The sequence below is a fragment of the Palaemon carinicauda genome, chromosome 38 (assembly GCF_036898095.1).
Source record: "Palaemon carinicauda isolate YSFRI2023 chromosome 38, ASM3689809v2, whole genome shotgun sequence".
Lineage (NCBI taxonomy): Eukaryota > Metazoa > Arthropoda > Malacostraca > Decapoda > Palaemonidae > Palaemon > Palaemon carinicauda.
Genome location: NC_090762.1, coordinates 47,021,602 through 47,093,690, shown reverse-complemented (window position 1 = coordinate 47,093,690; position 72,089 = coordinate 47,021,602). Strand labels below are relative to the sequence as shown.

Here is a 72,089-nt window from a genome sequence, read left to right as displayed (position 1 = left end):
CGGGGTTTGGACAGTTTCATCACCACACTGGCCAGTGCGACTTGGTAATGATGGGAGACTTTTGTCTGATTGCTCACAGCAAACCAACCTAATACGGGTGTCCCTAATTAGTACAGCTTTGATGATCATGGCGACACACAAACCCTTTCACCACGTTAAGGTATCCCCAAGGTATTCATAAATATAAGAACTTTTTTAGGAAGTATGCTAGTAAGCGATAACATTTTTAGTAGAGAGAGCAATAAATTAGTTGCTGAAAAATTCAACAAAATATGCTACCACTGCAATAAAAATATTGCAGCATCTAGCAACTTTAGTCCGCATCAAGAATGAAATTTCCTAAGGGCGAAAATCATCATTGTGTAGCAGCAATACAGAACCATACAGTAAAAACAAAAGATGATGAAGCATCTGGCGGCTCCGTTGGAAAAGCTGATTACCAAAAGTCTAATAAAACTTCTAAAATAATAATTAAAAAAAAAACATTAAACAAATTTAATTATAATTTCAATAACTCTTATAACCATTATTATTAGAATTATCAGTTTTGTATTGAGTAAAATGTTGAAAGATAAAACATTTGTAAATATAAAGTATTGTATCACTTAAAAACGAAATAGCTAATAGGATTTTGTTAAATGGTACTTCTCAAATTATGTCAAAAACAAGTAGCAATAATAGGTATTATTATTATTATTATTATTATTATTATTATTATTATTATTATTATTATTATTATTATTATTATTATTACGGCTACAACCCTAGATGAAAAAGCAGAATGCTATAAGCCTAGGGGCTCCAACAGGGAAAATAGCCCAGTGAGAAAAGGAAACAAGGAAAAATAAAATATCTTACGAACAGTAACAACATTGAAATAAATATTTCTTAAATAAACTATACAAACTTTAACTAAACCGAGTGTACCCTAAAGCAAGAGCTCTTTAATCCAAGATAGTGGAAGCCCATGATACAGAGGTTATGGCACTACCCAAGACTAAAGAACAATGGTTTGATTTTGGAGTGTCCTTCTCCTAGAAGAGCTGCTGACCATAGCTAAAGAGTCTCTTCTACCCTTACCAAGCCTAGCTATCTTTTACCACTGGTCATAAATCTCGAAATATCACGCTTATAAAATTATGTTTTTTACACAGGTAACTCGTAAAAGCTCTTAATTTTCAATATATATATATATATATATATATATATATATATATATATATATATATATATATATATATATATATATATATATATATATATATATATATATATACCTTTCCAAGCGGGGATGCCTTAACGTGATGAAGAGTTTGCATGTCGGCAAAACCAGCAAAACTGTACATGTCATGGAGACCCATACTAGGTTGGTTTGCTGAGAGCAATCAGACTAAAGTCTCCCACTATCACCATTCTACAGTGGTTAGCGTGGTGACGAAATGGCCAAACCCAAGATATGAATAAGGACATGTTTGAGGCTTCTGTCCTACAGAGGCCTAGAAACAGCAGCATTTGGTATTGTTGTTGTTGTTGTTGTTATAATATTAATCTATATTTTCTTATAAAACATATTTTAATAATTACTACAACTACAATGGGCATATGCCAATGACACCTGACAGTATTACAGGAATCTAGATGAATACACATGACCAAAATAAACTGCAGGTTAAATGCTTTAAAGAAAGAAGAGAAATTGATTCTTCATTATTTTTTTCATTTAATTGAAACGGAAGGACTCAACCTGTATCTAATGACACCATTACCCTTCCCGAGATGCGAATCTTAAAGTGATTCCCTTACTATATGTCGAAAGCATGTATAAAGGAGCTGACCCAGCGAGTGGGGGTCTTTCAACCATGGTAAACGCTAGTGATTCAAGGAAATAACTTGGTTGCAAATTGAAAAAATACGCAAAAAAAAAAATAATCTTTTTCTTATTCATTTCCTTTCCTCCCTTCTCTATTTTCCTTGTTGGAGTACTTAGGCTTATGTCATCCTGTTTGACTAGTGGTGGTGGTGGTGGTGGTGATGATGATGATGATGATGATGATGATGATGATGATGATGATGCTATTAGTAATTCGACCCCGCTCAAGCCTAGAATAGATTTCATTAGTGCTCACTACCTACCAGTCCCTACGAGCTAGTGATGGAAAGGGTGTGGGATCCTATATGGTAGGTTTACCTGTAAAGTTATAAGCAGTCATTGCGTGGCTTTCCCTTGCGGGAAGAGCAAGCTTAGGCACTTGATCATATGCTTTTATGGTCGGTCTCTATAACATAATTATCTACCTTGCCTTTGCCACTCATGACGGCTTTTAACCGTTTGGTAGACAAACAACGAGGAAAATTCAGGATAAATTACACAAGCACTAAAACCGCTAAAATTAAGAATTTCAAATCAAAATCATTTTGAAAATTACGGAGAAACAAACAAAACTATTATTTTCATATAATCATCATCATCATCATCATCTACTACGTCTATTGACGCAAAGGCCCTTGGTTAGATTTCGTAAGTCGTCTCTATATTGAGCTTTCTTCCACATTCATCATTTCCTACTTAACGCTTCATAGTCCTCAGCCAAGTAGGCCTAGGTCTTCCAACTCTTCTAGTGCCTGGTAGAGGCCCGCTAAACGTTTGGTGAACTGTCTGTCTGTCTGTATAGATTGCCTTACCTTGTCTTGGGGAGTGCGAAGAGCATGCACAAACCACCTCCATCTATCCCTCACCATACTCTCATCCACATACGGCACTTTAGTAATCTCTCTTCTAGTTTCATTTCTGATCCTGTCCTACCATTAATAAAAAAATAAACTTTCTCTATACTAAAATTTAGTAAATGAAAAAAGTTGAAAAATATTCTACCAAACAGGTGTAATTAAGTGTCAGTGGAGAAGCAATATAGGACTCGAGAACAAATCAGCAAATTCAATAATGTTGATAACAAGGGCGAACAATGAAGACTTCCATTTCAAAAATAGCTGAAAAGAGATAAACCTTATAAACAAGATCATCTAAAAGCCAAATGAAACTTCGATAGAAAAGCAACTCGAAAACCTGAGAAGAAAAAAAAAAAAGGTTTGTACAGGGAAGCTATCCAAAAAGATCTATCACCTCTCTTTTTAAAAAAATGTGAGATCTATTACCTCTCCTTTAAAAATGAGAGATCTAATACCTATACTTTTAACAAATTACACATCTATTACCTATCCTTTTTAAAAATTAGACATCTATTACCTCTCCTTGTAAAAATGAGAGATCTATCAAATCTCCTTTTTAAAAAAATGAGATCTATTACTTCTACTTTTAAAAAAGAGAAATTTATTACGTCTCCTTTTAAAAATGAGAGATCTATTACCTCCTCTTAAAAAATTAGAGATCTACTACCACTCCTTTAAAAAAAATGAGAGATCTATTACCTCCCTTTTTCAAAAAAAGGAGAGATCTATTACCTCTCCTTTTACAAAATGAAAGATCTACTACCTCTCCTTTTTAAAAATGCGATCCGATCAATTCCCTCTCCTTTTAAAAAAAGGAGAGATCTATTACATCTTTTAAAAGTGAGAGATCTATTACTTCTCCTTTGGAAAAATGAGAGATCTATTACCTATCCTTTTGAAAAATGAGAGCTCTATTACCTATTCTTTTGAAAAATGAGTGATCTATTACCTCTATTTTTAAAAAATAAGAGATCTATTACCTCTCCTTTTAAACAATGGGAAAATGTGAGGAAATAGACCGAACAGGAAGAGGAACTCTATAAATCCATTGAGCCTCAATCATTCGTAGAAGGTCAACGGCGATGTAAACAAACCACCCACGAACACCCTACGAGAAAGTTCTCCAATCTCCAGAAACTTCTCCTTCCAAAAATATTCTTTGAAACTCCAGAGTTCAGATCCTTAACATCCTTTCAGAGCCTCTTCATAGGAGATAAAATCCGAGTAAGCATGGGATAAGGGCATGTGAAAAGTTATGCAAACCTTAGTAAAATCATTCAAATACACATAAGGGACCGAAAATACACTTCCACATACGTTTCCTACAGAGGGGTTGCATCAAGTAAAACATGATTGCAGTTAATGGAACATTTATTAATATATATATATATATATATATATATATATATATATATATATATATATATATATATATATATATATATTCAAATAAGCCATATATTTTTGATACATTAATGTCTGGACTCTCTTAACGACCTCGGGATCACAGCTCCAGGCGAAATCACACAAAGACAAAAGCTTGTGACCAGCCGGGAGTCAAACCCTGGTCCGGCAAACTTGTAGAGACAGTAACTACCACATGGTAGTCACATCCTTTCGAGAAAGTGTTGAACCAATAAACCCAGAGAGAGAGAGAGAGAGAGAGAGAGAGAGAGAGAGAGAGAGAGAGAGAGAGAGAGAGAGAGAGAATTCTCTTTATTCAATAATTCATACTTATAGAGTGAATTCTTTATCGTATGTACAACAGCCCTTTCTACTTGCAAGTAATTATAGTGACGTGGCTTTTTATCACTTCCTTTTCTTTATACAAAAGGAATTAGATAAACTTTAAATGAATCAATCAACTGCACAAGATCTTAGAAATGGTTAAGTACTTCTTTCAACAACTGACCTTGGGTTCATCCATGAAATTCCACACCCAACAACTTAACCCTACAATTCCTCTAATGTGAACAGGGAGGTCATCAACTCTTGGGCATCCTTACAAGCCACCCACAACCCTTCTCTCTCTCTCTCTCTCTCTCTCTCTCTCTCTCTCTCTCTCTCTCTCTCTCTCTCTCTCTCTCTCTCTCCAAACAACATTCCTCCCCTCGTACTTACCACCTTGTTTCGGCCCCTTTAAATCCAACAGCCTCCATCTACTACTACGCAGCTCATGCACAGCTGCACAAAACCAAAACAGTAAAATCTCAGGGGAAACAGAGATAAATCAACTGATTTCTGCGGAAAATATATACGTATATGATGCGGGATATTAAAAGTGGGAAAATCTACAATAAGCAATCAATGTAAAAATTATTATGGAGGAAATAAGTCTCAAAATGGCGTTGTAAGAAAAACACGAGGTGTAAGATGACCCACAAATTGAAAAGAAAATTGGAGCACTCAGTAGAGAGATGCCTTCGCCACGCCAAGCAGTCTTAATTTGCTTTAAACTCCACTGCGTACTTGTACGTAGATGTATTTTCTTCAAAATCTAATGCATTTGTGTTTGTGCCATACCCCATATAAGCCTAAAAATTAAATGAATGAGATCTCTAGTTTGTGCGTTATGTTCTTCACAAAATATCAACTAACAAAATATTTGCAATTTACTCAACACTGTGATTAATTTCAAAGTACTGTTGTGTACTTGTACTTTGATCAACTTTATCCAAAATATTACATATTAAACCTTGTGTCATACCCAACATGAATACCAAGTTTGGTCAAATTCGGTACCGTAGTTTTTGTGGAAAGTTGTTCACATAGAAAGAAACTAACAAACTGACAAACAGAGGAAACATAAAGAGATGAATACATATCACTTGCAAATTCTTAGCTTTTGACGAAAGTAAAAAGGGAAGATAAGGAATAAGAAATGACATAACAGCAAATTAAACATGGCAGGAAAAAGTAAAAATAATAAATGAAACTAAATATAAACAACGCTATGCTGTATGGATCTAGAGAGGAAAAGAAAACCTAAATAACAAAAGGGGAAAAACGAAATAAAAATAAACAATAAAAGATAAAACAAATACGCAAATAACTGTAAAAAAAAGTAATAATAAACACATGTAAATAAAAAAAACTGCAATGCAACACATTACCTAATAGTGACACATTTAAGCCATTTTGTTATGACGTTTCTCCTCCTCCTCACAAAAAATCTCTTCTTTTCAGACGCATTTTCATCAATAAATTGCTTCAGCCATCAAAAGTCAAACTCTGTCACGCATCCGCAATCAAATAACCGCAAACTCTCAGTCAAATTCATTTCGCCCTTTGTTTTGCCCGCTTCTTTTTTGGCGCAATTTCCCAGAATATGACGTCATGTGGGACACGCAACCAGTGACGTCTGTTTGTACACACAGACACACACACACACATATATATATATATAATATATATATATATATATATATATATATATATATATATATATATATATATATATATAAATAGACAATTTATACATATGTATATATATACATATATAAATATAAATATATATATATATATATATATATATATATATATATATATATATATTCATATATTATATATATATATATATATATATATATATATATATATATATATATATACATATAGAAAATGTATACATATATACATTCATAAGTAGCCTATATATAAATGTATATACATATGTATATATAATACACACACACACACACACACACACATATATATATATACATATATGGCAGTAACAACTAAACAGGAAATCATTCTTTTCGGTCTTAAGTCCCATGAATCAGCATTATTCAATTCACGTTACCCAGCACACGCGCAAACAATGACTTTCAAGTGTTAAATAAGCAAAAATCACATTAAACAATGTAAATAAACTATATAAAATATACTAAACATATATAATCAATCACAAACCATTTCAGCTTGCTAAATTAAAAGTAATTTTCGAAACAATCATTATTACGAGCTTAACCGAACATTTGATTTCCAAGAATGATATATTGTTAATTTATTCTCATCATTTATTTATTTCCTTATTTCCTTTCCTCAATGGGCTATTTTTCCCTATTGGAGCCCTTGGGCTTAATAGCATCTTGCTTTTCCAACTAGGGTTGTAGCTTGGCTAGTAATAATAATAATAATTTAATAAAGAGATTTGACTATAGCAAAATCAATACGTATGTAATATGCGAAATGTAAAATGATGACCTTGAAGAGTGTAACGCCAGTTACAAAAATTAAATGACCCAAATTGAATCCACGTTCATATCTCTCTCTCTCTCTCTCTCTCTCTCTCTCTCTCCCTTTCATGTAATCTAGATCAAAGGAACAGTCAATGTAATTAGAATTAACGGCAATTTACACCCAGTTAAAATGTCTTAAGACCTTTCAATATTCCATAATGTAGTAAACTAATATAATCTACTTCATTTCGAACTCGGCATCACAATTATTATAACAATTATGACCGTGATATATGATAATTCATCAAACGTCTTGTTCTAAAAGAACTATCTAATTTATGATCTCAAATCTTCTAATTAATGAGCTTTATTTGAACAATGATTAAAAAAACAATACACGACTAAGTATATATATATATATATATATATATATATATATATATATATATATATATATATATATATATATATATATATATATATATATATATTATAAACACAAACTTCAACTGAAACTAATTTATTTAGGGTTCAAGACCAACTGAAGTATACTGCAAATTACACACAATATGATCTTTTTAATTATCATGACAGATACTATGACAATCTTCTCCCTTGAATACAACTGTACAGTTGGACACAGGAATTCCTAGTACACCTCGCTCAGAAGAAATACATCCAGCTACACCCATACTCCGCTACGAGTTCCTGTGTTAAGACTAACCCACCAACTATGCCATCACTACCTACACTATCTATTTGGTTACTCGCCGCGGAGTAAGGGTGGGCCAGGGACTCCTGTGTCGAACTGTACTTAAATTCGATCGTAGCTCTGCAATTTAACCATTCATATGTTTCATAGTTTTCTGTAAAAGAGTGGAGTGACATACCAATAACTGAACCCCTTTCAAGCACTTGTCCAGTAGGTCAAGCATTTACCTTCAACGAATTCAAATAGAAGCCTTCCATCACCCTCCAATAAGAACTCATACTTTGTACTAAACCGGTTTATCGACTCACTAATTTGACTAATTAGTCATAGACCTGTTCAGTAACAACTATTAATTGCTTTCTTTTGACTTCCCTGATGCCTCGTTCCGCTTGTCAGTCATCAATATCCTGGAAAGATTCCTTGAAAAGCTAGGCGTCGCCGTGACGTCATTCCTCGACTTTTGAGTGTAGAAGTTTTGTTTATAATAGAATTAATTCCAATGAACTCCTCCATGCTGTGACAGCTGTTCCCCTCAAACAAACTACAGTAAGACGGGGAAAACATTGTCACTCTTTAAGAATTGATAGCTCAATCGAGTTCAACAAAAGTGCAAACAGAAGGATCTATTTATGCTAAACAACTTTCAACGTCAAACAACCGACCTAAAAGGGAGGGGAGCCGATCTCTTTTTCTCTAATGGACCTATTAAACATCGGACAAGATAATTATAAAATGACCAATTAACGTCGACCATCATTAATCTAATCCTTGAGTAGTAATATAAGGGCGTGTACGTAAGACATCAAAAGATAAGGTAATAGCATGCAGTCAATAACCCATTATTATCAGTAACCGACAAAGAGTTAAGGCAAACAAAAGTTGCTTGGATACGAGAATAGTTGGATATAAATGCCTTTGTTGAAACCATTCTTTGAAATCACATTGCTCAGATTCACTATCATTAAACACCTGAATTAGTTATCGCCTTCAGTTAGAATGAAAGATATTCCTACCGTTGCAGGGTAATGTACAACGTAATTATATACTACAAACAGACAAATATAGACATAATCATCAGTTGTTATTCCTAAGACATTCTTATACCAAACTGCAACACCATAAAATGCCATAGATAAGATTGATATTACTTCACATGCAATTACATTGAAGTACGAAACACGACCGAAACAACAAAAATGGATTCATGAACAGACAAAATACAATAAATAATGCATAACATAACACTTCAAAATAAGAATCTGACTCCCAATGTATAAAGTAACGATACAAATAGCACTTGACATCACATACCTTGAGATGTATAGTTCTGGTCAGCATCTCGGGCACGGTCTGAAAGAAAACTAGGCGTTTTATTTTTTTGTTAAAACTGAAGACAAAAAAAAAAAAATGTATGATGAAAAAAGTATTTATTATCTAATTGCTTGAATAAAGTATTAATAATTTCAATAATTATTATACTGCTAATTTCATTAATTCTAGTAATAATAGTTTTAACAATTTACATATTTTTTTCAATAAAATTCAGTAGAATTGTAAACCTTTTTATAAATCTATACAAGGTATAAGAATGGATTCTAAAAACTATGTAAGAATATGTAAAAAAAAACTAAACTAAGTTAAAGGTTAAAAGCTTGTCACTTTTAAATACTAATCTAGCCCCAATCAAAACAGGATTTTCTATTAATTAATATTACTTTATTAGTTTAAGCATCAGGGGAAGAACCCTATTTAAATTGACAATTCAAAATAAACATTATATATATATATATATATATATATATATATATATATATATATATATATATATATATATATATATATATATATATATATATATATCAATAATTGGGTTTAATTTCCTTTGACAATTTATCATAAACTGTAGAAAAATAAATAAAACAATAACAAAGGTTTGACCAGATATGAAAAAACAATTACAAAAAACACATTCGACCAAAGACTATTTCCTCGAATTGTTAAAAATCATGAAAAATATTAAAACTTTAAAAAAAACAAACTGGCCAGTTTCATTTATTATTGAGCACCTTCCCGTAAAATTTTCTATTTGTTTTACACTGATCAATTTCCCGAAAACAAAATAACACACAGGGTCAAAAAAGTACAGCTGGAAACAGGAATTTCTGGTATATCACGTTCTACGGAAGTGCGCCTATCAACACCCTTAACGCCAGCCACCTCTACAATCTCTTCCTATTCTATCTGTCTGGTTACTCGCCGTGGAGTAAGGGTGTGAAAGGGTGGCAGGAACTCATGTGTCCAGAAGCACATTAAATTCCTAGTTCACTTTCAGGTATTGTAATAATACTTTATTACGAAATATAAACATGTTTATTAGTGCCTTAATATGAGACTGCAAGGCATCCTGGGTCATTTCATAGATAACGAACCTAACGGGAACATGGTGTATTAACAATCCTTTGAAGTACAACATATTACATCTATGAGTTGTACTGCCAGTTATATGCACGGTTCCAGCGGTATATTAATATCTCCATTCTAGATTATTAAGAACGTGAATTACTCCCTGAACCCGCTTTGTAATACAATGCACTGAACGAGAAAGAGCGAGGAGCCATACTCAAGGAAATTGCTATTTGATTAAAATTTCATATAAAATAATCAATATCTTGATTCACTTCTAATGTGCATTTTTATCACATGTCACTTATCAACCAACAGACTTATTTCTGGCATGAATCCCATCTCCCCATATGCCCTCAATATTACATCTCCCCTCTTTTTACCCGCAGCCTCCCCTCACGAGATGCTTCCTTCTCAGGGGAAAACTTAATGGGTGATGAGCATTTCACTATCAACAGAAGTAGCCATAAGTAATTTCATTACACATATCTGGCTTGAGTATGAAATCATGGTATCTAAGGTCTTACAACTAAATGCAACACACACACACACATATTATATATATATATATATATATATATATATATATATATATATATATATATATATATATATATATATATTCTCACGCACTAGTGATGCGACCCATCCCTTTCCCAAGCCCTTTCCCGTGTACCCGATCGACAGGGAGAGCTGGGCGTGACAAGAAATATATATATATATATATATATATATATATATATATATATATATATATATATATATATATATATATATATATATATATATATATATATATATATATATATATATATATATATATATATATATATATATATATATATATATATTCAAAATAACTACGATTTTCTCCTATCATGTGAACATTCACAGCTTCTCAAAATATAATAAAACTTGTGGATTTACATTAATCAAATGAAAATTTTCAAGAATCATCAACAAAAAAGGTGCACGTACTTCATTCATTTAGTATATTAGCGTTCGTCGATAAAACAAGGATAATCTCCAAGTTAAATATTACAATTCCTACTCAATATAAAATACTAAATACAAAAATCTAATATACACATACCTTGGTGGGAATATCTTATGGGATGAAAGGGTTTACGTATCGCCATGATCAGCAAAGCTGTACTAGTCAGGACCACCCATACTATATTGGTTTGCTGTGGACGATAAGACAAAAATCTCCCACCATCGTCAATCCACACTGGCCAGCTTGGTGATGAAAACTGATAAAACCCTAATCATGAATACAGTTATGCCTGGGGTCTTCGTACTGTAGTAGAAATGAAACGGCTGCATTTGTTGTTGTTGTTATTGTTGTTGTTGTTGAATATTGAGCATTTAAAGTAGATTGAATAAGAAACTCAAACAAAACTCCCAAGACTAACATACGTAGTAGATTATACTATAACCTTGCCACCAAGAAACTCAACATCTACAATAAAAATCATATTCATTACTTTTGGCCACTTGAAAAGATGTTACTACAACGCTTTATTTTGACAGTATCTTGAAATTCACAAAGCAAATCGATTCCCACTTCACCATTCAGCCAACCTCAAACAGAATTCCTGGTAAGGCATGTCATGAAACCATATTGAAGTTCTTTATAAACCTCATAACTTATAACCTCTCATCTTACAAAAAGGCTGTTATATGTGTTATCTGCCTAGAGCCAGTTGCGTGCCTTGGTCATGCACCTTAATATCGATGTTCACTACTGCTGCTACTTTAACACATCATATCAATGATTCAATTAATGTATCACAAGTGACCTTTCAAATTCGTTCTTCAGAAAAAGTTTTTAGTTTTACCTATATCGTTTACCCTCTCAATCAGGACTAGATCCAACATTTTTTTTCGAAATTTCCTAATGAACGTAACAAAATGAACAAACAATTATATAAGAAAATACCAGTGCTATTTCTCTTGCTTGGGGATACACTCAGGCTCACTATTCTACATGTTTCCTTATTTCCTTTCCTTACTGGTTTATTCGCCCTGTTGGAGTCCGTAGGCTTATAGCATCCTGCTTTTCCAACTAGGCTTATAGCTTAGCAATCAATAATAATAATAATAATAATAATAATAATAATAATAATAATAATAATAATAATAATAATAATAATAATAATAAAGTTATTTAAACATTTCGTTCTGATCTTGGCAATAGAAAATCCGCAGAAATAAGGTCCTCTGTATCGACAGAAAATATCTTTTTCAAATCCTTACGTTTGCTCCCCATCTTTCACACTACTCTCCAACTATTATGGAACAGCTTCATCCTAATCCTCAACAGAACGCTCCTTTTCCAATTGACTTCACGAGGACAACTGTTTTATCCACCCTTTTAGACAAAACATTAATACAGCAAGACCTCAGATTTGTTACATAGTATATCTTAATCACTAAACCTTGGCTACCATAAAACTGCAGCAGAAATGTCGAGGTACGAGGTGGTGTGATTAATAGGAAGAAAAAGATAAATCACTCTTTTCAGAGATGCCTTGCCTTGATCATGTAGAGAGAATGGAGGAAAAAAAACCCGTTGAGAAGCACAGGAAAAATAGAGCTTTAATAGCAAGACCTACAGAAAAAGGGTAGGTTTTGTTTAATACCCAATAAGAGATTGTTAATATTGAGTTGCATTCAACACAGTGATGACAAGACACTGGTATATAAATATGAAATAACCAAAGATGTGAATGCTACCCCTAATTATATATATATATATATATATATATATATATATATATATATATATATATATGTGTGTGTGTGTGTGTATGTATGTACGTGTATATATATATATATATATATATATATATATATATATATATATATATATATATATATATATATGTACGTGTATATATATGTATGTATGTATGTGTATATATATATCAGGTGTGTATAATATATTTGTACGTATGTATAATATTCATAAATGTATGTGTATATAAATATGTATGTATATGTATATATACTGTATATATATACATATATACATACACACATATTTATATATATATAATACATATATGTATAATATATATACAGTATATTCAATTAAATTATCTATTCAGATCAATTCTTAAATATACGCACATACAATTGAACCTTAAAACCAATTGATATCAACAATATCTACAAGTCAACCAAACGTTTAATCGTATACCAAAACAATCCAATAACGTCAAACATAACGCCTCTCCTCTCCTGTAGCCGGAAGAATAAATTCATATTAAAGAGATAAAACAATTAAGGTAAAAGAAATCACCTTAAAATTGCTAAAAGGACGAACTATTTTTTAAAGATACTAAGCCTTCTAAATTTACAGTGACACAGATGTGACTCCCCTCCTCGGCACCTACGGCTAAATGGAAAAAAAGGAGATAATCAGTTCTCTCTCTCTCTCTCTCTCTCTCTCTCTCTCTCTCTCTCTCTCTCTCTCTCTCTCTCTCTCTCTCTTTCAAGCGTGGGAGAGGATTTCCGTACCGCCAGTATGTGTAAAGGATTAAAGGATGGGATAGAGTGGACGCTTGAGACAAGTTCCACTTATTTCAACTGTTTAGCAATATATGAGGATTTTATTTCTGGATCAGCAATATCAATAGCATGAAGTAATACTGGAATGTAACTTTTCAATTTAAAACGCTTCAAGATGAATTGTATAGGCATTTTTTAAACTTCTACCTCTCGACTACCTTAACTCACAGATTTTCTAGGAATTTGCTGGTAAGTTTCCAGTGCACACATAAACGCACACAGTCTCTCTCTCTCTCTCTCTCTCTCTCTCTCTCTCTCTCTCTCTCTCTCTCTCTCTCTCTCTCTCTCTCTCTCTCTCATAACATTTCTTGTGAGCATTCTCAACAGCTCCACAGGCTTCAAACTTATCTCTGAATCGAGTGATGGTATGTAATGTTATTGGGTCTCTGAAACAACCTCCTAAACTGCCTTTGCACTTCAACTGTAAGCAATACAAGGCAACTCATTGGAAAATCCCTACAACTAGAAAAGAACTATATGACAGACCTCCGCCACGGCAGCTTATTCCTCAAGGTTAGAGTTAATTCTCTTTTACCTTGGACTTTCAAAATATAAACACTTCAACGTCTCAACATAAAAATCAATTCATGAAAGTTTCACTACTCTACGAGTAAAACTGTGGCCAGGTAGTTGTTCCTAAACAAACAAACAGACTGACTGGGGCTAAAACATAACATCCTCTCAACTTCATTGAAAGGAGGTAAAAACAAAGAAAAAACAGGAAAATTAAAGTTTCAATTATTAGGATAATAAAGACATATAAACGATGGTAAACAGAAATGTTCAAGAGAAAAAGATCCCACTAGAATCATCAATTATTTTAATCGAATAAAACTAGAAAAGAGAGTAAAAAGTTTGCATAACTAACGAATATAAATGCGTATAAAAACTAGCAGGGCACTCATAACAGAGACCTCTTTATAAAGGGAAAATAATTTGCGAAACAAACTAACGAATATAAAACAAAACAAATAATACAGGGCGCAATGAAAAAGAGGAATAAAAACCAACCATTAAAAATCAGGTACAATATTTCCTTAATCTAGAATGGGATTATACGAATCTCTCTCTCTCTCTCTCTCTCTCTCTCTCTCTCTCTCTCTCTCTCTCTCTCTCTCTCTCTCTCTCTCTCTCTCATACAAACACACAAAGTTTTGTTGAATCCAAAATATAGGGTAATCACAACTTTAGGTATAATTACTTACACTAGTCTGACATCCTACCCTATATTGCCCTAACTACAAAGTATGGAATACAAAAAGTACCAAGACCTCCTTACAATGATCATATAAAATGCACAAGACCAGACGATGTTTTATATTCATTAATGTAATCCTAAATCACCGTTTGACAAGGCAAGAAATGTATAACTCTAAAACATTACAGGAACAAATTAACTTTACCCTTAAAAGAAGTTGTACTAGAGTAATAAAAACGAGACACGGACCTAAAAAAAATACTTCTTATCCTAAAATATATGCTATTGTTTAGGCAAGCATCTCAAAATAAAATAGTTTATGATACTTCGACCGTTTTCTTCCTTAACGCGGATGCCGTTTTCTTTCAGATATACATACCACATTAATTCATGGATGACTCACATAAATATACCATTTCCAACGCGTGTGAAAAAAAATTACTAAAACTCTTATTGGGGTACGCATTGTGCTACACTAGTAGAATCGTGGTAACTTGGTTAAAACTTCTAGACTAAATGACTGAAATAAAATACAACGAACACGAAACTAAATACATAACCTCAACGAACTATCACTACCATAATCTATCATACCCACTAAATACGACTACCATAGGGGCTTGACAATAGCAACATGGAATATAAAAATATTCAAAACAAAGAACTGTCCAAATTAATATTTTTCACCATGATACGAAGTAAATATCAAATAACAAACAAATAACACTTGTTTACAATACTGTGAAAAAAATATGTAAGACAACCTTTCTTCCATAATCATAACATTGCGATACATCAAAAGTCACCCTTGTAAACTATTTCAGTGTTGCATCATGTTAAAGAGGGACTCACCTAAAACTCTTTCAGAATTTGTATCATATTACGTAGTTACCGGAATAAGACTCCAACCTAACCATTGTGGATTTCAAGTTATACGTGGACAAGCACCCCCAAAAATCTAGGTGTTTCGAGTCCAAATGTTCTTTACTCTAAGGAAAATTAGACTTCATTCTAAAGTTGGGCAAGAATTGTCACAATATTATCGAAATAATTCATGTAATTAACAGTTATTGAAAAAAAATTATGCACTATTTACTTATAAAATGTATTCAATAAAACTGAACATTACCAAAAATTTGTTAAATTTTCCCCTACCTTTGACTCCATTAATTCATTTAACAACTTTCAAAAGAGAGAATTTTTAAATTACCTTCCTACCGTTACAAATACTTGAAAAAATGCGCATATTCAAAATCACAAAGGGTTCGAATCCCGCTCAAAATCATTAGTTCCTTTGGTCACTGCAACCTCACCATCCTTGTGACCTAAGGATGGGGGATTTGGGGGAACCTATAGGTCTACCTGCTAGGTCATCAGTAGCCATAGCCTGGCTTTTTTTTATCCTAGCTTGGGTGGAGAGGGGGCTTGGGCGCTGATCATATGTAATATGGTCACATATGGTCAGTTTCTAGGCCACTGTCCTGCTTGATAAGACAAAGTCACGGTCCCTTGCCTCTGACATTCATGATCGGCCTTTAAACCTTTAAACAAATACAACAACAAAGGCAGACTTTTATAGTTCACTGCACGACAAAGAGCTGATATGTCTTTGTTTGGGTCTGGGATTCGGCCATTTTCTTAACCATGCCAGCCAAAGCGGTTGGGAGACTTTAGTCTGATGGCTTACAACAAACTAACTTAGTATGGCTGGCCTTGACTAGTAAGGCTTAGCTGATCAGGGCGATACACAAACAATTTCCCCACATTAAGGTATTCCTACTCAGAATATGAATAAATAAGAAACTAAACACAGCATAAGTCACTTTCCACAGGATACCTTTTACTTAGTTTCCTTCCAGACGTGTCCTCAGCCATCAAAGGAAAAGAAGGTATAGGATTTGGGTTCTATGCCCAGATATCAAAGGTAACAACAAGGGGTGATAGAACCACTATAGCTAAGGCGAGGCTTTCATGAGACCTTTATGAGAGGAAATGTGTCCTGGGGCCAAACAAACCTCAAACGATAGTCTCTGTTTTCTCTTTTGACACAAAGATGGAGTTTCTCACATTTTCTTTGACCCAAAGTAAGGGCTCTTGTTACGGGATATGCCTTTGTTACGTTGTGGACAATTGTAACACTCTTTCGTTGTTACAATTAACGCATCATTAAATTTTTTCTCACAAAAAGTGAAATCATAGTTACATGCATGCCATTATTCCTACATTTTAAACTATGCGTACAACTTGTCATAAACCTCAGGATTACTTTAAGACGAATGCCGCAGTAGGCTACTAGAAACGACCATGCTGGACTGGGGTTAAGTCCCGCTCAATGTCGCTAGTTTCTTTGTAGTGTCTGCATCCTTGCCATCCTTGTAAGCTACGGAAGGCGGGGGAGAGGGTTTACGGAGGCTATAGGTCTACCTGCCAAGTCATCAGCAGCCATTGCCCGGCCCTCCCTGGCCCTAGCTTGAGTGGCCATGGGGCTTGGACGCTGATCATACATACATACATACATACATACATATATATATATATATATATATATATATATATATATATATATATATATATATATATATATACATACATACATACATACATACACACACATACATATATATATATATATATATATATATATATATATATATATATATATATATATATATATATATATATATATATATATATATATATATATATGGTCAGTAGTAGGGCTTTACCTTACTAGCTCTGGCATAGTCGCTGACGCATGCCTCTGCCATTCATGAACGACCTTAGAGCTTTATAACATGCAACTCGAAACTTTTTTTTTTTTTTTTGCCAAGTCCGACACCTATGAACATAGATGAATAAAAATCCAATAAATACATAAAAATCAATAAGCAAATAAATGAAAGTTAAATTTCAAAATCAACTACAATGAATACTACCGAAAAAAAAAATAGCAAGGTAAGAATTACAATCTTCAAAATCGTTTAAATCATGCGATCAAAGTGAAACTCAGGTATCGGAAGACCGTAAGGACCGGTGAATGACCTTTGCAGACTTTGTTTACCATTGTTTAAAAACGTCGTCAAGCACAAGGTCAACCAATCTTGGGGTCAACCTCATTGCCTTTGCCAATTCACCCCAGGCATCGTTTATTTGTTTATATAAATGTGAGCAACATTACACAAAAACCACAGTACTGATTTTGAGGAAATTTGGTAGTCATGTTGGGTATGACCCAAGAATGAATTTGTAACATTTTGGGTATAATAATACAAAGTACAAGTACGCACCGGTACTTTGAAAATAATCAGTACATTGAAAATAATCGCAATGTAAAGCAGATGGCAAATATATTGTAAGTTTATTTTTTGTTTGTGAACAATATTAAGCAAACAATCCGGAACCAATTTCAAAGAAACTTGGTGGACATCCTGGGTATGATCCAAGGGTAAATCTGTTTGATTTTGAGGAAAATACATCGAATTACAAGTACACAGAGGAGCTGATAGCAAAATAAGACTGTTTGGCGTGGCAAAGGCTTGCTCTCAACCGAGTGCCCCTCTAGTTCATTCTGACTGAAGGTTCACTTTGACCAGTTTCCGAACGGTACGTCCTTAGCAAGGTTACTTTGTGTTTAAACTCTCTTTTATATTGCCGTTATTTTAACAGCAAGTACTCTCGGATTTTTTCTTTTTTTTTTTTAAATTTTTTCTAAGTTCATGATGAAAAATCTTCGCTCCTCTAAAATCAATTTAATTTCAAGAATATCTTATGGTTTATAAGTTATAAATTAGTTTATAAGTTTTTATAATTAGATGTATTTTCCTAATTCCTCTTAAGAAAAGTAAACCTGCCTTGAATTTTGGTATCGAATCGAAATGTCTAAAACGGAATGTCTCAACAAAAGTCTACTTTAAAATCCATATAACGTAATTGGACGAAGTGTGATATACGTGGACATTTAGAAATAAAAATAAAATTAATCAGCAGAATAATACAACGTTCATACAATTATGAGTGTCCTTAATCTTAAAGTAAACTATAGTAAATTTCTTTATGCGATGCAGATTTGCACCGACTCGCAGCGGTGCCTTTTTAGCTCGGAAAAGTTTCCTGATCGCTGATTGGTTGGACGAGATAATTCTAACCAATCAGCGATCAGGAAACCCTTCCGAGCTAAAAGGGCACCGCTGCGAGTCGGTGCATATCTGCCTCGATAAAAGAAATGGACTATAGTACAGTACTCCTTCGGGCAACGCCAATACGGTTTTGATTGGTTGATTTGGAGTTTTCTGGCATCCTGGCATAATACTGTTTTAAATGTTTTATTATGGTTTAAATGTCGCTCATGACTGGCAGAGTCAAGGGACAGTGACAAAGGTCTCCAGGATAATACCAAAGAAACTGACCATATACCCATATGGTCAGCGCCCAAGACTCTTCTCCACCCAAGCTAGGGTCAGGGAGGGCTAGGCAATAACTGCTGATGACTCAGCAAGTATACCTAAAGGCTCCCCCCAATCGCCCCCTTCCTTATCTCACAAGGATCGTGAGGCAAAAACTACAAGGAACTACCACGCTTGAGCTTCACTCGAACCCCAGTCCGACAGATCACCAGGCAGGGACGTTACCATTAGGCACCACAACCCCTAAGTTCAGCAAAATAAGATTAACATGAACTATCATATTCTTCTTCTTTGTCTGCATCTTTTCCCACATTATGTGGGGTCGATGTTTCTGGCCAGCGTTCTCCATCTACCTTTGTCCCACACTTCATCATATGTATGTCCTAGCATTAATTCTAATCTCACAATTTCTACTGGCCATATTGTTTTTGGCTAATTTTTCATGGCCGGATGCCTTACCTGCCGCCAACCCTCCCCATTTACCCGGGCTTGGGACCGGCACAAAGTTGAGGCTGTCTTTTCCCCTCAAATGTAAACAATCCAAAGCCCATCCGACAATTCCAGAAAATACAATTCTACCAATAGTGGAATGTGTGTGCCTTTGCAAACCCTCAAAAGACTGCCGCTCGTCTAGTAAAAAGCGTGAGGAACCGGTGGATACATCCTACAAAAAACTGAGACTACCATTCTAACCTATGAATTTTCATTTCGGCCAATCATAAAGTCAATGCACTTCTCAGAAACGGATGTGCATGAGCGCTATGAAGAGAAAATAGCAGTTGTAAAATGACGGATTACATAGTCGGAAGCAAAAGGCGAATCGCTTCCAATCCAACAAGGGATTCTACGAAATTTGATCTATATATATCTTGAAATATCGCCGACATGATACCGATAGCTCGTTCCTCGTGCGTGAATAGATATCAAAGATTAATAGCAAGTGACGGACCTGCGCTTTTCTCACGCGAGTTGTAAGCAATTCGTGCCGGCTGTCACTCGAAAGGAAATCAAGCGGAATCATCGTCGGCTTTCTGTCAATCAAAAGCAAAACCAACGAAGGCAATGAATATACAATAGATAACGAATGCCTTTATTCACGACACAGTTCAATGGCTGCGAGTGTGTGGTGGTGGTAGTGGTGGTGGGGGGGGGGGGGGTTATGTATTATCAAACAACCGTTTAAAAGTAAACAAATCAATGAATAAAAGGTATAATGTAAAAGACAAAGCATTGCAAGTCCCCTAATAAAACCATCCGGCTTTTCAAAATAAGGTTGTAACTATGCTAGTAACTGTAATGGTAATAATAATAATAATAATAATAATAATAATAATAATAATGATAATAATACCTAGAAAAATACTCTAAAAGGGTACAGACCTCCGCCACGGCAGCTTATATCTCGAAACCAGCTTGCCTTTCCCAGAATCAATTAATAATTTCCGGCACTTTACATAAGGTTAGAATCCCTGCGTATTTTATGATCAAAATTGTGGCTGTATGATTGATGACCGGAATTTGACCTTTTACTTGACCTTGGACTAAACCTTGAACTTCGACCTCAACAGCTCTTTAGAAAACAGCTTAAAATCCCTGCATGGTTCATTACTTTGCGACTAAAATTGTGGCAGTATGGTTGATGACAAGAATTTGACCTTTTGCATGACCTTGACCTTAGGGTCAACCTTGATCTTCGACCTTAATATGCATAAATTGGCGTAAATATTCATACAATTAAATATGAAAGAAGTTTGAACTCTGTGACAATGATGTCCAAACTTACGGCTGATTACGTGAACTGGCCATTTTGATTACCGGTGACCTTAACTTTTGGCTTTGGCCTTCCAAAATTTAACCATCAATAGGTTTTCCATTTACATAACAGTTAATCCCTGAAAGTTTCATTACTCTACGATTAAAATTGTGGCAAGGGGGCTGTTCACAAACAAACACACATATATACAAACGGGGTAAAACATAACATTCTTCCACCTTCGTTGGCGGATGTAATAATAATAATAATAATAATAATAATAATAATAATAATAATAATAAAAGTAAACACTGGAATACCTAGCACGTGCAACGGCATAATAAACCAAGTACTTAAATCCAAGTTAAACCAGGAAACACTGAAAGGAGCCACATGCATATGGACAAGAATGAAAGGAAACATGATCATAAAATAGGCACTATTACGCGTCTCGGCCACCTGGTAAGACGAAGAAAAACAGAACCACCAATTTACATTTATTTTCCTCTTTTTTTTAGTATCGCTGGTCAACAGATTATAGATATTTACTTTAATATCCGTATAAAGTAATTGGGCGAAGAGTGATATACGTGGACATTGAGAAATAAAAATAAAAGAAACAGGAAAATAATACAACGTTCATACAATTATGAGTGTCCTTAATCTTAAAGTAAACTAGTATTCCTTCGGGCAATGCCATTATGAAGAAATTATAAGGCTTCTAAAAATCGCACAGCAAATAATCAAGTTTCATTCCAGCTGTGACCTAGTTGTGGAATGATCTTCCTAATCAGGTAGTTGAATCGGTGAAACTTCAAAAGTTCAAACTTGCAGCTATTATTTTTATGTTGAACAGGCTGACGTAAGTCTCTTTTTAATAATTTTTATGTTGAACAGGCTGACGTGTCTCTTTTTAATAGTTTATATATGAAAGATCTATTTTAATGCAGAGTGCAGTGCAGTCGACAAAATTAAACGAGTCATCAAAGAGATATCCCGCAAGTGAATCTTTATGTGTAGTTCGCTACTACAGGAAATTAAATGCTCTTAAAGAGGACAAAACTAATGAAAACTTGAGTAAAAGTTACAGAAATTAGCATGCTTTACAATATTACTTTTTACTATGATCTCTTTGAAAACAACATCCTACCAGAACGACGCCAACATATGTTCAAAATCACAAATGATAAATGTCGTAGCAACTGTTGACACATACAAGTCAATAAAATCATCAACCATAACAATTAATTTAGACTCGTCAATCAGACGTTTTGCACCACCTGAGAAAGCGTGGGCGTTATGTGAATGCCAGCGAGTGTGTGTGGGCGTGGGTGTTGGTGGATGGATAGGAGGGGCATCCCCATCCCTTCCCTCCCGCATGCGTTGGGAGGCCCTCTTCGAGAGAATATAAAGGAGAGCAGGTGAGCTTGCAAACCCACGTGGTGGTTGGTCGACCTCCCGCTAACACGGATCAAGTCTTGTTTCCCCCGTTCGGCCGATTCTGAGTTTTCCCGTCTTGCTCTTCGGGGTTTGAAGGAAAGCAGCACCAACGGCAGTAACACCCGGTTGCTAAAAGAAAGAACCATCTGTGCAACAGAAAGATACATAAAAACAAGAACATCAGCCTTTAGCCACGTTCCAAGAGGCTCCCGCATCGGCCCTAGTTTCCAAAAACAAAACAAAAATAAATAAATAACTTTGGTTCTATTTGTACTCTATACATGTCATTTTGAAGATTTTAATGATACCAGTTGAAGTGCGAGAAGGAATCCAGCCTTGAGACATTAAAAAACAAATTAAAAACTTTTTTAAAGTAGGACCCGACAAACGAAACCCGACTGATAAGCGAACAAGAAGTGCACCGTGATAGGCTTGTCCAACAAACCACGCCAAAGATATATCTTAAATCTACTGTTATAATATAAGTGACAATATGATGAAGGTGAGTGATTAACTGTAGAAAAAAATTACTGATGAATTACATAAATAAATCTGATTACATTATGGTAAAAAATCGTTGCACTACACTCCAATAAAAGTTATTTTTTTCTTTTACTACAGTAAACGTTTTCTGATAATGTATTGCTTGCAAAAGGCAGCGGACAAAAAATGGTCTTCCAACGACTTTGGTTAATTGTGCCTGTGCCTGATGGTTAGTCGATTAAGGTGGATCGCAGCCAGGATCTTAAACGAGTGATTAATAAGTTTTGGGAACTAACACTCGTATGAAAAATCTAGATTATATATACATACGTACACACACATATATATATATATATATATATATATATATATATATATATATATATATATATATATATATATATATATATATATATATATATATATATATATATATATATATATATATATATATATATATATATACATATATACAGTATATATAAATGGCCGCACGAAACACGATAGCGCTTGGTCAAATCTTCGTTTTCACTTTTCCTCCAGACTTGCAGTCATCTTGAGACATCGCACGTTCCAGTGATTAGTCATACATACATACATACATACATACATACATATATATATATATATATATATATATATATATATATATATATATATATATATATATATATATATATATATATATATATTTTAGCAGTAATACAACTATCATTAAATACAATAATAAGAGAAATTATAATTATATGAAAAATAAACATGACACAACTCCTATCCTTGACAACAAAAATTACAGGACAATTACAGACTTAGGATTTTTTTATCTTGACCCCAAACATACCTTTGAACGAGAACAATATTCACACTTAATAGAGTAAAAATGTTCCATAATTCAAAAGAAAAAATCAGAATGGTGAAGGAGACCCAATGTTTATTTTTCAGTCTTAATTACTTTGAAAGCTACAATTGCAAAAAAAGGAAAAATTTAACCTATCAACGAAGAAAGCAGTTAGAACACTGAACTACACGTTGTTTCTATAACACATACTCGAAAGAAGATAAATTTAATCTAAACAGAGCAAAAAAATCTGCCTATCGATAAGGATGAAGTTACACAGCAATGTGATACAGTTCCGCCAGAGAGAGAGAGAGAGAGAGAGAGAGAGAGAGAGAGAGAGAGAGAGAGAGAGATTCTTGTCAGGAAACTATGCATGAAACATGCTAGGAACTTTATAATGGTTACCCAACTGTTATAAAATGGATATTTAATCAAACCTTTAAACTGACATATTTTGTAATAGTAAAACCGTCTGTTTACAGAAACATAATAAGGGTTCTGACATCACGACCATAAATATTAGATATACATCATTAATTATCACCAGTATATAATGAAGAATTAGTGTGTGGTTATACAAACACACACACACATATCAAACACACACATACACACACACACACACACACATATATATATATATATATATATATATATATATATATATATATATATATATATGTATATATATATATATATATATATATATATATACACACACACATATATATATATATATATATATATATATATATATATATATATATATATATATATATATACACACACACACACACACACATATATATATATATATATATATATATATATATATATATATATATATATATATATAAAACTACTTGGTCTCACCCCGTCCTTCGGGAAAAAGAACTAGTCATACCCTAGTGAGATGAGGTACCCTCGGGGAAAGAACTAGTCATACCCTGGTGAGATGAGGTACCCTCGAAATCACAACTATCGTGATGTAATTAGGAAAGGGGGAGTGGGTGGGAAAGGTTGAATCTGTGTGTCCGTGTGTACCATATCTATCTAAATATTTAGTCGTCATTTTGACGGGTCGCGTACACTAGTAAAAGATAAAACACGAAAGTAGATAAAAAATAAAAAATTCACGAATATATATAAATTAACATACTGAAGTCCAAGCACTAACTCAGTCGGGTATTATAAGACCCGAAGACCAGATTCTAACAAAAGAAAAATAATATCCAAACATAAGTAAGAAATAGTTAACTGATAAAAAGCAATGCATTATGTTCAAACTGTCGTTCAAATGATAAGACAGAGGGGACGAACAATATAGCACACTAGTGTAAGCGACCCGTCAAAAATGACAGCTAGATATTCAGGTAGATATGCACGCACACGCACAGGCAACCCCCTCTCACCAAGGTATGACTACGCCCTCATCTCCTTATCAGACAAGGGTCCAGGAGAACTGAGCATGACCAGATATATATATATATATATATATATATATATATATATATATATATATATATATATATATATATATATATATATATATATATTTGAGCTCAAGCCATGTCGTCCTGATGGAAGGTTCCTAATAGTAGCTTCCAAGGAATATATGAACTACAGTGATGTTTCCAGAGAATTTACCTTTAGGTCTCCAGAATTCTAACTCCTGGCGCGAGTATCCTTAAAATTTCTTTTAAGGATATCGCATAAATCAGGGGACGTATATCTTGATACGACACAGCGATCTTCACCCGGAATAGCGTTTTCGCCTCGAGGGGGAAGAGTAGCAAATTTGGAAGGGGAGCCGTTATCAATGTTACCCTATTTCCCATACTAGTATTGAGTATCAAAATGGTGGTCATTCCTAATTTTGTAACGAATTCACACGGTGTTCCTGTTGATCTAACCTTTTCGATCGATTTTGTGAGGATTATTATGCAATCTCCAGCTTCTTTCGCCTCTGGAAAGTTGAGTATCGATTCTTTAGTGTATATAATTTTAGCTCTCTGTTTCACAGTGAAATTAGAGTAATTTTTTGTACTTAGGAGCTAGGCCTGTTACCGGAGGCGCCATGGGCGCTGTCGTTCGTTAGGCATGTATTATTTAGTTAGCAGAACGACTTTCCCGGTTGAAATAGCATTAATAAATTATGAAAGCTATTTAGGCATAATTATACTTGTAAAGATATTTATGGTATGCATAATTTTCCTCTTTCTTTGTCGATCGTATACGTTTAGAGTTTCATTGATTTAGGTAACCGAGATCTCGTCTTGCCTGGGTGATGTAGTATACTTTCAGACACTTCCCCGTTTACCCTTGTGTATCGTTTTATTGATTCTAAGGGGGATATTATGTCTCCTAGAATTATATAAATCGATACTTGTCTCCTGTGGAGAGTTATGGGTAATCCCTCTTTCCCTCTAAGTGCCGCCGCAGGCGGCAACCCTTTCTGGTCTTGCCATAGAGTAGTTTACTCCGGCTTGACTAGGCTAGGGTTTTTCTGTCTCCCACCTTTGCCAGGGAGTGTCCGGCTTTGGCTTTTGACAGAATCTCAGAGTATTCAGTCTTTTGCCGTCGGCAGGGCGGCAGGGTGAGTAGTCACTCTCCTGCAGGCTTATAGCCGCCGGCATAGGAGGCTAAGCCTCCCTAAACCGCACCTGGTGTGGTGGTATGTTGCCGCCACCTTCTCCCTGCGGTTTAGAAGACTAGTCCTATGCTGGCAGACCCTGGGCTGAAGAATAGACATTCTTCTACAGCCTAGGATGGTGCTGGCACTGAAACGATTCTTTCTCCCTTGTTGAGAGGGGGCGGCAAACCTGCCGGCCCCTCCTAGCATTATTTCAGCAGACCCTTGGTTGAAGAATAGACTTTCTTCTGCCGCCTAGGACGGCGCCGATACTGAAACAGAGTTTCTCCCTTGTGTACTGGGGCGGCAACATAGCCGCCGCCTTCTACGCTTTATATAGGACACTTTTCCCTGCCCCTCTCTGTCCTTTTAGCTATGGCCGTTGTCCCGCAATCTCGCCGCTCGCCGGCGGGATGCGGGGCCGGCCGAGCTCCTACAAAGCAGCTGTTTAGTCACTCAGCTTTTCCTTATGGACAAGGATCCGGGAAGGTTGTACCGGCCATGACGGCTGCTGGTGAGAGACCCTTCTGTCACCAAGGTTCTTCAGTCCTCCCTTGGACTGTGCTGTCCACAAGTCCTGTAATCGGGATACTAACCCAACTGGCAGCAAGCTGGCCGGGCCGGCGCCGACAGGTACTTACTCATTCGGCGGCATGCCGACTGTACCAGTGCCGCCGGGTACTAACCAGCCAGCTATATGCCGGCAACGGTACTTGTGGAGTGATGGAAGCCTGAATAATGCATTCTACCCTTCCATTTGAACCTTCGTTCTGGGGGAAGGCAGTAAGTTATATACTTACATCCTAATTTAGTGAAAACATACACAGTAATAAGGCAGTCCTTCACTCCATGCTTTCTCTCTCTCTATCAGCTAGTATGCCGACCGGACTGTGCCGTCAGGGACTAGCTATGTCGGTTATATGCCGGCTGAACTACAGTATATGATTATACAGTAGTCAGTATATTTGCAGTAAAGTACATACTGCAGATAGAAAACTATTGTATATATTATACAAGTAGTTATTTTCCAATATATCTTGGATATCTTTGCCCAGTCTTTTGCTGAAACCAATCCTATATTGAAAGAATAGAATTTCTTCAATACTCTGATTAGAAATCAGTTTACATTTTACCCAACAATATTAAATAATTTAGAAGGGCCAGTGGTATTACACTTTCTATCCTTAAAGGTTAGAACCCTTGTCTCTGAGCTTCCCTGATCAGGAAACTCTATGATTTTAATATTGGAAGGGAAGGTCACAGCAATTGGCTGGGTGGGATACACAAGTATGTGTTTTTTCTAATTTCTAGTCCAGGCGGCGACATGCCGGCCGGACCGTGCTGCCAGGTGCTAGGCATGCCGGCAGCACACCGGCTGAACTACAGTATATGATTATACAGTAGCCAGCATATTTGCAATATAGTATATACTGCAAACAGAAAACTATAGTATTATTATACAGTAGTTAATTTCTAACATATCTTGTGTACCCTTGTGCAGGGTTTTACTGAGACCGAACCGATATTGAAAGAATAGAATTCCTTCAATACTCTGATTGGAAATCAGTTAATACTTACCTCACAATATTAAATAATTAGAAGGGTCAGTGGCAGTGTACACTCCTTCTATTCCTAGGTGTTAGAACCCTTCTCTTTCGAGTTGCCTTGATAAAAGAAACTCTTTATTTTTAATATTGGGGGGAGGTTACAGCAATTGGTTGGGATAGATACACAAGTACGGTATGTGTCTTTCACTATTCCTTTCTAGCTTACTATCCTAAGCTATAATAATTAAAATAGGACTGATAAAATAATTGTTTATCAGGTGAGATAAACAATTGTATATTCATTCTGTTTTCCCTTCTTTACAGGAGGAACCCCAGATGAAATGTGATGCAGTCTTCTGCAATCTTAAGAGTAAGTACTTTTACGGTCATAAAGCATGCAGGTCACATGCCCCTGCAATATTGGTACCCCCAAGTCTGCAATATCTGCCGGACTGTAGTGACTGAAGGTTTTGATGATCCCAAGTCAATGGAGTCTAGGGATGCGGCACGTAAGAAACTACACAAATGGGTAAGAAGGGTTCAGAAAAACTCTCCGGGACCATACCTACCTAACGATAGGATGCGTAGCTTACTGTTCCCGAAAGCAAGTAGTGAAATGGTGGTGCCCCAAGCACGACTCGCACCTCCCTGCGTACAGATTGTCATCGAGACGGAGGGCAGGAAGGTACCTATGGAAGAAGATGATGTCGTGTCGGAATTCCTTCCGTCTGTACCGGCCCTTGAGCCGTTAGCCTCGACGTCTTCACCTTCTACCCCTCTATTAGACAAAATGAGCCAGTCTATAGCCCATCTTACGGGTTTAATGGAAAACTTTCGCAAACAAGGCAAAACAAAGGGAGCAAAATTCAAAAGATAGCTCCGTGAAGCTCCACTCATCGCCTCCCGAGGGTCATTCAAGCGACCCAGAGACCAAGACCTCCCGACATGCTCCAAGACCAATCCCTAGAGGTATGCGGAGCTTATGCCGATTTTGGACAGCAAACTCTACATCTCCGAGAAGATGGGAGCTGTCCCCTTAGACGAAATCCAATTTTGGCCAAGCTTTAACGCTTTCCCTGATTGCTTCATTCGACTGAAGCATGAACCAATGTCAGAAAAAGAGACGAAACCAAAGGAAGTCATGGTTTTCGACCACGATAAGGCACAGGCTCTCTTGTCAAGTAGCCTGAGAAAGGAGGGTTACTCGGTGTCGAAAGTGTCCGCCTTGAGTAAGAAACACCCTAACTTTCTTGTTCCTGCTTCAATAACATTCCCCTTTACGTGGAAAGCATTTAAATTGGTTGCCAAGGCAGTGGAGGCAGGCAAACCATGCCCTGCACTTAAGAAGTGCAGGCCTCTGTCACTAGCCTTGCCCATGCAGGAGAAGGATTGGAAGGAAGTCCACTTAACCTTCTCAGTAGGGAAACTGGACGCGGACATCACTGGACGAAAGTTTAGCAAGAATCTTCCTAAACTTTCTGACTTTCTCTTGTGCAAGGAACAAGAGACAACGGAGAGACTTGCGGCCTCCTTATCCCTACAAAACTGCATAGAGATGTGTGCAGCCCAACGAAGTACCCCAGACATGCTCATGGTCCTGGACAGGATGCATATGGCCACCTTAGTAAAAGACCTATATGCCTTTATGAAAGTTAGGAGAGCCTGTAGAGACTTCGTGTTCGCTGCTGCGACAGTGAAACATGAACCCAGGAAGCTGATATCTTCCAACATCTGGGGTAAAACCTCTTTCCAAGCAAGGTAGTGGAAGAGGTAGTTGAGAAAGCCACCACGGAGAATAGGAACCTTCTCCAGGAGTGGGGCATCTCTTCAAAGAAGAAGCCTTCCCCAGATGTGGGTCCCCAACCTAAAAGGAAGACAAAGAAGTCTAGACTTTTTCCTCGGTCTGCTCGACAACATCCCACAGTTTCTATGACCGCGGTGCCCCAGGTAAGCGATCGAGGAGGTAAACCTTCTGATCAATCGAAGCAAAGAGACGCTTCTGGTAGGACAGAGGCTCCAATAGGATCGTTGGACCTTCGATCCTTGGGCCCAAGGTCTAATCAAGATTGGACTAGAATGGAAACTAGACATGTCTCCACCATCATTTCTTCAACTCTTCCAACACTCCAACCCCGTATTAGAAGAGTATACCCTGTAGCTCTGGAGCATACAGGTTATAAGGAAAACAAAGTCCATCAAATTCCAGGGAAGGCTGTTTTGTGTTCCCAAGAAGGACTCAAGAAAACTCAGAGTCATTCTGGACTTGTTGCCACTCAACAAGTTCATAAGAAACAACAAGTTCATAAGAAGCAACAAGTTCAGGATGTTAATCCTTCTACACATAAGGACCCTATTACAAAAAGGGGCATTCACAGTCTCGATATTCCTGACAGATGCCATTTCTAGTCAGTCGCCCCCTCTCGTCCTACCTAGGATTCAAGTTACGGAAGATAAAGTATGTTCTAAGAGCCATACTCTTCAGACTAAAGACAGTCCCAAGTATCTTCACGAAATTGATGGACGCAGTCATGCAATAACCATGCCTAGAAACAGTAAAGGTAACAAAGTACCTGGACGACTGGCTGGTGCGGGCAGCACCCGAAGTGGCTGGTCTGCAAGCATCCAAAGAAGTACCCCAGTTCCTGGAACATCTGGGATGCAAAACCATTGGAACCTGAGGTCATATTGTCTCTCCTTTCCCTTACGGAAGAAGGAGATCGCAGGGTCAGTCAAGAGACTACTGTAATCCGACAGGATTTCAAGACGCCCAACAGGAAAGAGTACTGAACTCTCTCCAGTTCGCAGCAGTGACAGACCCAGTGCTAAGAGCACAGCTGAAAGATGCGTCAGGAATCTGGAGAAGATACGCATCAAACGCTTGAAGAGATCCAAAATGAACGATATCGGTCTTACCTTGATCACTTCTCATCCCATGGTCAAAGGCTAAAAGCCTAATGAGGACCGTGCCCTTGCAACCATCTCGACCATCAAAGATCATCCACACAGATGCCTCGACGGAAGAATGGGGATTTCACTCCCATCAGAGGAAAGTCCAAGGGAATTGGTCATTTCTGTTAAAGGCCCTTCTCATCTACATTTTGGAAGCCACGGCAGTCCTGTTGACGTTGAGGAAACTCTCTCCACGCAGATCAGCCCTCATCAGGCTGATCTTGGACAGCGAAGTGATAGTGAAATGTCCGAACCGACAAGGCTCGAGATCGTCCTATACAATCTAGGTGATATTAGCCATCCCTTACCTAAAGAGATGGCACCTATCAGCAGTTCACTTACAAATGATCCGCAGTGTGACAGCGGATGCTCTACTCAGGCTCAAGCCGATAAGAGTCAGAATGGTCCACAGACGCAGACCCATTCTCTTCCAGATTGGAACAAGTCCCGGAACTGGAGATCGAACTCTTCGTGAAGAGCGTCATCAAGAAACTACCTCAATATGTAGCCCCATACGAGGACCCTCTAAAGGAGATAACGGACGGCATGTCCCTAGTTTGGAACAGATGTACCCAGAAATTCCTGTTCCTTCCATCCAATCTCCTGCTGAAGGTCCTCAACACGCTGAGATCCTTCTAAGGAACGTGGCTCCCAAATAGCCCAAGAGCAACTGGTTCCCTCTAGTGAGGGAACTGAGGCTGAGGCTGGCCCTTGTACTGAACCCAGCACTATCTCAAAGGGTTCAGAAGTTAATTGTCTCCGATTCATCACAGAGAACCCAAAACTTTCATTTCATGATTTTCTCGCCCTAGCGGTTAAGAAAAAATTTGGGATCTCAGATGGCAATATAGACTTCCTAGAAGAATACAAGTCTAAGTCAAAGGCAATATGAATCGTCTTGGAAAAAGTGGGTTGCTTTTGTTAAAGCAAAAGGACCGAAAGAAGTTTCAATAGACTTCTGGCTGTCCTTCTTTATCCACCTTCATAATCAAGGTCTGGCAGCTAATACGATAACTACTTGTAAGTCAGCCTTGACTAGACCTCTTCTATATGCCTTTCAAGTGGATCTGACGAACGAAATCTTTAACAAGATCCCGAAGGCCTGCGCTAGGCTTAGGTCTGCAGCTCCTCCAAAGCCCATCTCATGGTCTTTGGACAAGGTCCTACATTATGCTTCATCCATGAACAATGAAGATTGTTCTCTCAAGGATTTAACTCAGAGGGTTATTTTCCTGTTCGCTATAGCCTCAGGGGCTAGAGTTAGTGAAATAGTACCCCTATCAAGAAATGAGGGCCACATCAAGCTCACAGAAGTGGGAGAACTGAATCTCTTTCCTGATCCGGCCTTTCTCGCCAAGAACAAGCTGCCCACTAAAAGATGGGGTCCCTGGAGAATCTGCCCTCTGAAGGAAGATGTCTCTCTATGTCCAGTAGAGTGTCTAAAAGTCTATCTTCGTAGAACTTCAGACATCAGGGGAGGACAGCTCTTCAAAGGAGAAACCTCAGGATCAAACTTATCCCTAAAACAACTGAGGGCGAAGTTCACCTACTTCATTCGCAGAGCGGATCCTGACAGTACACCCGCAGGTCATGATCCGAGGAAAATTGCTTCATCACTGAACTTTTTTCAGTATATGGACTTTGAGCGTCTTCGCTCATATACTGGATGGAAATCATCCAGAGTGTTCTACAAACACTATGCTAAGCAAGTCCATGAACTGAAGCATTATGTGGAGGCGGCAGGTAGTGTATTAAAACCTGTCGTCTAGTGCTGCGATGAACAGTTAATTGATTGGGACTATCAATTAGGGTGAAAAGGTGTTGACACTTCCAGTGCGATACCTTTTAAGTCAGTGTCACCATGGTGACACTATGACTGTTCAAAATCTCAGGTATGGAATTATACAGATAACACTTGTGCCATGTGTATGTTGTACACAGTGTTGATAGTATACAACATTACAGAATTTATATTGGGAAAATTTATCAAAATTTTCAGCTTTAGTGTGACACTCATTTCTTCCCTTTCAGGGGGGAAAAATATTTTCTGTGTATGTTGCACGTATAATTCCTTTAACATGATACATTCGTTTCACTCGTTTTCCATTTAGTCATTAATTCGAAATAAATTACTATCTCGCCCTGCAATTTGTACATTATATATGACAAGAGTTCTCGCACTTATTTATTTAAGTAAACCTCATATCATTGTATGCTTACAAAAAATGTATATAGTTGACACTTATATTGTTCCGACAATATATACAAACCGTGAAACCATCTGTATATCGGGTGGATACTTATGTTTGTTCATACAATATATGCTAACCTTGAGGCCCCTTTTCTACTGTCTAGTGTGACTCTTCCCTGCAGGGGACAGGAAGCACTAACATTGTCTATGATTAGTGATAATGACGGATAACGGTAACGTCATTTGTCTCACTGGTCCGGATGACCATAGAAAAATTTGTCCCAAGGTTAAGGCACCTATGAAAATCCACAGATACAGTCCTTTTAAGTAATTCTCTGGTAAACTTCCATCAGGACGACATGGCTTGAGCCCAAAAAACGGATTTTGAGCGAAGCAAAAAATCTATTTTTGGGTGAGATAGCCATGTCGTCTTGATGGACCCGTCCTCCTTTTCTATAGAAAAGGCCTTGGCAGGATCCCTCTCGAAACTACTATATCTGTAGCACCATGCTCAATGCTACAAGGAATAACCGCCATCTTGATACTCAATAGTATTATGGATAACCTTCATAACGGCTCCCCTTCCAAATTTGCCACTCTTCCCCCTCGAGGCAAGAACGCTATTCGGGGTGAAGATCGCTATGTGTCGTATCAAAATATACGTACCCTGATTTATGCGATATCCTTAAGAGAAATTTTAAGGATATTCGCGCCAGGAGTTAGAATTCTGGAGACCTAAAGGTAAATTCTCTGGGAATATTACTGTAGTTCATATATCCCTTGGAAGCTATTAGGAACCTTCCATCAGGACGACATGGCTATCTCACCCAAAAATAGATTTTGAGTGAATATATATATATATATATATATATATATATATATATATATATATATATATATATATATATATATATATATATATATATATATATATATATGTGTGTGTGTGTGTGTGTATATACATATATATAAATATATATATATAAGTATATATATATATATATATATATATATATATATATATATATATATATATATATATAGGGGAGATAACTTTCAGAATAAGGAATGAACAGAATGGGAATACTAGAGGTCCCAATACATTCCGAAAATGAAGGTAAAAAAATACAGTTCAAGGAACAAAAATGAATAGAATGTACTGAATTCATGTCTTAAAACAATGCTCTTAAGGCATTCATTCAACAAAAGGAAAATCTTTTGTGGACCAAGAGCACTTAATCTAACGAATCTTAGTGATTATCGGAGGTCTACAGTTGAATAAACTATCACAAAGTTTAAGTATGTGTCAATTAACGTCAGTTTTCAAATCTTCGTTATACTTACACAAATAGCAAATGCAAGCCGGCTCTAGTTTACTGCAGGACAAAGACCTGAGATAGGTCCCCATTCATGTCTGGGGGTTTGGGCAGTTTTCATCATCACGCTTGCCACAGCGGAATGGTGATGGTGGGACACTTTAGTCTGATCGCAAGCAAGCCAACCTAGTATGGGTGACACTAACTAGTACAGCTCTGTTGATCATGGCGATACACAACCCCTTTCAATACGTTAAGCCGATATACCCACTCATATAGTTATATTTAACCTATCCAAAACCTCATCCAACGGAATTTTTTTTTCTTCCAACAAAAAATATACAATTTTTATTATTATAATTTCCATTCGGTACAAACATGACTATCTATATAACATGACTATCTATTTCTGCCTGTATGTCTGCTTGAACTTATGAATGAATAACATCCACATGTTTCCCCTTGACAGTTCTATTTCAACGTTGTTACTGATTTTAAAACATTTCATATCAATTATACATTACTTCTCATGCAGTTTATTTCTTTCCTCATTTCCTTTCCTCACTGGGCTATTTTTCCCTGTTGGAGCGTCTGGGTTTATAGCATCCTACTTTTCCAACTAGGGGTTTAGCTTGGCTAATAAAATGAACAATAATAATAATAATAATAATAATAATAATAATAATAATAATAATAATAATAATAACAACAACAACAACATAAACAGCGGTCATGGAACAACCTCTAAGGCTGACTACAATCTACCCTCTCATGTTGCTTTGATATATCAGTTTGTTCGAAAAAAAAAAAAAAAGTCGTTCAAAGTATAACAAAATTAGCATAGTGTTACTCATCATTCAAATCATATAAACCAATTAACAAATAAGTGCGTCTTTAAAAGGACGAGAGAGAGAGAGAGAGAGAGAGAGAGAGAGAGAGAGAGAGAGAGAGAGAGAGAGAGAGAGAGAGAGAGAGAGAGAGAGAGCATATTAGGTTGAAGTAAAAAGTAAGAATGGCCTATGAGTATGACGAATTTTCTGAAATAAAAAGAAAATTTATAAAGTAAATAAGAAATGGCAATGAATGATGGGTGAAGGGGAGAAAATAAAAAAACCAAAGAGAGAGAGAGAGAGAGAGAGAGAGAGAGAGAGAGAGAGAGAGAGAGAGAGAGAGAGAGAGAGAGAGAGAGAGAGAGAGAGAGAGAGAGCAAATTAGAAATGAATAAAATACTTCTGATCCCTGACTTTTCGAGAGTCCTTTTAAAGCTACGGTGAAAATACTAAACTTTGTTTATTACAATCTATCAACAATACTTTATACGCCTAAATATTTAGATAGATAAGCACACACATATTCAACCCTTCCCACAATATAACGCGGCAGTTGTAGTTTCCGAGTGTACCTCCAACCTGAGGGACGGGAGTGACCCAGTAAATATACGTCAGCGTGACCGGATATATATATATATATATATATATATATATATATATATATATATATATATATATATATATATATATATATATATATATATATGGACTTTAGTTCACTTAGGAGTCCCAGGCCTACATGGCTGAAGATTATGATGCGCGAAGATGGTGATGATGATGAATGGAGAAGTATTGAATTAAAAGCTCAAGATAGAGACGACTTTGCGTCAATAGGTGTACGAGGAGGAGCAGATGATGATGATGATGATGATGACAATATAGCTAGACAGGTGCTCTTTATTAGAGGAGACAGTTCAAGTCCAACTGAGTGCTACTTTATACCCAACGGATTTATTTCTTTGTAGGCCTAAATTTATCTATATAAATACGGGTGACTTTTGGTACAAGGCTATATCATACTAACAGGAAGTTTAGAAAACTAATTCAAAAACTATCTGCATGGATTCCTCAAAAATATATATATTTTTTTTTTTCATATAAAACAGAAATATTGCACTTTTTTTCACATAGATAAATATTCCGAAAGTTTTTTTCCCAGAAACAAATACCGAAAATTCAATTTTTTTTCTTCAGATAAACACAAATATTCAGTTTTTCTAGATAAACAAATATACAATGATTCCGAAAGTTATTTTTCAGGTAAAACATATATTCCAAAAAAAAATTTCAGATAAAGACAAATATTTTGAAAAAAAAAAAAATCAATCCAAAACGAACTCCAGTGATAAGCTGCTCTAGTCAAGATAATCAAAATGGATAAATATACTCTTCATGGATGAACTCAAAATCTTATCCCCGTAATTATATGATCTCACAATAAATCGTTTCGTATCAGGAGAAAATTAATATAATCTTACATAACTGAATAAATTAAAATTACAATTACCTATATTTGATACATATAAAATGTATTAAAAATCATATAATGACTATTCCATCAAAGCTCGTCAACATAGGTAATAAAAAGAATACAACATAAAGCTTATGAACCTAAATTCTAACAATAGAGAACGATATTCTAACAACAACAACAACAACAACAACAATAATAATAAGAGCAATCCAAGATTTCAGAACGCGCCAACAAATATTGCCAACATTTAACTGAAGTCTATGGACATCGCCTCCATCTTTTCATATGCTGACTGTACAGCAAATGGTGAAAAGTGCAATGTTGATCCAGAATCGTGATCTTGATCCGTATCACCTACAAAATCTCAAGCTTCTTCCGATGCTTAATATCGATCCATTATTGAAATTTGGTGAAAATTCGATATATCAATTTGTTTCAACGTAATTTTTAAAACTGTGGAAAATGCAAATTTGGATCTAGAATCCGGATCCGGCACCGAATCATCTCAAAAATTTAATGGGGTCGTCTATGGCCTAAAATTTATATGCGGTGAAATTTTCGACTAAAGCCGTAAGGTAGTTTTAACGTAATCCTGTCCACAGGCACTTCGACGTATAAATAAATGAATAAACAGGCTCGATTTTATAACCTCCTTGGTGGAGTTAATAGTAACAATAATAAGAATAATACAATACTGATAAAATCTAAAAGAAAGTAATCTTGGGTACTAAAGTGTGTCCTGCTTCGATACAAGGAGCAAAAATGTCAAATGCTTCGACTTCAGTTCAATATAATGGAATATTTCTTTTGCCTTATTTTACGGACAAGCCTTCAACTGGCACCGTCCACCATTTTTATACTATACCCAGAAGCAAATAAAAATTCGATATTATTCATGGGTATCTTAATACTGGATGATAATAATAATAATAATAATAATAATAATAATAATAATAATAATAATAATAAAAGTTCACATGAACACTTGAGTGTGGTAAACGTCTTAAGTGAGCATGATATAGAATTAGAATCAATAAATATGCCAGAAAGGTATGCTGAATCCAGAAAGGAGTTATTATTATTATTACTGGCTAAATTACAACCCTAGTTGTAAATGCAATAAGCCAAAGATCTCCAGCAGGGAAAAATATCCAAGTGAGGGAAGGAAATAAATAAACTATAAAACAAGTAATGAACAATTAAAATGAAGTATTTTAAGAAAAGTAACAAAAGTAAAACGTATCTTTCATATATAACCTATAAACACTTGTGTAAGCCTGTTCAACATATAAACATTCACTGAAAGTTTGAAGGCAAAAACAGAATGTTACAGGAAAAGATATTTCTCCAGTACTCAACCAACTGGGGCTATTATCCTAATTCATTGGGAACATCACTAATCAGCCAACTGAAGTCTTATCCTACTTCACTGGTAACTTGAAAATACGACCTCTGTCACTTGAACCAATTCTGAATGAAATGGCATCCAAAAATCCGATATCAGTGACTAATTTACATCAACGTAAGAGTCATACAACTACAGTCCTATAAATGAAAATGTATGAAATGATAAAGAAAGCTTCACTCGATATATTAAAGAACACTTCAAGATAAAACACTAATGAAACTACTATACGCGGATCATCATATCCCTGTATATCAACACAACAATTGCAGCAGTTTTTAGTCCACTACAGGCCAAAGGCCTCATACCCATCTTTATTCACACCTGGTGTTTGTCCAGTTTTCATAACCATGCCGACCAGTGCGGATTGGTGATAGTGAGAGATTCTCGTCCGATCGCTCACAGCAAACCAACCTAGTGTGGATGATCCCGAATAGTACAACTATGCTGATCATGGCGATACACAAAGCCGTAAAATTGTAAACCGTGTAAAGCTAAAGAAATAAAACACCGAAAAGAGTGAAACGAGCTTCAATATCAGGAAGAATTTCTGCAAACATTTTCATTCTTTACCCAAGATACTGGATGAATGTTGCATAATAGCGCTCTCACTGTCACCTATGAGAGTTAGAAGAAATAGACTTTTACTACCAAAGGAAGAATCAGCTGAAATTGACAACTGATGTGACCGGAATTGAAGATATGACGTACTGCGTTCTTTAAAAAGCGATGCAAAAAAGAGACAAAGCGACAATTTACTACTGTGAAATAAAATCCAATACGTTGAATTTTAATTCGAAACGGGATATAATAAAAATATCACAAAAGATCTCGCTATGTTCTAGTCTTGCAAAGAGAGAATAAAGAGAAAAGACTGGGAATCTTTCAATCAATATGGATTAATACAAATAACTTTTTATTTCGCTGCATTTATCACCCCCCTCTCTCTCTCTCTCTCTCTCTCTCTCTCTCTCTCTCTCTCTCTCTCTCTCTCTCTCTCTCTCTCTCTCTCTCTTAAAAAAATACATGTGAAACGAATAGGAAGATTTTAATTTCCAGTAAATATCCAAGGATATAAACAACGTGTGAAACCAATAAATGGAATTGATCTATCAACAAAACTATTTTCATTCCACTTCCCAAAACGCTATGGGGCTGCCCACACATCCTTCAAAAGATTGGATGCAAATTAAGAACGACGAATTGTATGTGCCTCTATATGAGAGAGAGAGAGAGAGAGAGAGAGAGAGAGAGAGAGTGAGAGAGAGAGAGAGAGAGAGAGATGTATATACATATATACAGCATATATATACATGTGTGTGCGTATGTGTAAGTACGATAAATACCTGAATTACTTTACTATCCTCTGAGTGATGCTAATAGAGCACTAAATACAACGTCCACTGAGATGGTTAAAGACATATGATGAAGGTTGTTTTTACCTATAAGCTGGTGTTACATCCAAATATAGTATGACACTTATGCATAGCATTAGATAAGTATATGTGAAGGGAATTGTTTAGCACAGCCTAAAAGCATTTTGTAAAATAATACGACTCCAATGTGATGTGTACTGTCCATAGAAAACAATGAAAACACCTAAATTAAATTTTTAATCTTTTTTTCTCTATCACAGATGACTTACAGTCTGTTTGCAGTGATATTAGCAACAGCCGCCATGGCAGCAGAACACCAAGCTAATGAGGAAGATTCTTGGCTCCCATCCTTTCCCAAGCCAAGACCAGAACGCAGCCTCCACACTAAAGACTGGGTTGCTCATGCCTGGCAGCCTGAGGCAAATCCTTTGACACCCTCCACACATCAACAATGGTCTGCAGATGATGATGTAAGGGATGTTGCTTGGGAGGCACAAGATCCCTTGGGAGAAGCTTTGAACCTTGATGAAGACCTCGCTAATCCAGAAGAAACGATGCTTGAGATAGTGCGACAGCCACCCAGTCGTCTTGGTTCTTTAGTGGATCTCTACAAAGACGTTTTTCACGGACTGAGCCCCTTCGTCGCTAATCCAGAAAACCAGATTCTCCCAGCCAAACCAGAGCGTCGTTCTGGACTGAGTTCTCTCGAAGGTAATCCAGAAAACCTGATTTTACCCGCCAAACCAGAACGACGCTCTGGACGTAGACCAGCTGCCTGTAGGTTTGGACCATTTGGATTGGTCTGCTGGAATGCTGCAAGGCGGGGTGCCGTGATGCGACAACGTTCTGCCCAGTATTCCCAGTAGCGAAGTACCCTTCAAGCTTCCCTTTGTTTCTAAACAGAGCACAACTACATACGCTTCCAAGGTTATTTAAATGATCCTATTATGTACTGCAATTTATATCAATTAATGTTTAAACACACCCTAACTGAATATTTGCCATTAACGTCAAGAATTACCCTTTTCTCAGGGTGCTTTTAAAAAAATTCTCATTTCTACAATAAACTTACTAATATCTGAGTATAACACAGAGTACAACTTCCTTGATTCTTATTTGTCACACACACAGAAAAAAATCACACTACTTCTATTCTTCCAAAACCAGTATAATTATGTACATTATTTTTAAATGGTCCAATAATAAAAAAAAAATTCTCACTACTTCTACTCTTCCAAAACCAGTATCAAAATCCTATGCTATCAATACCCAATAAAACATAAATTAATCAGTTTGTAGTCTTTACTTCATCAATAATCACCAGTCAACAAATTGCTTACACAGTTCTGAGATAGCCTTAATATCATGTTCCAGCATTGGAAATTTCATGTTTTTAAACCTGTGGAGACAAACGCACTGTGTCTTACTTGAATACCTATCAAGAGTATTCTTGTTTTTTGCCAGTTTCGACTGAACAATAAATAATTATGTCATACACTGGAAATACTTGTTTAAATGATTCCTTATAAACACAACATGATTTATCAATAAATGAATAAAAGATCTTAAATGTGCAAGTCCTCAAGAATTACCTTCAACAGCCAAATGGAAGAATATGGCATACATTAAGAATTATGATATGAAGCAGGCCAATTGCAATAAATGATCTACTTCATATAGGCCAAAGTAAATTTGAAAATCTGAACAAAATCCAATAATCAAATACCTAATACTGATCAGATATGAATCCTCTAGAAAGTTAATACAGAATTATTTTCAAAATAACACCCAGGATTCTATCTTCAACAAGCAGCTCAAAAACTGGAAACGGAAATAAAATTATAATAACCTAAAATAAAAGAAACTTAAAATTGCATGGCTTCCTTTGAAATACACTCCTAATTAGCATAATCCTTTTAAGGTGATATCAAGATTATTACAAATATTTTTTTGGGCTCAAGCCATGGCGTCCTGATGGAAGGATCCTATTTGGTAGCTTCCTTGGGTAATCACTACTAGGATTTTCCCAGAGAATTAAACCACAGGTTATCACAGAATTCTAACTTCTGGAGCGAGTATCCTAAGGGTTTCCCCTTAAGACATCGTGTATCAACAGGGGACACGCATGTATTAACGTGCCACATAGCTATCTACACCCCATATAGAGTTAACGCTTCAATATGGCGGACAGAGAGCGGCTGGGAGCTGAGCCGCAGCCAATCTAGATGTGGCGATATCGGTACTCGCGATGTAAACAGACGGACGCCATTGCTTTTGATGACGTCACGTCCGTCCTCATCCTTTTGCTAGTAGCTCGCTCGATTGGACGTATTTTTCCCTTTGTGCGACTTTATCTGCTTGCATCCTCGCCATGTCTCAACCTTCAGCTTCACCTTCTTCCGGAAAGTTGAGTACAAAGGTTAAAGTATTGTTTAAATAAGCTCTGACCGTAAAGTAAATCTTACTTTTCGAGATATTTGCATAATTGTGGCAGAGCTTTGCCATACCGGTCAGCGCCATTTTATGACGCTGCTGTTGCTTGCATGCCTTATTTAGTTAGCCGCAACAGCCTTACCGGTATATAAATTACTAATCAGCGCTATTAGTTATTTAGTCTTCATAGCTAGGAACTTTATATCGTGTTTTTGACGCATTAGTTAGGGTCTTCGCTGACCCCATACCAGTAGGCTTTGATTAGCCCCTAGGCCAGTGAGCCTATACCAGTGTTAATGCATGATATTTCAGTGATCCTAGTGTTTGTTATGAAGATTTTGACATTATTTTACAATACCATTGACAGTGATGCAAGTGTTTTTCGCCTTCAGGGACCATATAGGGGGTAGGTTATCTTGAGTGCCTTGCTAACCTAACCTTATGATAGGACCCCTATATGCTCTCTTCATTCCTAGACCTAGGGCTTCCCTCTGGTAATCTTGTACCCTATTACATGTGATAGGACAAGACTCCTCAGAGTACTGTATCGCCTCCCCACCTAAGGGAATGACCCCTCTCTTAGTGTTGCGGACCTTAAAGGTAGGATCACCTCCTTTAAGCTGAATCGGTCCTTGACCTTTTCCTTGCGATACGTCTTCTCCCTTCCTTGATTAGGGTCTAACAACCCTAATCCAGGTTAGGTTGGGAGGGCTGGTTTATGTACCTTGCTGAAATATACGCGTGCACCGTTTTTCAGTTGGTCCACCTACTATAGGTTAGGGTGAGCATCTCCCTTCCTAGGTGGCCGCTCTGGTGCATAACCCATCCTTTCTTATAAGAAGACCCTTTCCCCCCCCCAACCTATCTCTTGCTTAGCCTAACCTACCAGTAGGTTAGGCTTCATATGTCCCCTGTCCTACACTCCACCCTAGGCTGGAGTGCTGGACCCCGTGGTGCTCCCAGTGTTGTCCGCTCTGATACATAGACCCTCCATAGTGCTATTATAATTTGGTCGACATGAAGAGTCTCCACCCCTTCTTTGGGTACACCCTGTCCTCTCTTGGACTGCCTTAGCCCGGCCATTGCGGCCCCTGCTTAGGATGATAGATTCACCTCTATCATGGTGGTACCTTTTCCAGAGGTGTCTTGACTAGGCTAGTACAGCCTTGCCATCCCACCTCCATCTTTGGTGCTTGTCCCTTGCCGCCTCTACCCCGGCATTACCGCCGCTACGGGTGACTTCCTTATCCTTGCCGCCTTCCCCCGAGTGCCGGGAGATCGCCGCCGGCCGCCGGCTTACCGCCGTGGCCTCTCCATTCCCTCATAGCCTCGGCACACTGCCGACCCCTCCCGGAGTGCCGGCACTAGCAGCCGGCCCCCGGCCCCGGCTATGCTCCTTTATCCTTACCCCTGTCACCCTCCGACTGCCTCCGGCTGCCGGAACCGCCGCTCCTTGCCGGCGGCCGCCGCTACCGGCTGCCGCCACCCTGGCTTCTTTTGACCATAGAATGATCATTCTTGAATGCCAGAAACTCTGCTCGAGCGGCTTCCGGCGTGCCGGGGGTATGCCGGACCCGTCCGGAGGCGGCAAGATACCTTGCACCCCTTCTCTCAGCTATCTTTACTAGCGATAGCTCCTAAAAATCGCACCTAGACGGCTTGTTAACGCAGACAAACTGGTACGGAATCGTACATTTTGTTCAGTTTTCACTCTGTCTTCTTGCGTGTTTCATCTTTCCAGCACGCTACGTGTAATTGGCACGTCTGGTTGCCGGAACCTTACTAGGATCTCATGATCCCCAGACTTTCTTGATAAGATTTCAAGCCTAGTCTATAATATGGTTATTCTAGATGGAATTCCCATTATCAAGACACCTTCCATGGAGGCCTACGGCCACCTGGGACTGTCCGATGCTACGGCAACCAGCCGGGCGGGTTACACGAGGCATGCGTCTGTCTCCTTTCACCCACCCTTCTGTGCATCACAATTAATTTAAGTTAATATTAACTTGTTAATAATTAACTTTATATACGAGCCATATTATGACTCTACAATACTCATCGTCTCTTTCTTTTACAGGAGGAGTACGTCATGTGTGACCACGACTTCTGCGCGGTCCGTCGGCCACACTTCTATGGACACACGGCGTGTAGGACACACGCCCCTTGTGCTCACAAGAGAGGGGATCTCAAGTACTGGGGCCCCACCACCTGTTCGGTCTGCCAAGAATGCTTACAGAAAGCATTCTATGATTCTCCCTCAGCGGAGATTCGGGACACTGCTCGGGACAACCTACGCAAGTGGGTACGTGGCTTTCAGAAGAACGCCACTGGACCATACCTAGCCACAGAAGAAATGAGGTCTTTGCTGTTCCCAAAGGCCTCTCCAGACTCAGTGGTCCCAGTCGAACAGATCCCCGTAGTCCAGATTACAGTGGAACCTGATGTTGTCATGGCTCAGTCCATGAATGATTGTCACCTGGATTCAGAACATGATGAACGCATGTCAGAGATCTCGGAGGACACCTTATGGCCCAGGGTGAAGGGGAGGATGATGAAGAAGAGGACCGGGTAGTGTATACCGAGTCCGATAAGGAGGATGCCCCTCCCTCCATCCCCCCTCCTACTCCTACACCGACGGAAGTGTCTCTCCCGTCTACGTCCTCCACCACAACTCCTCTACCTACGGCACAGGATATGATTCGGCTCATTGAATCCGTGATGGAGCAGAAGCTCCAAGAAACTCACCAGATCATTCGGTCGATGGGAGGTTCCAAGGAATCTCGCAAAATCTCCATCAAGGACCTCCCCGCATGCTCGAGCGACAATCCGTGGCGATTCGCCGAGCATATGGTCATCGCTGACGACAAGATCTTCGTCAGCGATAAGATCGGTTCCATACCCCTGGAAGAAGTGGAGTTCTTCCCCCGCTTTGAGGCGTATCCGGACTGTTACGTCCGTCTACGTTCAGAACCATCCTCAAAGGAAGAGACCGAACCGAAGGAGAAAATAGTGTTCGATCTCTCGAAGGCCCAGGCTATGCTTGCCAAAGCGCTTAAGAGCAGAGGCTTTACCTGCTCTGGACTTCCGGCTCTGAGCAAGAAGTACCCCACCTACGTTGCGCCCGATGAAGTGGTGATACCCTTCACGGAAAAGGCCTTCGCTGCCTGCTTTAAGGCTGTAGAAGAAGGGAAATCCTGCCCTGCATTGGAGGAATGCAGACCTTTCTCCGCAGTCACCCCGCCCGACACCAAACACTGGAAGGATGTGCAACACACCTTCGTGGTGGGCAAACTAGATCCTGACGTTGCTGGACGTCAGTTTAATGAGGACCTCCCCAAGCTAAACGATCACCTCCTTCGTAGGGAACAGGAAACGAAGGAGAGGCTGGCAGCATCTCTCACTCTCCAGATCCAGATGGACGTAATGGCTGGCGACACCAGAGTCCCTGACCATTACATGGTCCTTGCCAAATCTCATATGGCAACCTTAGTCAAGGATCTGTACCACTTCATGCGAGCTCGTAGAGCCTGCAGAGAATTCGTGTTCTCCAGTGCCACTGTCAGACACGAACACCGGAAACTGATTTCCTCCAACATCTGGGGCAAGTACCTCTTCCCGTCTGATCTAGTGAAAAAGATCACAGACAAGGCCGCATCTGAGAACAGGAACCTTCTCAACAAATGGGGCATGTCTAGGAAGAGAAAGCCCTCTCAGGATGACGGTCCTCAGCCTAAGAGGAAGCAGTCGAGGCATAGACCCCAGCAACGTCAGCACAGACGTCAGTTTCCGGCACCAGCTACTCCCCAAGTGGCCGCTCAGCCGCCACAGACCTTTCAGTTGGTCCCACAGCCGGTTTTGTCCTCATCACCGGCCTTCAACCCCGCCTTCGAGCAGCACTCCACTACCTTTCGTCCCAAAGGTAGAAGCTCAGGCAGGGGTTCCGGCAGAGATTCCTCTCGCCGGCCCTCCAGAGGCAGAGGAGGACAGGGAGCTAGCGGCCGAGGCAGCAAGTCCTCGGGACCCCAGAAGCAATGAAGTGCTTCCGGTGTGAGGAAGACTCCGCCACTTCCAGGATCGTTGGACCTTCGACTCCTGGGCACACAGCATCATCAAGAAAGGTCTGGGCTGGAGCTGGGCGCAACCACCCCCAACCTTCCAGCAATTCTTCCAACGTTCAACCCCCCTCCTGGAAGAATATGTGCTAGACCTCTTGAACAAGAAGGTGATAAGAAGGGTGAAGTCCACAAGGTTCCAAGGGAGACTGTTTTGTGTTCCCAAGAAAGACTCAGACAGACTCAGAGTCATTCTGGACTTATCCCCCCTCAACGTATTCATATCGAACAACAAGTTCAAGATGCTGACTCTTCAACAGATCAGAACCCTCCTGCCTCGAGGGTCTTTCACGGTCTCGATAGACCTGGCGGACGCATACTGGCACATACCAATGAACCATCACGCTTCCTCCTACCTAGGATTCCGACTCCAACGGAAAAGCTATGCCTTCCGGGCCATGCCCTTCGGACTCAACGTGGCCCCTCGGATATTCACAAAGCTAGCGGACGCAGTAGTACAACAGCTCCGCATCCGAAACGTCCAGGTGATGGCCTACCTCGACGACTGGCTAGTGTGGGCGCCCTCGCCCGAGGATTGTATAGAATCCTGCAGAAAAGTTACCCAGTTTCTCGAACACCTGGGATTCCAGATAAACGCGAAAAAGTCTCGCCTATCTCCAGCTCAGAAGTTCCAATGGTTAGGCATCCACTGGAATCTTCAGTCACACCGCCTTTCCATTCCAGCAAAGAAAAGGAAGGAAATAGCAGGGTCTGTCAAGCGACTGTTAAAATCCAAACGGATCTCAAGACGCCAGCAGGAACAAGTTCTAGGCTCTCTACAGTTCGCCTCGATCACAAACCCAGTGCTTCGTGCACAGCTAAAGGATGCAGCGGGAGTCTGGAGACGTTCCGCATCCATCGCTCGAAGAGACCTCAAGAGACGGCTCCCAAGCAGACTTCGACTTCTTCTAAAGCCGTGGTCAGAAGCGAGGGCCCTAAAAAGGTCCCTTCCTCTCCAACACCCACCTCCATCTCTCAACATCCATACGGACGCTTCGTTGGAGGGTTGGGGAGGTCACTCCCACCAAAAACAGGCTCAAGGCACTTGGTCTCCCCTATTCAAGACGTTTCACATCAACATCTTGGAGGCCATGGCGGTTCTTCTGACGCTGAAGAAACTCTCCCCGCCCCCGTCGATACACATTCGCCTGACCCTGGACAGCTCTGTGGTAGTGCGTTGTCTCAATCGCCAGGGCTCAAGATCGCCCAAGATAAATCAGGTGCTCCTGACAATCTTCCGTCTGGCAGAAAGGAAGAAATGGCACCTGTCTGCAGTTCACCTACAAGGATTCCGCAATGTGACAGCGGACGCTTTATCTCGGACAAACCCGATAGAGTCGGAATGGTCTCTAGACGCAAGATCATTCTCCTTCATCTCTCACTGAGTCCCAGAACTCCAGATCGACCTCTTCGCAACGAGCGACAACCATCAACTTCCTCGATATGTAGCCCCGTACGAGGACCCCAAAGCGGAAGCGGTGGACGCCATGACCTTGGATTGGAACAGATGGGCCAAGATTTACCTGTTCCCTCCCACCAATCTTCTGCTGAAAGTCCTCTCCAAATTGAGAACCTTCAAAGGGACAGCAGCTCTAGTGGCTCCCAAGTGGCCCCACAGCAACTGGTACCCCTTGATCCTGGAGATGCAGCCAACGCTGATCCCCCTCCCGGACCCAGTTCTCTCCCAGCAAATACAGAAGTCGACTGTCTTCGCTTCATCATCGAAAATCAAGGACCTTCATCTCATGATTTTCTCACCCTAGCCGCTAAGAAAAGGTTTGGGATTTCGAAGGAGAGTCTAGACTTCCTCGAGGAATACAAGACCGAATCCACGAGAAGGCAATACGAATCGTCTTGGAGGAAATGGGTCTCCTTCGTCAAGGCAAAGAACCCCTCGAAAATCACCATAGATTTTTGCATGTCTTTCTTCATTCACCTTCATGGACAAGGCTTGGCAGCCAACACGATTTCTACTTGCAAATCGGCCTTGACTAGACCTTTGTCATACGCCTTCCAAATAGATCTGTCTAGCGACATCTTCAACAAACTACCGAAGGCCTGTGCCCGTTTACGACCGGCACCCCCTCCGAAACCAATCACTTGGTCTCTAGACAAAGTTCTCCACTTCGCCTCCAACTTGGACAATGATTCATGCCCTCTTAAGGCCCTGACTCAGAAAGTTATATTTCTCTTCGCTCTAGCTTCGGGAGCCCGAGTCAGCGAAATAGTGGCACTATCTAGAGAAGAGGGACATATCGTTTTCAACGATTCAGGAGACCTCTCCCTCTTCCCTGATCCGACGTTTCTCGCAAAGAACGAATTACCTACCAAACGATGGGGCCCGTGGAGGATATGCCCCTTGAAGGAAGATGCCTCTCTATGTCCAGTAGAGAGCCTTAAGGTCTATCTTCATAGAACTTCAAACTTTGGTGGAGGCCAACTCTTCAAAGGAGAAACATCGGGCAGCGACCTGTCACTGAAACAATAGAGAGCTAAAATCACCTACTTCATTCGCAGAGCGGATCTAGACAGTACACCCGCTGGTCATGATCCTAGGAAAGTCGCTTTGTCTCTGAATTTCTTTCAGAGTATGGATTTCGAAAGCCTCAAGGACTATACAGGCTGGAAATCCTCGTGTGTTTTCTTTAAACATTATGCGAAACAAGTGCACGAAGTGAAACATTTTGTGGTAGCCGCAGGTAGTGTTATGAAACCTGCTCTGAACTCTGCTTAGAACAGTGAGTTATTAGGGACTCTAACTCGTCGGGTGCCTATTTTGACCCTCAAGTGATACGTAGTGAAGCAGAAACCACCTTGTGCTTTCTTTAATTGTTCTTACCTCAGGTGAAATGTCATAGTAGATTACCACATGAGTGCTACATGCCACATGCATGACGTGTGTTACATAAAGACTAACGTTCCGTAGAACGAGTGCCTACTAATACTTGATTCTTCACTTTCAGACTCAAGAGCACGCCTTTATGACTATGTACATTTTTATCAATGTAAATGTTTTTTACTATTTATTGCATGACATGTATTGATTTACCTGCAATTATCTAATAAAATGTCTATTTTATTACTTGTGCGTCTCCCTTGCTCCTTTCTTACTATGAAATATACTAATTGTCATAGTTTTATTACCCTTTATTCTTGGTTAAGGAAAATGCCAGGATTTACTCCGGGCATTTATTTATATAGAGCAAGTAAGTTTCCTTAGCGAATACTTACTCAGTTATGAAGATGAGTCAACTCCATGCACGAAGTGTACAACCACCACTTCTTCAAGTTTGTTTCGACGCGAATACCAAATCGCTCTGACTTATCTTCTGGATCTCATTGTTCCTTCAGCCTATATGAATAGCCTTCCCATGACCACTTTGATCTCAGCATAGCCCGTGGGGACTTCCATGCCAGGGGGGCAGGAAGGCAACTGCCTCACGGTAGCTCTAGTATAGACCACTATGCTTTCGGCTCAATGTTTTAGCACTCACTTATAAAGGGGAAAAAGTCTACCACGATACACTAATTCTCTGGTACTCTTCCATCAGGACGCCATGGCTTGAGCCCAAAAAACGGATTTTGAGCGAAGCGAAAAATCTATTTTTGGGTGAGATAGCCATGGCGTCCTGATGGACCCGCCCTGTCTGTTATCAGGTCCCGCCCTGCGCCGCTGTATCATGGTGATGAGCGAGCTCCAGACTTACGGATGAGGACGGACGTGACGTCATCAAAAGCAATGGCGTCCGTCTGTTTACATCGCGAGTACCGATATCGCCACATCTAGATTGGCTGCGGCTCAGCTCCCAGCCGCTCTCTGTCCGCCATATTGAAGCGTTAACTCTATATGGGGTGTAGATAGCTATGTGGCACGTTAATACATGCGTGTCCCCTGTTGATACACGATGTCTTAAGGGGAAACCCTTAGGATACTCGCTCCAGAAGTTAGAATTCTGTGATAACCTGTGGTTTAATTCTCTGGGAAAATCCTAGTAGTGATTACCCAAGGAAGCTACCAAATAGGATCCTTCCATCAGGACGCCATGGCTATCTCACCCAAAAATAGATTTTTCGCTTCGCTCAAAATCCGTTTACTACACCTGTTATTCATGTAGCACAGCATATTATAAAGCATTGAATCATATCTTCCACCTAAAATGCAGATAGGTTTCTTAAATCTCTATCTATAATATTGATAATGCACTACAATACTAAACTTATCAAAAATATTCTACAGCCAGAAGTAAAATAAACAGAATAGATACATGATGACGACATCAAACAACACAATACTTATTAAGTAACTAATAAAACCGTTTATTGTGAACAAAGGCTTTCTGATGATATTTTGCAAATATACAATAATAATATTCATGTTTATATCATTACGACATACGTCAGCTCTGACTCTACGTTGCTCATCCGTAAGTATCAAATACAAAAATAAAATCAACTTTGCTCTGTTTTACTCATCCTTAAGTCGGTTTCTGTCATGCAATAACGATGAACTGCTGTACTGTACTTCATATGGAAGCTTACTAATGTTGATACTCTGGTTTCTATAAAATGATAGCAGTTGTAAGTACTTTTCTGAGTTCAATATATGTATAGGGAACTTGATATACAGTAATATGCCACCGTTTATGAGTAACTTAGAATACGAGCAAATCAGTACAAGTATGAGCATGAAAATTCAAATCAGTATACGAGCATTGGTCTGAAAACAAAAGTTCCCTTCCTTATGTGCATCTCTTTATGTACAAGTACTACCGTGACTGGCAGAAAATCAGTCATACAGTGCCTAGAAATCACTCGTGCAGAGTTCACACCATGTTCATGTGATCTTTACTCCATTTCTATGCCAATTTAAAGGAAAGGAGAAAGAAGTCATCTCTTTATAGGTTCCTTGTGTAAACTGAAAGCAAAAAAAAAAAAAAAAAAAAAAAAAAAGAGAGAGAAACGACCAAGTGTCCATAAAGAGTAAATTAAATGATTCAGTTTGTAATAGTTAACTAAAGAAATGTTCTTAGAGGGAGATTCTACTGCGATACAGCAACTCCCTTCTAGTATTCCTGTTTATATTCTATCTCACTCATCCCAACCATGAATCTACTTGGAAGAAAAATGCGAGTTAATACGCCAACATATCGTTTTTTAGGCTCGACTCATGTCGTCCTTTTGGAAGTTCTTCATTAGCAGCTCTTACTTGGGATATTTCTGAGAGTGATATACCAGAAAAAACGGATTTTGAAGAGAAGCGAAAAATCTATTTTTGGGTGAGATAGCCATGTCGTCCTGATGGAAGGTTCCTATTGGTAGCTTTCTAAGGGATATTTGACCTTTAGGTCTCCAGAATTCTAACTTCTGGCGCGAATATCCTTAAAATTTCACTTAAGGATATCGCATAATATCGGGGGATGTATATCTTGATACGACACATAGCAATCTTCACCCCATATAGCGTCTTCTTTTCGAGGGGGAGGAGTGGTGAAAATAGAAGGGGAGCCGTTATTAAGGTTACCCTTCCTCCCGTACTATTACGAGTGTCCATGATTTCGCTCATTCCTTGTTGCATTGAGCATGGTGCTACAGATATAGTAGTTTTCGGGAGGGATCTTGCCTATGCCTTTTCTATGGAAAAGGAGGGCGGGTCCATCAGGACGACATGGCTATCGCACCCAAAAATGGATTTTTCGCTTCGCTCCAAAATCCGTTTTTTGGGCTCAAGCCATGTCGTCCTGATGGAAGTTTACCAGAGAATTACAAGAAAGTACTGTATTTGTGGATTTTCATAAGTGCCTTAACCTAAGGAAAAATCTTTCTATGGTCATCCATCCGTAAAATTGAGACATATGACGTTACCGTTATACTGTACGTCATTACCACTAATCATGGACAATGTTAGGGCTTCCTGCCCCCTGCAGGGAAGAGTCATACTAGACAGTAGAAAAGGGGTCTCAAGGTTTGCATATATTGTATGAACAAACATAAGTATCAACTAGATATAAAAAGGTCTCACGGTTTGTATATGTTGTCGGAACAACTAAGTATCAACTATATCCATAGTTTGTAACCATACAATAATATGAGGTTTACTTAGTTGAATAAGTAAGAGAACTCTGGCCATATTTATTGTGCTAATTGCAGAGCGAAATAGGACGCAATTACACTCTAATAGATATTTATTTCGAATAAATGACCAAATGGAATAACGAGTGTAACATGTTACGGGAATTATACGTACAACGTATAAAAAACACATTTTTCTCCCTGAGAGGGAAGAAATTATTAGAGCCACTCTGAAATGTGAAAATTTTGATAAAATTTTCTAATATAATTTTCTGTAAATGTTGTATACTATCAACACTGAGTATTTTGTACACACGGCACAAGTGTTATCTGTATAATTCCACACCTGAGATTTTGAACAGTCTGAGTGTCACCATGGTGACACCCACTTAAAATTTATCGCATTGGAAGTGTCAACACCTTTTCACCATAATTGATAGTTCCAATCAATTCACTGTTCCTCGCAGCACTAGACGACAGGTTTTAATACACTACCTGCCGCCTCCACATAATGCTTCAGCTCGTGCACTTGCTTTGCATAGTGTTTGTAGAACAGTCTGAAAAACTTCCATCCAGTATATGAGCGAAGATGCTCAAAGTCCATATACTGAAAGAAGTTCAGTGATGAAGCAATTTTTCTTGGATTATGACCTGCGGGTGTACTGTCGGGATACTCTCTTCACCCTCAGTTGTTTTAGGGATGAGTTTGATCCTGAAGTTTCTCCTTTGAAGAGCTGTCCTCCCCGGAAGTCTGAAGTTCTTCGAAGATAGACCTTTAGACACTTTACTGGACACAAAGAGACATCTTCCTTCAGAGGGCAGATTGTCTTCTAATTGACTTAGACTTGTATTCTTCTAAGAAGTTTATACTGCCTTTTGAGATCCCGAATCTTTTCTTAACCGCTAAGGTGAGAAAATCATGAGATGAAGGTTTTGGGTTCTCTGTGATGAAGCGAAGACAGTCGACTTCTGAACCCGTTGAGATAGTGCTGAGTTCGGTAGAGGGGCCAGCCTCAGCTTCAGTTCCATCACTAGAGGGAACCAGTTGCACTTGGGCCACTTGGGGGCCACTAGAGCTGCTGTTCCCTGGAAGGATTTCAGCTTGTTGAGGACCTTCAGCAGGAGGTTGGATGGAAGGAACAGGAAAATCCAGGTCCATTCGTTCCAACCGAGGGACATGGCGTCCATTGTCTCCGCTAGAGGGTCCTTGTATGGAGCTACATATCGGGGTAGTTTCTTCTTGTTGCTTGTCGCGAAGAGGTCGATCTGCAGTTCCGGGACTTGTTCCAAGATGGAGGAGAATGAGTCTGCGTCTAGGGACCATTCTGACTCTATCGGCTTGAGCCTGGATAGAGCGTCCCCTGTCACATTGTGGAATCCTTATAAGTGAACTGCTGATAAGTGCCATCTCTCCAGACAAAGGATGGCTAATATCACATGGTTGATATGGGACAATCTTGAGCCTTGTCGGTTCAGACATCTCACTATCACTTCACTGTCCAAGATCAGCCTGATGTAGACTGATCTGCAAGGGGAGAGTTTTCCCAACATCAACAGGACTGCCATGGCCTCCAAAATATTGATATGAAAGGCCTTGAACAGAGATAACCAAGTCCCTTGGACTTTTCTTTGATGGGAGAGAACTCTCCAGCCTTCCGTAGAGGCATCCGTGTGGATGGTCACCGACGGCATTAGTGGTTGCAAGGGTACGGTCTTCGTTAGGCTCTTGGCCTTCGACCACGGCTTGAGAAGTGATCGTAGTAAGGTCAGTATCGGTCATTTTAGATCTCTTCAAGCGTTTGATGCGTATCTTCTCCAGACTCCTGATGCATCTTTCAGCCATGCTCTTAGCATTGGGTCTGTTACTGCTGTGAACTGGAGAGAGCCCAGTACTCTTTCCTGTTGGCGTCTTGAGATCCTGTCGGATTTCAGTAGTCTCATGACAGACCCTGCGATCTTCCTCCTATTCCCTGAGGGAATGGAGAGACGGTGTGACCTCAGGTTCCAATGGATTTTCCGCCATTGAAACCTTTGAGCTAGAGAGAGTCGAGACTTTTTGAAGTTGATCTTGCATCCCAGATGTTCCAGGAACTGGATCACTTCTTTGGCTGCTTGCAGACAAGCCGTTTCGGATGCTGCCCACACCAACTAGTTGTCCAGGTACGCTGCTACCTGAACGCCTTCTAGGCGTAGTTGTTGCACGACTGCGTCTGCAAGTTTCGTGAAGATCGTTGGGGCTATATTTAGTCCGAAGGGTATGGCTCTGAGAACATACTTTTATATTCTGTAACTTGAATCCTGTGTAGGAGGAGAGGGGGAGACTGACTAGAATGTGCCAATAGGCATCTGCCAGGTCTATCAACAGGGTCCTTATGCATTGAAGGATTAACATCCTGAACTTGCTGTTTTCTATGAACTTGTTGAGTAGCGACAAGTCCAGAATGACTCTGAGTTTGTCTGTGAGTCCTTCTTGGGAACACAAAACAGCCTTCCTTGGAATTTGATGGACTTTGCTTTCCTTATAACCCGTTTGCTCAAGAGTTCTAGGGTATATTCTTCCAATGAGGGGGTGGTGTGTTGGAAGAATTGAGGAAATGATGATGGAGACTTGTTCCGTTTCCATCCTAGTCCAATCTTGATTAGGCCGTGGACCCAAGGATCGAAGGTCCAACGATCCTGAAAAAGTTGGAGCCTCCCTCCTATCGGAAGCATATCCTTGCTTTGATTGTCCAGAGGGTTTACCTCCTCGACCGCATCCTCCCCTTCCTCTTGAGGGTTATCTAGAGGAGCCCCGTCTGGATTCTTTACCTTTCGGCCGAAAGGTAGTGGTTTGCCTCTCAAACCCGGGGTTGAATGCTGGTGACTGGGCAACCAGCTGTTGAGGCACCACTTGGAAGGTGGTCTGTGATTGGGCAACCACTTGGGGCACCGCAGTCATGGTGACTGGGATGTTGTTGGGGGAAATCTAGGCTTTTTCGTCTTCCTTTTAGGTTGGGGACCCGCATCCAGGGAAGATTTCCTCTTTGAGGAGATGCCCCACTTCTGGAGAAGGTTCCTATTCTCCGTGGTGGCTTTCTCAACTACCTCTTTGACTACTTCTTTCGGGAAGAGGTCTTTACCCCAGATGTTAGAAGATATCAGCTTCCTGGGTTCGTGTTTCACTGTTGCAACAGCGAACAAGAACTCTCTAAAGGCTCTCCTAGCCTTCATGCAAGCATACAGGTCCTTTACAAGGGTGGCCATATGCATTTTGGCAGGACCATAAGCATGTCTGGGGTACTTCTTTGGCTTGCACACATCTCTATGCAGTTTTGTAGGGATAAGGATGCAGCAAGTCTCTCTTTCGTCTCTTGTTCTTTGCGCAAGGGAAAGTCAGAAAGTTTAGGGAGATTCTTGCAAACTGTCGTCCAGCGATGTCTGCGTCCAGTTTCCCTACTGAGAAGGTTAGATGGACTTCCTTCCATTCCTTCTCTTCCATGGGCAAGGCTAACAACAGAGGCCTGCACTCCTCTAGTGCAGAGCATGGTTTGCCTGGCTCCACTGCCTTGGCGACAGTTTTAAATGCCTTTGACGTAAAGGGGGGGGGAAGGCTATTATAGCACCAGCAGGAAAGGTAGGGCGTTTCTTGCTCAAGGCGGACAGTTTCGGCACCGAATAGCCCGCCTTTTTTAGGGTACTAGACAAGAGAGCCTGTGCCTTATCGTGGTCGAAAACCACGACCTCCTTCGGTTCCGTCTCCTCTTTTGGCGTTGGTTAATGCTTCAGTCGAATGAAGCAATCAGGGTAAGCGTTAAAGCTTGGCCAAAACTGGATGTCGTCTAAGGGGACGGCTCCCATCTTCTCCAAGATGTAGAGTTTGCCGTTAGTAATCGGCATAAACTTCGCACACCTCCAGGGATTGGTTTTGGAGCAGGTTTGGAGGTCTTGGACTCTGGGTCGATTGTATGACCCTGGGGAGGCAGTAAGTGGAGCTTCACGGAGCTCTCTCTCGAGTCTCGCTTCCCTTGCTTCGCCTTGCTTACGAATGTTCTCCATTAAAGCCGTAAGATGGGCCAGTGCCTGACTCATGTTGTCCAATGGAGGGGTAAAAGCTGAAGATGTCGACACCATCATCATCTTCTGGAGGTAGAATAAACTCCTCCTCGGGATCATCCTTTAGTAGACCCTTTCTAGTATCCGTAGACACTCCCGACATCCTTTCTTCCTGGTGGATGTCCATGCTTTTCAATGCCTCACTGACATCCATCTCGATGGCAGTCTGGATGCAGGGAGGTCCGGGTCATGCTTGTGGCACGACAATTTCAATACCCGCTTTCGGGAACAGTAAGCTACGCATCCTATCGTTAGGTAGGTATGGTCCTTGAAAGTTCTTCTGGAACCTTTGTACCAACTTGCGCAGCTTTTCTCGTGCCGCATCCCTCGACTCCGTTGACTTGGGGTCGTCGAAACCTTCGGTCACCAAGGTCCAGCAGATATTGCAGACTTGGGGGTACCAGTACTGCAGGGTTTCGGTAATGATGGTGCAGGGGGCATGAGATCTGCACGCCTTGTGACCGTAAAAGTACCTACTCCTATGGTTGCAGAAGATCGCAGGGGGCATGAGATCTGCACGCCTTGTGACCGTAAAAGTTCCTACTCCTATGGTTGCAGAAGATCGCATCGCATTTCATCTGGGGTTCCTCCTGTAAAGAAAGGAAAATTAAATGAGCATGCGGTTGTTTATCACACATGATAAACAGATTATGCAAAATATCAATATTAATATTTCAACCATTATAGCTTAGGATAGTAAGTAGAAAGAAATTAGGAAAGACACATACTTGTGTATCCTTTCCAGCCAATTGCTATGACCTCCCCACAGTATTAAGGTTATAGAGTTTCCTTGATCAGAGCAAACTCAAAAGAGAAGAGTTCTAACCTCTAGGGATAGAAAAAGTGTATACTACCACTGACCCTTCTTAAATTATTTAATATTGTGGGGTAAGTTATTAACTGATTTCTAATCACAGTATTGAAGGAATTCTTTTCTTTCAATAAAGGATTGATCTCAGCAATAGACTGCAAGGATTCACAAGATATGTTGGAAAATACCTACTGTATAATATATATTATAGTTTTCTGTCTGCAGTATGTACTATATTGCAACTATACTGGCTACTGTATAATCATATACCGTAGTTCAGCCGGCATATTGCCGGCAGGGCTAGCACCTGATGGCACAGTCCGGCCGGCATGTCACCGGCTGGGTAGTACCTGACGGTACTAGTCCAGCCGGCATGCCGCCGACTGAGTAAGTGCCTGACGGCACCGGTCCAACCGACATGCTGCCGGCTGGGCTAGTACCTGGCGACACTAGCTGACAGAGAGAGAGAAAGCATCGAATGAAGGGCTGCCTTATTAAAATGTATGTTTACAATAAATAAGGGTGTAATATATAACCTTACTGTCTTCCTCTAGAATGAGGGTTCAAATGGAAGGGGAGAATGCATCATTCAAGCTTCCATCCAGCCACAAGGTCCTTTGACGGCATTGCCGGTTTCAGGAATGTGGATGGCAGTCCAAGAGAGGACTGAAGAACACTCAGCAGCAGGTAGAGGGGTCTCCCATCGGCAGCCATCACAGCCGGCACAACCTTTCCCGGAGCCTTGTGTCCATAAGAGAAAGACTGAGTGACTATACAGCTGCTTATGCAGGAGCTCGGCCGGCACCACAATCTACCCGGCAAGCGGTGACCTAATTAAGGTCGAGCTCAACCCATCAATACCTAATTAAGGTAAGTTGTGTAATATGGTATTTTTATTTCTAAAATAAATTTTTAAATATACTTAACTGGTAGTTACCTATATATAGCTTAATCCCGCGTTTCGTCACGCGCACGGCAGAAATTCAAATTTCGCGGCAATCACCGCCAGGTGAGCAGGTGGTCATATGTGAGCGCCCTCACTCAGTAGGTAACTGGAACCATTCCCAACATTCCTTAGAAATTCCATGCCCCTGTTTTCAGAGGGGAGGAGGAAGGGCCCTTTTATATATGTAACTACCAGGTAAGTATATTTAAAAATTTATTTTAAAATAAAAATACCATTTTCAATACTATATGTAACTTCCCTGGTAGTTACATATATATAACTGATTGACACCATTGGAGGTGGGTTAGAAAACCTCACCTCCTCGGGAATTCGTATAATTATTAATAGCTACAAATTAGTAGTACCAATAATCTGGTTCTTACCTGATAAGGAAGCTGGCTTCATAGTTATCCTGCCTCATTTGCCTGCATTCCTTAAAAGACTCGGCGATCCACCCAAGGGGGTGTAAAAGTCTCTGTGGGGCTGCCACAAGGTCCTCGACCTTAGCATGGCTAGAACACCACCCATGCTATCCTGGCATAGCCATGGACAATGATTCTGACCACCTACTCAAAAGACTAAAAACACACACCATAAAAACTAACTTGACTTGTATCCCAGACAGTGGAAGGCTGCAACAACCTTCACAGACAACCTGTGATACCAAGTTCAAGAAGAAGGCAAGGGTATGTAATAAAGAAGGTTATAGGGAAGAGGCAGTAGACCCTTCTCCAACTACGACGCCGGAGGTAACATACGGACCCAGGGAGCAACAATCTTCATATTGGGTCTGGACTTCTTTAAGGTAGCAGTCTGCAAAGATTGATTTACTTCACCAAAAAGAAGCCTCCAAGATTGACTTCATTGACTTATTGTGTCTATAACCCATAGAAGTCGCTACAGCTCTAACCTCATGTGGTTTTACCTTAAGGATTGGAAAACTTCTTTCCTCACAGTTCTGGTGAGCTTCCCTTATCAAATCCTTAATAAAAAATGCCAGGGCATTCTTTGATAAAGATAAAGAGGGCTTTTTAAACTGAGCACCTGAGGTTGTCTGCTTGTCCTCTCAGGATTTTGGACGCTTGAAGATAAAATTTCAGAGCTCTCACTGGACAATGGCCTCTCTCCTTTTCCCATCCAATTAAGTGAGATAGCCCTGGAATGGTAAAGGATCTAGGCCAAGGTCGAGAAGGATTCTCGTTCTTGGCGAGAAAGCCTATCTGAAGGGAGCAAACTGCATTGTCTCCATTAAAGCCCACCTTCTAGCTGATGGCTTGCAACTCTCCTACTCTCTTGGCTGTAGCCAATGCAATTAGGAATAGAGTCTTTCTGGTAAGATCCTTCCAAGAAGTCTTGTGAAGAGGTTCAAACCTGTTTGAGATAAAAAAAGGCCAGGACTACATCCAGGTTCCACGAGGGGGTTGGGTTGTCCTTTCTCTTAGCGGTTTCAAAAGATCTAATGAGATCCGAGAGATCATTGTTACCTGACACATCAATGTGTCTATGACGAAAGATGGAAGCTAGCATGCTGCGGTAACCCTTGATGGTAGATACAGCCAACTTTTCTTTCGTTCGCAAATGCAACAGAAAGTCTGCTATTTGGGCTATAGAGGTACTGGTAGAGGAAAATTAGTTAGTCCTGCACCATTCTCTAAACACGTCCCACTTAGATTAGTAAACCTTAGCGGTGGACGTCTTCCTAGCTCTCGCGATAGCTCGTGCAGCTTCCCTTGAAAAGCCCTTCGCTCTTGCCAGCTTTTCGATAGTCAAAAGGCAGTCAGATTGAGAGCGGGGAGATTCTGATGCTACCTCTCTATGTGTGGCTGTTTGAGTAGATAGCTCCAACTTGGTAACGCTCTGGGGGTATCTACCAGCCACTCCATCACTTCTGCAACCCAAGGTCTCATGGGCCAAAATGGAGCTATCAGGGTCATGCGGGTGTTGTTCGACTCCCTGAACTTTTTCAGGATTCTGTCCAGGATCTTGAACGGAGGAAAAGCTTACACGTTTAGTCCTTCCGAGTCAATGAGAAAAGCATCCACCGCAGCTGCTTCCTGGTCTGGGACTGGAGAGCAATAAACTGGTAACCTCTTTGTCATCTGTGTAGCAAAGAGGTCTATAGAGGGCTCTCCCCACAGCATCCAAAGGCTGGTGCACACCTCGTGATGTAGGGTCCACTCCGTTATGAGAACTTGTCTTCCTCTGGTGAGAAGATCCTCCCTGACGTTCTTCTCCCTTTCTATGAAGCGAGTTATCAGGGTTATGTCCCTCGCTTTTGCCCACAGTAGGAGATCTCTCGCAGCCTCGTAAAGGGAATCTGAACGAGTGCCTCCCTGCTTCCTGATGTAGGCCAACACTGTGTTGTCTGCGGTGACCTGAACTAATTTGCCCTGGACTTCCTACTGGAAATGCATTAGTGCTAGGTGAATGGCCACTGGCTCCTTGATGTTTATATGCCATTCCCTCTGAAACTCTTCCCACAGACCTGAAATCTCGGCCTTCCCCAGTGTTGCACCCCACCTCATGTCTGAGGCGTCTGAATACAACACTAGGTCGGGTTTCCTCAGTTGAAGTTCGAGGCCTTACAGGAGTTTGTTGGCATCGTCCCACCAACTCAAGTGATTCCTGATCCCCGGAGGAATCGGAATCCATGTTTCTAGACCTTGACTTCTCGTCCAATATTTTGAAAGATGGAATTGAAGAGGCCGTAAATGAAGTCTTCCCAGGGATACGAACTGCTTGATCGATGAGAGGGTACCCAGCAGACTCATCCATTCTCTTACCGAGCAGGTCCGTCTGTCTAGGAAGTATTCCACCTTTCCTAGGCAATCTAGAATGTGTTTCGGGGCTGGAAAAAAAAAAAACCACTGACTGAATCCTCATCCCCAAGTAGATGATGTTTTGCGAACTGGCTCTGATTAGTCAATCGTCCAGGTACATTGATATCCGTACTCTCTTTAGATGTAGCCAGCGAGCCACGTTGGCAACCACTTGAGTGAAAACATAGGGAGCCGTGCTTTGAACTGATAAGTAGTTTCTTGGAACAAGAATCTCAGAAATTTTCTGTAGTTCGGGTGGATTGGGACGTGGAAATATGCGTCCTGAAGATCTAATGACATCATCCAGTCTCCTTGTCTGGTGCCTACTAGGACTGACACAGAAGTCTCCATGGCAAACTAGACTTTGCTTATGAACTTGTTCTTTGGAGCTAGAAAAATGTTATTTTGATAATAAAATAAATTTTTGAATATACTTACCCGGTGATTATAATAGCTGCAACTCTGTTGCTCGACAGAAAAACTCTACGGAAAAATTCGCCAGCGATCGCTACACAGGTAGGGGGTGTACTCAACAGCGCCATCTGTCGTTCAGATACCCAGTACTCATTGTAAACAAAGAACTCAATTTTCTCCTCGGTCCACTGCGTCTCTATTGGGGAGGAAGGGAGGGTCCGTTTAATTTATAATCACCGGGTAAGTATATTCAAAAATTTATTTTATTATCAAAATAACATTTTTCAATATTTAACTTAGCCGGTGATTATAATAGCTGATTCACACCCAGGGGGGTGGGTAGAGACCAGGAAAATATGTTTACATCATATGAGCTAAGAATTTTTATTTCATTTTAGAAGTTATCAAAATAACTAAAACAAAATAAATAGGTACCTGGTAAGGAAGTCGACTTGAACAATTACTCTGCCTTTTTAAGTACGTCTTCCTTACGGAGCCTCGCGATCCTCTTAGGATGCTGAGCGACCCCTAGGATCTGAAGTATCAAGGGTTGCAACCCATACAACAGGACCTCATCAAAACCTCTAATCTAGGCGCTTCTCAAGAAATGACTTTGACCACCCGCCAAATCAACTAGGATGCGAAAGGCTTCTTAGCCTTCCGGACAACCCAAAAACAACAAAAACATTTCAAGAGAAAGATTAAAAAGGTTATGGAATTAGGGAATTGTAGTGGTTGAGCCCTCACCCACTACTGCACTCGCTGCTACGAATGGTCCCAGAGTGTAGCAGTTCTCGTAAAGAGACTGGACATCCTTAAGATAAAAAGACGCGAACACTGACTTGCTTCTCCAATAGGTTGCGTCGATTATACTTCGCAGAGATCTATTTTGTTTAAAGGCCACGGAAGTTGCGACAGCTCTAACTTCGTGTGTCCTTACCTTCAGCAAAGCTTGGTCTTCCTCATTCAGATGGGAATGAGCTTCTCGTATTAACAGTCTGATAAAATAGGATAAAGCATTCTTTGACATAGGCAAAGATGGTTTCTTAACTGAACACCATAAAGCTTCAGACGGGCCTCGTAAAGGTTTAGTTCGTTTTAAATAGAACTTAAGAGCTCTTACAGGGCATAAGACTCTTTCTAGTTCATTTCCAACCATACGATAAGCTTGGAATATCGAACGATTTTGGCCAAGGTCGAGAAGGCAGCTCGTTTTTGGCTAGAAAACCAAGTTGTAGAGAACATGTAGCCGTTTCAGATGAGAATCCAATGTTCTTGCTGAAGGCATGAATCTCACTGACTCTTTTAGCTGTGGCTAAGCATACCAGGAAAAGAGTCTTTAAGGTGAGATCTTTCAGGGAGGCTGATTGTAGCGGCTCGAACCTGTCTGACATAAGGAATCTTAGTACCACGTCTAAATTCCAACCAGGTGTAACCAAACGACGCTCCTTCGTGGTCTCAAAAGACTTAAGGAGGTCCTGTAGATCTTTATTGTTGGAAAGATCTAAGCCTCTGTGACGGAAGACTGATGCCAACATGATTCTGTAACCCTTGATAGTGGGAGCTGAAAGAGATCGTTCTTTCCTCAGATATAAGAGGAAGTCAGCTATTTGAGTTACAGAGGTACTGGTCGAGGATACGGATACTGACTTGCACCAGTTTCGGAAGATTTCCCACTTCGATTGGTAGACTCTAAGGGTGGATGTTCTCCTTGCTCTAGCAATCGCTCTGGCTGCCTCCTTCGAAAAGCCTCTAGCTCTCGAGAGTCTTTCGATAGTCTGAAGGCAGTCAGACGAAGAGCGTGGAGGCCTTGGTGTACCTTCTTTACGTGTGGCTGACGTAGAAGGTCCACCCTTAGGGGAAGTGTTCTGGGAACGTCTACTAGCCATTGAAGTACCTCGGTGAACCATTCTCTCGCGGGCCAGAGGGGAGCAACTAGCGTCAACCTTGTCCCTTCGTGAGAGGCGAACTTCTGCAGTACCTTGTTGACAATCTTGAACGGAGGGAATGCATATAGATCTAGATGTGACCAATCTAGGAGAAAGGCATCTATATGAACTGCTGCTGGGTCCGGGATTGGTGAGCAAAATATTGGGAGCCTCTTGGTCATCGAGGTTGCGAAGAGATCTATGGTTGGCTGGCCCCAGGTGGCCCAAAGTCTCTTGCATACATCCTTGTGGAGGGTCCATTCTGTTGGAATTATTTGTCCCTTCCGACTGAGACAATCTGCCATGGCATTCAAGTTGCCTTGGATGAACCTCGTTACTAGTGATATGTTTAGACCTTTTGACCAGGTGAGGAGGTCCCTTGCGATCTCGTACAACGTCAGAGAGTAGGTCCCTCCTTGCTTGGAGATGTACGCCAAAGCCGTGGTGTTGTCCGTGTTCACCTCCACCACTTTGCCTTGAAGGAGAGACCTGAAGCTTTTCCAGGCCAGACGTACTGCCAGTAGCTCCTTGCAGTTGAAATGCATTGTCCTTTGACTCGAGTTCCATATTCCCGAGCATTCCCGACCGTCTAATGTCGCACCCCAGCCTACGAGACCGCTTCTAGCGTCTTGTCCTTTTTCCAGTGAAAAGCTAGATGGTATTGAAGAGGACGGAGGTGTAGTCTTCCTAGTGACACAAATTGTTCCACGGATGACAGCGTCCCTACCAGACTCATCCACAGCCTGACTGAGCAGCGTTCCTTCTTCAGCATCTTCTGGATGGATAGCAGGGCTGGGGGCTGATCGCCTTGTTGTTCAGCAACGTCCTCATCAGAGGGTTCCTCATCCGAAACTGATGAGGAAACGGCAACGGAGTGGGCAACGTCTGGCTCGCTGAATCCGGTCGTACTGGTGGATGCGTGACGGAGCCGGACGCAATATCATGGAACTGCTGCACAATCTGTGAACTGTCAACAACCATGGGTGCGCGAGGAAGCACAGCGTCAACCCGAGACTGTCTAGACCGTCTGGGTTGTGCAGTCAACACCCTACCGGGTAGCTGAGGTTGACGCACTGCGTCAAAACAAGTCACCTCTGCTGGTTGTTGAACGTCCTGAACGTCAACAACCACCTCCGAGCGTCGCTTAACGTCAACGTGCGGCTGGCAACCCACACTGGGTCGCATCGGTGGAGGAACCACCTCAACTGGCAGACGCAAGTAGGTTACCTCAGCGTCAACAGGGCGCACAACCGACCGGTTGGAAGGTTGTTGGCCAGAAGGTTCGGTAGCAACCTTCTCCGCATTTATGTCCTCTATCAAGGACGCAAGCTTGGACTGCATGTCTTGCAGCAAAGCCCATTTAGGGTCTACGGGAGCAGGTGTGGCAACAGACGGGGTTAGCGACTGAGGCGGAACCGTTTACCATCCCTGAAAGCCTTGTTATGCGTGACATAATAGTACAGCAAAACTTCAAAGGCTCGACAACAGCTGTGAAGTTGACCTGTAAACAACTTGGAGCGTCTCCTGGCTAGGCGCCAGGGAGAGTCTACCAGAATTGAGAAGTCTATCTGGGCAGAGGCATGAACTCCCAAGCCTAGAACTTCTCTCGTGTCATATCAGACTCTCGCTCTATAAACCAGTTTAAAAGAAGGGAAAGCAAAGGCTGTATCTCCCAAACTCCTCCTGGTGAAAAACCAGTCGCCTAGCAACGTAACGCTCTCTAGGAGAGCGAGAGAGCACTAGCTTAAAAACAACGGCTTCGAAGTAGCTAGGCCTAGTGTAAGCTCTGACGTTTAGGCGAACGAGGAGCAGCAGTTACAAAAAGATCCGGACGAAGATCCTTAAAAAAATCATCATGATTTAATTAAAGTCCATAGGAGGCTAAGCAGCTTTAGGCTCCTCTCCATCTGACAGAGTCCTCAAGGGAATATCAGTAGGAGGGAGAACAGCAACTTCCTCATCTACAGGAACCTTGTCCGATAAAAGCTGAGTCTCTCACTGGTGCATTAGTAGCGGACCAGAACGCAACGTCATGTAACTGCTTGACAGTCTGTGAACTGTCAACAACTGAACTGTCAACCACAACAGGTGCGTGAGGACGCATAGCGTCCACTCGAGACTGCTTTGACTGCCTAGACTGAGCAGTCAAAACAACTCTAGAATGCGGAGGTTGACGCACAGCGTCAAAACAAGTCAACTCCGATTGTTAGTGAACGTCTTGAACGTCAACAGGAGCATCAGCCAGTGGCCTAACGTCCAAATGCGGCTGAAAAACCACACGAGACCGCATCGAGTGTGGTTCTAAACAACCTGACTGACGTGATTAAGCTACGCCAACGTCAACAGTAAGCACAAAGGAACGTTAGGTTGGCTGAAAGCCAGGATATCGATGAGATAAACGGCTAGACTCAACGGACTAATCGGTAGAATAGTCTTCCATAAGGGAGGCAAGCATATACTGCATGTCTTGCCATACAACCCATTAAGGATCAACGGAAATGGTTGTGGTAAGAGACGAGGGTAACGTCTGTGACCGCAACACTTTGCCTACAAAAAAAGACTCTCGGAGTCTGTGTTACGCTTTTGTTAGGCGGCGAGCAGTTATCCGATGACTGCATAGGGTCAGAGCTGTCCTAATGGTTGTAACCAGGACGCTGGACCTGTCCTGAAAGGACTGACTTTCGCTTAAGGGCTTCGAAACCTTGTGACAGGTTTCTTATGCAAAAAGCCTACGGATGACGAGGAGAAACAACGTCTCTCTCGTCTTATGGTAGGGGAGATCTTGGTAAGATACACCCGATACCATAGAGGGAAAAACGTCTGTTCGTTGGTCAAGGCCTCTCGAACCCATAGTCGTTTGACATTACTTCTCCCCTGGGCTTGGGAGCATGTAAGAGGTCCCGGACTAGGTGAACGACAGGCACGAACAGACGAACCCTCGGACGCAACACTGTAACACTTTGCGCCTCGGACGCAACACTGTAACACTTTGCGCATATCACTTTATCACTTCGATTTTCTGTTTTGCACTTATTTCTACCTGAAACACGCAATTCTGCCCTTCATTAAAAGGTAGTAATTGCGAAATCAGTCGTATAATGCAAGCTCATTAATACCAGCAAAAAAACAGAAAACATATTTTAAGATAAAAAAAATCAGTGGTTGGGAAAGAGACTAAACACTAGTTCATATAACTACGTTTTCAATCTCTCACCGCACATAGCCTAGGGACGAGAATAAAAACCTAAAAACGTTTTATCCTTCCTCCCCGTACAGCGACTAGGGACGCGAGTAACACGAGAACAACGTTACCCGCTTGAACGGAACGTTTTCTCTCCTCTCTCTCCCTCCGTCTCTATCTCTCTCTCTCTCTTGATTTCGCACCTAAGAGAAGAGCCCAATTATATTTCGTCAAAAAAAAACATGTTATTTGACTAAAGGAAAAAACTGAAAGGTTTTTCAATAAAAAGTTCCTTTAAATTAGAATTTAAAACATTTAGCTAAGAAAGAATGAACAAAACGTCAGAATCGATTTACTCTTACTGCAAAGTGAAACCGTGATACACTCTCTCTCTATCGTAACGATAGAGCGCATGTTGAACGTCCTGAACGTCAACAACTGCGTAGCATAAAAAAACTAAACGTTAGTTCATCTTTGAAAACAGTACGAAGACTATCAAAGAAATTCTTTCATAAAATATTACATTTAAAAAGTTTTAAATCCTTAGCTCTTTAAAAGCTAATTACGATATAAAGGGCTCAACGCTGATTAACTTCGGTTTCCAAGTTAGGACCGCCTACTCTCAGGAAAGGTCTATATAAACAAAACATTAAAATTTATTTTTATATGTTTATAATAAATGGAAAGTTAATCGAAGAGGCCTAATAAAGGCGGAGAGATATAAAATATATAGAGGAAAATCTATAACGTGATAAGAATTACTAAAAGCCTAAACACACTTCCGTCTAAGGGAAGGGTCGGCCATTTAAAAGTGAAAGAAAGTCCATACTCTCTTTGTCACCATAATTAAATCTATCCAAAACGAGTTCAAGATTTAAGATGAAGATAAAACACCTGCATAGCGAAAGCTCAAAACTAGAATAAAGTACTTCACCAATTAGTTGTGAAAAAACTCCAGTTTAGCAACGGCGAATAAGAGCGTCTTGTCGATAGCTCGACAGAGAGAAAATTGAGTTCTTTGTTTACAATGAGTACTGGGTATCTGAACAACAGATGGCGCTGTTGAGTACACCCCCTACCTGTGTAGCGATCGCTGGCGAATTTTTCCGTAGAGTTTTTCTGTCGAGCAACAGAGTTGCAGCTACTATAATCACCGGCTAAGTTAAATATTGAAAAAGTGTAGTAAAATCCCTCTGACGAGAGGACTTCTACCACTTCTATTGCTGCTTCTGACAGCATTTGATTAACCTGCTCCTGAAGAGTTGCTGCCAGTAGTGGGATATTTGTATCTGGAGATTGAGTTCACTTTTTGGGTTTCGGTTGCTGTTTGGGGTTACGAGGTTGCCCTCCAGTAGCCATTCTCTGTCCTCTTCTAGACAAGCTCTCCCACGAAAGGGCTGACGCGTGGGAGGAGCTTTCCTCTCCTTCCCGGCTAAAAAGTTAGCCGGAAGCACTTCCTCGCAGTCTTTTGTAATCAGATCTTGCATTGCTTGTGCGTAAGGGCTGCCTATAAGTCCTTCACTTGCTCTGAAGGGAAGAGGAATTTGGTCAAAGGAGCATACAAGAGTTCCGATCTCTGCGCGAGAGTCAATCCTGACGACAGGAAAGAAAACAGCCTAGCTCTTTCTCAATAAAACCTGCTGTGAAAAAGGGTTGTGAGTTCGACCGGCCCGTCCCTAACAGCTTATCTAGAAAGGCAAAAAGGTGCATCTGCGTCTCGTTCTTATTATCTGTGATGTCTGCGAGGACTCCTATAGTCCAGTCCATCAAGCTGAAGACCTCGGTTGTTCTGAAGATGCCCTTCAGCAAGTGATCCATCTCCGACGTGGACAACATCACCTTAGCCTCAGTCATGGCTGAACTACGTGAGGCGTCAACGAAAAGGATAAGTCTCCCTGGGAGGAGGTAGGAACTTCCAAACCGAGAACCTCCCCAGGCTTATACTACACACAGGATCTAGAAGCCAATCTCATAGGGGGAAAGGAAAAGGTTGTCCTTCCTTGTTCTTTCTCTTGAGAATCCAATTGTTCAGAGTCGAATCAAGACCTCTAGACCGATCTGGCTAACACTGTTCCTTGAAAGAGGAAGATTCCTGGGGTCTACCCTTCAAAAACTGCGAGGCCGGGCTCCGAGGTACAGCCTGCTGAAAAGTCCTCCGGATATAAGTCCGCCAAAACTGCAAGTAATCTTTAAGATCTGCTGATTGAAGAGTTTTCTGCTTTTCCTCCTCTGAGATCTATCCTGGCATACCTGATAAGGAAGCTGGATTCATAGGTTTTAATGACTCATTTTCTTGCAGTCCTTGAGAGACTCAGGAATCCACCCAGGGGGCTGTAAAAGTCTCTGTGGGGCAGCCACATCCTCTAAACGGTTAGCAATCTCCGAAGGAGAACGAGTGGGAGAAAACACACGCCTTGCCTTGCATGCTTACGTCCCGCATGCGTTCAATATGCTGCGAGGAAGCGTCATGCTGCGTCCAGCATGCTGCTGCTGTTGTGAACTTCCTCTATTTGTGACCTGTAAACGTCAACAGAGACGTAATGGACCGTTGAAGCTCTGACAGGCATGATGCCTGTGGAAAGCCTGCTCTATGACGTTCGCGATCTAGACGCGAGGGACCGTCCTGCTCGTGTGCACCCATTATGTGTTCAGCTCGCGTGCATCCAGCATGCTGCATGCGTCAAGCATGCTGTGAGGGAGCGTCCTTGCCGCCTCCCGAAACGCGTTAAGATCGCTGTGAGCGAGCGTCCATGAGCGCTGCAGATCGCGTGCGTTCTTGCCGCAACAGAGCACTCAGGACTATGACATTCGCGATCATAACAAGGGGGAGCGTCCTGCTCGCGTGCGTACAGCATGCGTTCAGCTCGTGTGCATCCAGCATGCTGCATGCGTCAAGCATGCTGTGAGGGAGCGTCAAAATCATTGCCGCCTCCTGAAGCGCGTCCAGATTGCTGCGAGGGAGCGTCCATGCGTGCTGCAGCTCGCGTGCGTCTTGCCGCGAGTGCGCGCTTGGAACTATGACGTTCGCAATCCTGATGCGGGGAAGTGGGCCGTTCACATGCGTCCAACATGCTGCGAGGAAGCATCCTGCTCTCGTGCGTCCAGCATGCGTCCTGCATGCTGCGAGGAAGCATCCTGCTCGCGTGCGTCCAGCGGGACGCATGCTGCATGCGTTCAGCATGCTATGAGGGAGCGTCAAGATCTATCCCGGCTCCCAAAACGCGTCCAGATCGCTGTGAGGCAGCGATCTCGACTCTCAGTTTCATGACGAGCAACTCTCTTCTTGTCTAGCAGGAAAGGAAAAACGTAAAACGCCAGCCTCGTCTGGGAGCTGTGTCAACCGATAGCGAGGATAACACTTTTACCTCACTTTTCTAATGGCGAAGGTGAGCGTACTGGGATGCGTCCACATGATTGCTCGAGGGGACGTCCGTTCGCTGATCAAGGTCTAACATCTCCCTTGGCCTTTCAACTTTCCTTCTCCCAGGGGTTGGGGAGCATGGAAGAGGTCCCGGACTAGGAGTATGACAGACATGAACGGACGCACCCTCCACTGCAATGCGTCATGCTTATGTGCCACTGAACACTAGCAATTTTAACTATTTCACATTAGACCATAATAGAATTGCCCGTTGCGAGAGATTATACTCTTTCGCCAAGGGCTAGAAAGAAAATACAATAGGCTATATGATTAATATTAGTATTCTCAAAATCTAAATATTAAAGAACACACACAAAGTACAGTATTGTGAAACTATAACGATCGTCAAGAGCACTACATAGCGTAAATAGACTGTACACTAGTGAAATCTCTATATAAATCAAAAATTAACTAAAGGAATCATACTAATGGGACAAATATATACTTAAAAATAATACATTTCCTTAGATTATAAAAATTAAAATACTTATGCTTAGTAAGATGACATATTCGTAGATAAATTGTCATTTTCCTAACTATACAAACCTTAGCTATTTAATATGGGTATTACTTTCAGCGTAGCTGAAATGACGAGCCATTAGAATTTTAACCAGGGTTTACTACCCCCTCGCTAGTTAGCGAGGGGGTAGGGAGGGGTGGCTTGCTACCCCTCCCCCCCTCACACACCTGTGATTAGCTCACTTTGCTTAGAGGTAGGACTTCCCGGGGGATATGGCTGGCGGGCAAGTTTGATTAAATAGCTAAGGTTTGTATAGTTAGGAAAAATACAAATTATCTACGAATTTGTCATTTGTTCCGTAACTGGAATACAAACCACGCTATTTAATATGGGTGACTCAACCCTTAGGTAGGGTGGTAAGTCCCAGCCATTACTGGCTTTTGGTTTTTTTGCCCGGGGACTCAATATCTGAGTGTGTTAGTACTCAAAGATAAGGAGTCCCTGCACCTCGCAAGTGCCTTGCTCTGCAAGGACCGTGGCCTACGTAAGCTTGTATGTGAAGGAATGAAGTGTGACTCGTCCTAGGAAGTTGACCTGAAGTCCTTTAGATGGAATTCTAGGAAGTCCTTTAGATGGGATTCTAGGATAGGACGTTCCCAATACCACCTCGTAAGGGTATGGGGACGTGACAGTATTATCTTAATACTAGGAACACAAGGAAACATGGTTTACCTACAGTGGTTTGAGGTCAGCTGTGCAGAGAACCCAGGATGCTGCTTTCCCCAAGAGAGGGGAGAATGAAGAAAAGAATAAGGGCTTGGCATACCTTTTCATTCATGCAGACTAAAACCAGGTAACAATGCCCTCAACCCTCTGCTACTTGTCCATTAAGGAGCCTGAGGTTTAAAGCAGCTGTTGTGCACCCACCACAGGGCCGATAGAAAACGTATCGAGCCTCCTGTGGGTCACGTCTTGCAGGTAGTGGGCTGTGAAGGTCGTCTGACGCTTCCAAACCCCAGCTTGTAAAACCTGTGTCACTGAGTAGTTCTTCTTGAAGGCCAGGGACGTAGCGATGCCCCTGACATCATGTGCTCTAGGGCGACGTGACAGAGGAGGGTCGGGATTCAGGGAATGATGGATAACCCTGCGAATCTACACTGAGATAGTATTCTTAATGACCCTCCTCTTCGTCCTTCCTGTGCTCACAAACAATGCCTGCACCCGAGGACGAATTGCAGCTGTTCTCTTAAGATAGAGCCTCAGACTCCTCACTGGGCACAGTAGGAGATGGTCTGGGTCATCTGTTACAGAACGAAGACTCGAAATCCGGAAAAAGTCAAACCAAGGGTCTGGCACTCCTGGATTTTGAGTCTTAGCAACAAACTCAGGGACGAATCTGAACGTTACCTCCCCCCATCCCCTTGAATGGGTGATGTCATACGAGAGACCATGAAGTTCACTGACTCGCTTGGCCGAAGCCAAAGCAAGTAGGAACACCGTCTTCCAAGTCAGGTGGCAATCAGAGGACTGGCGTAATGGTTCGAAGGGAGATCTCTTAAGAGACCTGAGAACTCGAACCACGTTCCATGGAGGAGGTCTCACTTCCGACTGCGGGCAGGTAAGTTCATAACTTCATATGAGTAAAGAAAGTTCCGGCGAAGAGGAAATGTCCATTCCTTTGAGCCTGAAGGCAAGACTTAAGGCTGAGCGATAGCCTTTCACTGCCGAAACCGAAAGGCGCATTTCTTCCCGCAAATACACGAGAAACTCCGCTATTGCTGGAATAGTGGCTTCGAGTGGAGAGATACCCCTTCCACGACACCAACCACATAAAACTCTCCACTTCGCCTGGTAGACCCCTGCAGATGACTTTCGCAGGTATCGAGACATCCTTTCAGCAACTTGTTGCGAAAAGCCTCTCTCTGTGATGAGATACTGGAGAGTCTCCAAGCGTGAAGCCGTA

The 72,089-nt window shown here is 40.6% G+C and overlaps 1 protein-coding gene across 1 annotated transcript; it reads left to right on the top strand.

Moving 5' to 3' along the window:
• The first annotated feature begins 22,382 nt into the window (after positions 1–22,382).
• Positions 22,383–40,563, top strand: LOC137630161 (uncharacterized). Its single transcript, XM_068361610.1, has 2 exons — positions 22,383–22,898; positions 39,698–40,563. Exons 1-2 carry the CDS (start codon positions 22,890–22,892, stop codon positions 40,301–40,303), a joined length of 615 nt encoding a protein of 204 aa, XP_068217711.1. The 5' UTR covers positions 22,383–22,889; the 3' UTR covers positions 40,304–40,563.
• The last annotated feature ends 31,526 nt before the right edge of the window (positions 40,564–72,089 follow it).